At 42.1% G+C, this 72,089-nt stretch overlaps 1 protein-coding gene across 1 annotated transcript; it reads left to right on the top strand.

Moving 5' to 3' along the window:
- Positions 1 to 39,844: 39,844 nt before the first annotated feature.
- On the top strand, positions 39,845 to 67,950 carry c4h4orf47 (chromosome 4 C4orf47 homolog). Its single transcript, XM_041186803.1, has 6 exons — positions 39,845 to 40,006; positions 46,242 to 46,461; positions 50,316 to 50,453; positions 52,323 to 52,392; positions 59,378 to 59,538; positions 67,882 to 67,950. The coding sequence occupies exons 1-6, from the start codon at positions 39,907 to 39,909 to the stop codon at positions 67,931 to 67,933; spliced, it is 741 nt and encodes a 246-aa protein (XP_041042737.1). The 5' UTR covers positions 39,845 to 39,906; the 3' UTR covers positions 67,934 to 67,950.
- Positions 67,951 to 72,089: the final 4,139 nt, after the last annotated feature.

Genomic DNA, 72,089 nt, shown 5'->3' with positions numbered 1-72,089 from the left:
TCCAGCAGTGACTGCTACACAGCCAGAGTTAGTGAGAAGATTTACAATGTGTGCAGTCCAACTGCCCTGCTGTCCAATAAAGCAGTGGTGGGCTCGAAGTCTTTGCCGCGTTGGTAGTGGGTGTGGAGTGGGGGGGGGTGGGTAAGGTATGGAGCGCTTGGTGGCCCTTTGGTGCCTCTGTGTTGCTTGCATGGGTGGGCAGGTTAGGAGACTGACCCCAATCACATCACTGTGGCTGCGCCTGATCTGTCTCAGTTGCGGAGGCATGGTCAGTTTATACAGGTGTCCCTAATGCATGGCCACGCCTTGCTTACCCTGCCCCACCTCCTCGATTGCCTGTGTGCAGGATGCAGCGCCAGGGCAGTACTTGAGCACCCCCCACCCTCCCCCCACCGACAACAGTCGCCTCCGAGGCTGGCCAGCACTTTTCCCCGCACCCCCCCACCCCCAGTGCCCCTGAGGCCTGTAAACAACAGGCGAGCTGTGGAGAACGCTGCTGCTCACTCACCTCAGCTCCCTCAAAGTGAAGGTCACCAAGTGCACGTCGCCTGTGCGCTGTTGTGAAACACGTTGGCGTGCTTTCCCACCAACGTGGATGGATGATACAGCGGGGTTTCAAGAGCCTGGCAGGATGGCCTTTTAATTATACACTGATGTATTACAATTAGCTCCCTGCGGACTGATGGCAGGAAACGCAACCTGCCATCAGCTGGCTGAGTGGACGATCGGGACCTGCCTTCACAGCATTGTGAAGCAGCTCACGCCATATTTTCCGCACACGCTACCTATCACGCCTGCCGCCAGCGGGCTCAAAAAATTCCACCTATAGGATTGATGAGGGCCCTGGAGGTGCAGCGGGAGTGGAGGGAGGGTTAGGGGTAAGCAGTTTGTTTTGTCCCTGAAGCTACCCTCATCCCCCTTTAGCTGCTGGGTTTAATGAGGCCTGGGAAACCTATCCAGCCAAGATTAGATCTGCAAAGCAGGTCAAATCAGGTGTTGTCAGCCTCATTAAAATAGTTAATTGGCCGACCTGGGAGCAGATTGGCTCATTGCTCCTTGTCATGGCTGTGCTGCAGCAGGAGAGGCTACAAGGGAAAGGAATCACTGGTAAGTAGTGGGTAAGGTATTTACTACTTTAATCGCTTATAGTTTAAGGTCTTTTTTGTGGTTTACAGTTTGTTTTTTCTACAGTAACGAGGATCAGGAAAGAAGGGCCCTGGAGTAATTGACTTAAAAGTTTTAATTTAATAAGTCATGGCAGGAGCGCTCGAAGCTGTGGTGTGCTCCTCGTGCACCATGTGGGAAGCTGGGGACATTTCTAGTGCCCGGGACCAGCAAGAGTGCAGGAAATGTGTCCAGCTGCAGTTCCCGGAAGCTTGGGTTTCAGAGCTGGAACGGTGGCTGGGGACACTGTGGAGCATCCGCGAGTCTGAGAACATTGTGAATAGCACATTTAGAGAGGTGGTCATACTGCAGATGAAGGGACTTGAGGAAGGAAGGGAATGGATGACCACCAGGCAATCCAAGAGAAACAGGCAGGTAGTTCAGGGGTCCCCTGGAGTCCCGCTCGCAAATCGGTATTCCATTTTGGAGGCTGATGAGGGTGCTGGTTCCTCCAGGGAGTGCAGACAGAGCCAAGCTTCTGGCACCATAAGCAGCCTCTCTGTACAGGAGGGGAGGAAGAGAGGAAGAGCAATAGTAATAGGGGATTCTATAGTCAAGGGAACAGATAGGCGCTACTGTGGCCATCAACATGACTCCAGGATGGTGTGTCACTCCCTGGTGTCAGGGTCTGGGATGTCACTGAATGGTTGCAGGGCATCCTGAAGGGAGAGGGTGATAAGGCAGAGGTCATGGTACATGTTGGTAGCAATGACATAGGTAGAAAGAGGGATGAGGTCTTGCATCAAGAATTCAGGGAGTTAGGAAGTAAACTGAAAAGCAACACCTCTCGAGTTGTAATCTCTGGATTACTCCCAATGCCTCATGCTGGCAAACTCAGAAATAGGAGAATAGCGCAGATGAATATGTGGCTTAAAGGTTGGTGCAGGAGGGAGGGTTTCAGATTCCTGGATCACTGGGACCGTTCCTGGGGAAGGTGAGACCTGTGCAAGTGGGATGGTCTACATCTGAACCAGAGCGGGACTAACATCCTTGCGGGCAGGTTTGCTAGTGCTGTTGGGAGGAGTTTAAACTAAGTTGGCAGGGGGAGGAGACATAGAAGGTTAGCAGAATAGGGACACATCATAATACAGTAAAACAATCAAGTCAGAGGGAGTACAGCTGCAATAAGCTTCAAGGGAGTAAGGCAAGGCTGGATGGCCTCTACTTTAATGGCAGGAGTATAACAGGTAAAACGGATGAGTAAAGGGTGAGGATTGACACGTGGAATTGTGATGTAGTAGCAATCACTGAGATGTGGTTGAGGGAAGGGTAGGATTGGCAGCTCAACATTCTGGGATATAGAATCTTCAGGCGAGACAGGGGAGGAGGTAAAAGAGGAGGAGGCGTTGCATTATTAGTTAAGGAGTCAGTTATTGCAATAAGGAGAGATGATATCTTGGAGGGGGCATTGAATGAAGCTTTGTGGGTAGAGCTTAGGAATAAAAAAGGAGCAACCACACTATTAGGTGTTTATTATAGACCCCCAGATAGTCAACGGGCAATTGAGGAGCAAATATGTGCACAATTTGTGGAGGTGTGTAAAAACAATAACAGTAGGGTAATTATATTAGGTGATTTCAACTTTCCCAACATTAATTGGGATCGACATAGTGTTAATGGCCTGGATGGAGTGGATTTCTTGAAATGTGTATAGGAGAACTTTTTAGGTCAATATGTAGAGGGTCCAACAAGGGACGGTGCAGCGCTGGACCTAATTCTGGGGAATGAAGCCGGACAGGTGGCTGAGGTGGTGGTGGGCGAGCATTTTAGCGATAGCGACCACAACATGGTACAGTTTAGTTTGTTAAGGAAAAAGAAATCGACAAGATGCAAAAAAGTATTTTGGATTGGGGGAAGAGTGAATTTTAGTAAATTAAGGCAGGATATGGCCAAGGTAGACTGGGAACAGTTACTTGTGGGGAAACCTACAGAGGAACAGTGGGAGGTGTTCAAGAAGGAAATGGGGAGGGTACTGGTTCAACATGTTCCCTCTAGGGTGATAAGAAAGAGTAACAAGGCCAGAGAACCATGGATGACCAGAAATATTCAGGTTACGATGAGAAGGAAAAGAGAGGCTTTTAGCAGGTACAAGGGAAGCAAATCAGCAGAGGCATTAGTGGAGCACAGACAGTGCAGGGTGGAGTTTAAGAAAACAATTAGGAGAGCAAAGAGGGGAAATGAGAAAACTCTGGCTGGTAAAAGTAGGGGAAATCCAAGATATTCTATAAGTATATCAATGGGAAAAGAGGATAAACAGGGAAAGAGTCGTGACCAGGGGGAAATCTATGGGTGGAGCCAGAGCACATCGCTAGAGTTAAAAACAAAAAACTGTGGATGCTGGAAATCCAAAACAAAAACAGAATTACCTGGAAAAACTCAGTAGGTCTGGCAGCATCGGCGGAGAAGAAAAGAGTTGACGTTTGAGGACTCGAAACGTCAACTCTTTTCTTCTCCGTTGATGCTGCCAGACCTGCTGAGTTTTTCCAGGTAATTCTGTTTTTGTTTTGACATCGCTAGAGTGTTGAATGAATACTTCACATCTGTCTTCACCCAAGAGAATGTGAATGAAGGTATCGAACTCGGGGAGAGAGACTGCGAGGTTCTTAAACGAATTAATATAGGGAGTGACAAGGTATTGGAGGTGTTGGCAGGCTTAAATGTGGACAACCCTCCAGGTCCAGATGATTTGTGTCCCAGACTGCTGAGGGAGGCAAGGGAGGAGATCGCAGGGGCTCTGACCCAAATTTTTAATTCTTCCCTGGCCATGGGGGGTGTGCCAGAGGACTGGAGAACAGCTAATGTGGTTCCACTATTTAAGAAGGGTTGTAGAGATAAACGAGGGAACTACAGGCCAGTGAGTCACACGTCAGTGGTAGGGAAACTTGGAGAAAATTCTGAAGGAGAGAATCTATCCCCACTTGGAGAGGCAAGGTTTGATCAGGAATAGTCAGCATGGCTTTGTCAGAAGGAGGTACTGCCTAACAAATTTGATTGAATTTTTTGAGGAGGTGACAAGGTGTGTAGATGTGGGTGGTGCAGTTGATGTAGTTTATATAGATTTCAGCAAAGCCATGTCCCACATGGGAGACTTATAAAGAAGGCAAATGCACATGGGGTACAGGGTAATTTGATGAGGTGGATTCAAAATTGGCTTAGTTGTAGGAGACAGAGGGTGATGACAGAAGGATGCTTTAGTGACTGGAAGCCAGTGTCCAGTGGTGTACCACAGGGATCTGTGCTCAGTCCCCTATTATTTGTCATTTATATAAACGATATAGATGACTATGTGGGGGGTAGGATTAGTAAGTTTGTGGATGACACAAAGATTGGCCAGGTGGTTAACAGTGAGGTTGACTGTCTTGGGCTACAGGAAGATATAGACAGGATGGTCAAATGGGCAGAAAAGTGGCAGATGGAATTTAATCCTGAAAAGTGTGAGGTGATTCACTTTGGAAGGAGTAATTTGACAAGGAAGTATTCAATGAACGGCATGGCTAGGAAGTGCTGAGGAACAAAGGGACCTTGGCGTGTGTGTCCATAGATCTCTGAAGACGGAGGGGCACGTTAGTGGGGTGGTGAAAAAGGCATATGGGACACTTGCCTTTATCAATCGAGGCATAGATTACAAAAGTCGGGAGGTCATGTTGGAGTTGTGTAGAACTTAAGTGAGGCCACAGCTGGAGTACTGTATGCAGTTCTAGTCACCACATTATAGGAAGGATGTGATTGCACTGGAGGGGGTGCAGAGGAGATTCACCAGGATGTTGCCTGGGATGAAACATTTAAGTTATGAAGAGAGGTTGGATAGACTTGGGTTGCTTTCGTTGGAGCAGAGAAGACTGAGTGGTGACCTGATCGAGGTGTACAAGATTCTGAGGGGCATGGACAGGATGGATAGGGAGCAGCTGTTCCCCTTAGTTGAAGGGTCAATTACAAGATGGGATAAGTCCAAGGTGAAGGGCAGGAGGTTTAAGGGGGATGTGAGGAAAAACATTTTTACCCAGACGGTCTGGAATCCACTGCCTGGGAGGGTGGTGGAGGGGGGTTGCCTCACATCCTTTAAAAAGTACCTGGATGAGCAGTTGGCACATCATAACATTCAAGGCTAAGGGCCAAGTGCTGGTAAATGGAATTAGGCAGGTAGGTCAGGTGTTTCTCACGTGTCGGCGCAGACTTGATGGGCCGAAGGGCCTCCTCTACACAGTGATTCAGTGATTCTGTGAGGTTGAGACGGATGCAAATTACAGTTGTGGTTGAGATTTTTATAGTTTTACCTTTGATTTGGTTTGAACAACTATCACTATTTTTAAACTGTATCAATTTATCTGTATGACACTAGTTGTCCACTCTGATAGGAGGCATGATAGATAAGCAGTTTTCCATAAAAACAAAATACTGTGGATGCGGGACATCTGAAATAAAAACAGAAAATGCTGGAAAACTCAAACGTCTGGCAGCATTTGTGGAGAGAGGAACAGAGTTAACGTTTTGAGTCCGTGTGACTTCTTCAGAGCAGTTTACCATGTTGCAGATTAATGTTAGTCCACAGCAGAAAGCTGCACTAAGCAAAAGTGCTTGAAATAAAGCCAACAATTGTAACAAGGCTTTCTTTACCTGAACATAACATGTTGTTTAAAAGAAATAATTAGAAAAATTGCTTTTGTCGCAACCTATATATCATTTAAAAATATCAGGAATGTGTCCTCAGTATACGCAACCATGCCCATTATTACTTCAGCAGATTTTATGTACTGAGAGTGGTCTGTAATGGAGAGTTGTCAAGTTTAAGTAAAGCTCCTATAATGCAAGTTGGAGCCCGATATCAATAAAATGTTGCAGGCATGCTTCTCCAGGGCTTAGGAAACTCAGCAGTGAAATGGAGATGGGAGCTTTAAATATTTTTTATAGCACTCCTTGTGGGCCAGGCAGAGCAGGAATGCTCCACACCATCCCCCCACTGCCCCACCCCAGCCGGCTCCTCCAGGAAGCCTTCAGCATCCCTCTGATGATTGCAGCCTCTGTCTAGCTCCTGTTGACTTTAAATTTGGCTGGGTCTACCCCATGCTACCATGTTCCTGTGCACCCTCCCTGCAAATATTAAGGCCATTGTCTCTCTTTTCTATCAGCTTTTGATGCAATTAACCACTAACTAGATCATCTGTTTCTAACATTATCTTCTTGTGTAAATTGGATTGATGACCATTGCTCTTGTCCTCTCTCTCTGAGTTGCCTGGTTTTGCTAGAAGTATTCCTGATCTCTATGGCTTTACTAAGCAGATCTTGAGTAGTAAGGCGTTTTATAGTGATGCACTGACCTGCATATTTCCCCAAATTAGGCAAGAATAATGAGAAGCAACTAATTTACGTGAGGTTTATAAGAATGAGGTTTGGTGGAGAAACAGCAGCTTGAAGTACCTGGACTGGAGCTAAAAACTGAAGGGCTGAGTAATCCCAATGAGTTGTTTTCTTGTAGACACACAGATGTATGTACTATCTGCCTGCTTATTGTAATTAATATCTGAAATAAAGAGAGTTGACCATTGATAAAAGAATCCAAATCCAATAATTATTTCAGATATCAAGGTGATATCTCAGACCTCACACCTACTGTTCCACTTTCAGTAGCAAAGCCAAGGTCATAGGTGTTAAAAGAAGGCTCCTCACCTGTATTGTGAACTGCTCTCTGAGATGCTGATTGATGTGTTGTGCGTTCCCAGCATTTTCTGCTAAAGGAGTTCAAGATGCTGTTGGCTGCTGTCTGAGTGAGTTGAAATACTAAAGAGATGAGCTTAGTGGAGCAAATAATATTTCCTGTCCTTGGCTTTTTGTTTTGTTCTTATGGACCAAGAGCCTACTGAATCCCCAACCTTGCCTCACCTGTCTCTTCCAGCATTGATTCAGAACCTTGTCAATCAAACAATCAAGACAATAGCAAGTAACCAAGAAAGCTGTTTGGAAGTAACAGGAGGAGAGTCTTCATATGATTATTACCGGGCAATGAAAGTGCTGGAACATCCCTCAATTGGAAAGGGCACGTGTTGCAAATGATATTTCACAAAGGGAGACTTTTATTTTAATACACAGTATGTGAGCTGAAAGCTTTGAACAATAGCTAGCCTGAATAGACCAGATTTCTCCAGAACATTGAATAGTCTAAGTTCAACATAATAAACTTCTATTACAGAATTTTAGCACAAATTTCATTAGTTAAGCGGCATTAAAAAATCCCATTATTCAACGATTTAAAAAATCCCTATTGAAAATGTAAAACAGATTAATTTAAATATAAAATATGTATCTAATAAGCAATTTACTCACCATCTGTTTTGCTGAGGACTCCTTCCAACTGAATTCCTCCCTTTATTCGAAACAAGAAATTTTCAATATCAAGTGGCAGCTAAAGTAAATTGATTGAAATAAATTAATTATTCATCTGTCTAAACAATGTTTTAAACCTGCTGTGCATGTTATGCATTTTTTTCCCTACTCATTCACAGGGTGAGAACACCTATTACCAATCCCTTTTAAATGTTTTTTCATGGTATGTGGACATTGCTGGCATTTGTTGCCTATCGCTAATTACCCTTGGGAAGCTGGTGGTGAGCCACTTTCTTGAACCGCTGCAGTCCATGAGATGCAAATATACCATGAGTGCTGCTGGGAAGTGAATTCCAAGATTTTGATCCTGCAACAGTGATATAGTTCCAAGTCAGGATGCTTTGTGGCTTGGAGGGGACCTTGCAGGTGGCAGTGTTCCCATGTGTTCTAATCTTGGCAGAGATCAGTAACATTTTTATTATTGTTTTAAATCCAAAATCCCAGGTATTTACTAAAAGAATGAAGCCACAAGGCTCACTGTTAATCAAAGAACTTTACTGCATATAAATCGAAGAACATGAATAAAGTCAGTTACGTTAAAGATATTCAAGATATAGTGAACACCATTACTTATAGTTTTATACTTATACCGAACTTCTTAACTTAAATTTACTTCCACATGCAACCATTTGACGTTTACCTCAAAAAACTCCATCAGATTCTTGTCAGAAATTGGAAGATGAACCACTTGGTCGGAGACCTGTTCGAAAGATTTGTATAAGGGTTGAGATTTATTTGGCCCTCTGCTTACTTCTGACAAGATTTTCCCTTTAAATATTCTCTAACTGTCCCACAGTTGTAGAATCTCAGTTCAACACAAGTGTTCCTGGCGTCTTTAGCATAGCCGCCTCGAGTCAGAACTCTGCTGGTTCCAATGTTCTTTAACTCTGAAGTCTTGCCTGTGGGAACTCTCTCTTTCTCTTCTCAGCTTGGCTATCCCAGAAGTCCAACTCAATGTTAATAGAGTCCTTCAGTTATGAAGGGTTTTAAACCCATTTAGCCATCACAAAGAATTTCAGCTGAATTCTGCTAAAAGAATATTACCTGCAATTAGCTTGCTCTAAACTAAACCACTTGAAAGGTATGTTCCCTGCAATATATTTTTGGTTACCCATTGCTTTTCTAATGCTTATCACCCAGGCAACTTGGTCACATAATCAGTTCCCAGAAAAAGTTGCTTTTTTTAAGAAATCATCTTTCAGAGAAACCTAGTTCTTAAAGTTCTTAAATCAGCCCAACATAAAATATAGGTGTTTTTCCCCAAAAGCACATGGGCCGTCATGTAGCCTTACTGAAGTAAGGACTTTTTCACAACCCTTTAAGATACTATACATCTTAACATTATAAACATTTTAGCAACTATCTTTTTACATGCTATACTTTTTACATAATAGTGCCCTCCCCATAGTTCAATCAAAATTCAAGCATCCAACATCTCTCAGGTCCTTGATCAAAAGATGATAACATTTAAACAGATAAAAAGATTATGTCCAAAATTTTTATCATATAACTAAAGTTTATAAATCTCCTTTCAGCTGTTATGAGTTATTTAATCAAATATTCAAACTCAGGATAAGGCATCTGCAATCATGTTGTTTCTTCCTGCAACATGAACAATTTTGAAGGTAAATTCTTGCAGCATCAGACTCCAGTGAAGTAAGTGGAGATTCTTGATCTGGAATTTCTCCAAAAGCACTCATGAATTATTGTCTGTGTAAATTACAATTTCTCTGGCATTTCCAGAAATGTCTATTTCAAACTGCTGAATTAATGCTTCCTTTTCAACTGTGGACTATTTTTGTGAACAGGAATTAAATTTCCTCAAGAAATAAGTGGCCAGATGCTCTATGTTAGCATCCTCATCTTGTAATAGTATGTCTCTCACACCCACACCAATTGTTATCTTATATGGTTGTTGAAATTTTGAGCAGCCAACACTGGCTCACTTATCAAGACAGCTTTTAATCTCTTGAAAGCAGTCTGACAAGATACTGTCCAGTCATATTTCACTTTCCGCTTCAATAAGTTGGTCAATGGAGCAGCTACTGTGCTGAAATTTGGACAAGCTTCCTGTAAAATCCACACATTCTGAGGAACTGCAGAGGGGGGTTAGTTGCACAGTGGCATTGTCACTGGACTAGTAATCCAGGGTAATGCTCTGAGGACCCAAGTTCAAATCCCATCATGGCAGATGGAGAAATTTAAATTCAATAAAAAATCTGGAATTAAAAAGTCTGATAATGACCATGAAACCATTACTGATCGTTGTAAAATGCCATCAATATTAGACAGATCTTTTAGAGGTTGTAAGAAGCATCTAAAGGAGAGCGTGAGAGGAGGACCCTGGCAGTCAGCAGCACCTAGTGAATCTTGCATCTATACTCAAGTAGGAGTAAAGTATAAAATAAAAGCAAGGGTCCATATTCTATGTAATATATATAAAAGAATTTAGTCTATATTCTATTTAGTTAAGATATGTCTGGGGAGCTCAGTCTCGTGATTTGCACATCCTGTGCTGTGTGGCAAATCCTAGACGCTCCTGGCGGTCTGCATGATTAACTGTGCAGGAGGTGCCACTGACTGGAGCAACTCGAGCTCTGGGTTTTAGAGCTGGAGTGGTAGCTGGGGGCACTATGGTGCATTCACGAGGCTGAGGGGTTCGTGGATAGCACGTTTCAGGACATGGTCACCCTGCAGCTTAAGGAAGTGCAAGCAGAGAGGGAATGGGTGACCTCCAGACAGAAGAAGGGGAGCAGGCAGGAAATGAGGGAATCTCACTTGCAAACTGTTTTTCGGCCTTGGAAATGGTGAGAGTGACGGTTCCTCTGTTGAGGCTAACCAGATCCAAGGCCATGGCACTGTGGGTGGTCCAGCTGCTTGGGGGGCTGGGGGGGAGGAAGAAGTGTGGAAGGGCAATAGTGGTAGGGGATTTGTTAGTGAGGGGAGTAGACAAGCGCTTCTGTGGCCATAGATGTGACTCCAAGATGGTATGTTGCCTCTCGAGTGCCAGGGTCAAAGATGTTACAGAATGGTTGCAGGGCATTCTGAAGGTGGAGGGTGAACAGCCAGAGGTCGTGGTCCATGTTGGGACCAATGACATAGGAAGAAAGAGAAATTAAATCCTGCAAGCAGACTTCAGGGAGTTAGGTAGGAAATTGAAAAGCAGGCCTTCAAAGGTAGCAATCTCCGGATTACTCCCAGTGCCATGCAGTAGTGAGTATAGAAACAGAAGGATAGAGCAGATGAATGTGTGGCTTGAGAGATGATATAGGAGGGGGGGGGGGCTTTAGATTCATGGGACATTGGGACCGTTTCTGGGGGAGGTGGGACTTGTACAAGTTGGACGGGTTACGTCTGAACAGGAATGGGATCAACATCCTTGCAGGGAGGTTTGCTAATGCTGTTGGGGAGGATTTAAACTAAATTGGCAGGGGGATGGGATCTGGAAAAATAGTTCAGAGGGGAGGGAAGCTGGGATGGAATTAGAAGTTAAAATGCTAGTAAGTGAGAAAACAGGCTAGATAAGAAAGAAGTGAATTTAGCAAGGCTAAATGGAATATATTTTAATGCGAAGAGCTTGAGGAATAAGAGATGAGCTGAGGGCAAAAAGGGCAGGATTGGCAGCTCAACATTCCTGGTTATAGGGTATTCAGATGAGATAGAGATGGGGATAGAAGAGGGGGGCATCAAGGAATCAATTATAGCAGTGAGGAGGAATGATATCTTGGAAGGATCATCAAGTGAGTGGAAGTAAAAAACACAAAAGGGGCAAACATGCTGTTGGGTGTGTTCTATAGGCCCCCAAATGGTCAGGGAGAGGTAGAGGATCAAATATGCAATCATATTTCAGAAAAATGTAAGAATAGTAAGGCAGTAATAGTAGGGGATTTTAACTACACAAATATTACCTGGGATTGTTTTAGTGTACAAGATAGGGAGGGAGAAAAGTACTTAAGTTGCATCCAGGAGAACTTTTTTAGCCAGTACGTAGAAAGACCAACAAGGGAAGGGGCAGTTCTGGACCTAATATTCAGAAATGAGCCTGGGTAGGTTAAAGGCGTATCAGTAGGGGAGCATTTTGGAGATATTGACCATAACTCAGTTAGATTTAGGATCGTTATGGAAAAGGATAAGGTTGGGCCAGGAATAAAAATTCAGAACTGGGGAAAAGCTAATTTTAAAGATTGAGATACGATTTGGCCCAAGTGGATTGGGAGCAGTCACTTGCACAGAAATCTGTGTCAGAACAATGGGAGGCATTCAAGGGGGAAATAGCGAGAGTACAGGGCAAATATGTTCTTGTAAAAACAAAAGGGGGGACCAAATCCCAAGAACCCTGGATGTCAAGGAACATTTGGATTAAGAAAAAAAAGAGAAGCTTATGGCAGATAGAGGGCTGAAGATGGCAGAGTCCCTAGAGGAGTATAAAAAGTGCAGGGGGAAATCTTAAAAAGGAAATTAGGAAAGATAAGAGAGTGCATGAGAAAACATTAGTGGGTAGAATAAAGGAAAACCCAAAGGGGTTTTTTAAATATATAAAGAGCAAGAGAATAACTAGTGAAAGAGTAGTGCCAATAAGGGACCATAGAGGTAATCTGTTTGTGGACCCGGAAGACGTGGGTGCAGTCCTCAATGAATACTTTGTGTCGGTCTTCATAATGGAAAAGGACAACACAGTTATAGACATCAGGGTAGGGGACTGTGAAATAGTACAGCAAATTAACATAGGGAGAGAAGATGTACTAGCAGGTTTAGCGGCCTTAAAAGTGGATAAATCCACAGGCCTAGATGAGATGTGTCGCAGGCTGTTGAGGGAGGCAAGGGAAGAGATATCAGATATCAAGAGATATCTGGCCACAGGTGAGCTGCCAGAGGACTGGAAGACTGCTAACGTTGTCCCATTATTAAAAAAGAGAGGAAGGGATAGACCAGGAAATTACAGGCCAGTCAGTATAATCTTGGTGGTGGGGAAGTTACTAGAAAGAATTCTAAGGGGCAGAATATATCTGCACTTGGAGAGACACAGATTAATCAAGGATAGTCAGCATGTATTTGTTAAGGGAAGGTTGTGTTTGACAAATTTGATTGAATTTTTTGAGGAGTGTTGATGAGGGTAATGTATTTGTTGTGGTCTACATGGACTTGAGCAAGGCTTTTGATAAAGTCCCTTATGGCAGACTGGTCAAGAAGATAAGAGCCCGTGGGATCCAAGGAAAAATGGCATGTTGGATCCAAAATTGGCTGAGAGGCAGGAAGCAGAGGGTGATGGTAGAGGGATGTTTCTGTGACTGGAAGTCTGTTTCCAGTGGGGTTCTGCAGGGCTGGAGCCCTTGCTGTTTGTGGTGTATATAAATGATTTCGGCTTAAACGTAGGGGGTATGATCAAGAAGTTCGCGATGACACCAAATTGGTAGGGTGGTAAATAGTGAGGAGGATAGCCGTAAACTGCAAAAGGATATCAATGGACTGGTCAGGTGGGCAGAGCAGTGGCAAATGGAATTCAACCCGGAAAAGTGTCAGGTAATGCACTTGGGGAGGGCTAACAAGGTAAGGGATTACACTATGAATGGTAGGACCCTGGGAAGTACTGAAGATCAGAAGGACCTTGGTGTGCATATACACAGATCCCTAAAGGTAGCAGGGCAGGTATATAAGGTGGTTAAGAAGACATATGGGATACTTGCCATTATTAGCTGAGATATAGAATACAAGAACAGGGAGGTTATGCTGGAACTGTATAAAACGCTGGTTACTCCACGACTGGAATACTGTGTGCAGTTCTGGTCACCATATTTTAGGGAGGATGTGATTGCACTGGAGAGGGTGCAGAGGAGATTTACCAGGATGCTGCCTGGGCTGGTGGTTCTGAGCTATGAGGAAAGATTGGATAGGCTGGGATTGGTTTCCTTGGAGCAACAAAGGTTGAGAGGGGACCTGCTGGATGTGTATAAGATTATGAGGGACAGAGATAGGGTGGATAGGAAGCCACTTTTTCCATTAGTAGAGTGGTCAATAACCAGGGGGCATAGATTTAAGGTGAGAGGTGGAAGGCTAAGAGGGGAGTTGAGGAGAAACTTTTTCACCCAGAGGGTGGTGGGAGTCTGGAACTCACTGCCTGAAAGGCTATGGGCCAAGCGTTGGAAAATGGGATTAGTGTAGTCGGATTTTTATTGACCAGCACAGATACGATGGGCTGAATGGCCTCCTTCTGTGCTGTAAAAGTCTGTGAGTCTATTTGTTGTTTGGTTTTAGGAACAGGAAAGCCCATAATTTCTTAAGTTTAGCTTTTCTGGGCAGCCCTTGACTTTATTCCATGACATATCCCAAATAAGTGACCTTGGCTTTGGCAAATTCACTTTTTGCCAAATTTATCACTAAGTCAGCTGTTTGTTGTCTCTCGAATACTGCATTGAGGTGTTTTGCATGGTCCTCCCAAGTGTCACTATAGATCAAGGCGATTAGTAACTTGAACTGTTAGCCTTTGAAAAGTAACTACTGCATTCTTCATTCTGAATGGCATCACTTTTCATAGATATAGGCTGTCCATGGCCACAACAGCAGAGAATTCCTTGGCTAGATCTGTAGGTTGCCTTTTATTCATTTATGGGATGCAGATGTCGCTGGCCAGGCCAGCATTTGTCGCCCCATCCCTAATTGCCCTTGAGAAGGTGGTGGTGAGCTGACTTCTTGAACCGCTGCAGTCCCTGTGGTGTAGGTACACCCACAGTGCTGTTGAGGGAGTTTCAGAACTTTGACCCAGCGACAGTTAAGGAACGGCAATATATTTCAAAGTCAGGATGGTGAGTGGCTTGGAGGGGAATCTCCGGGTGGTGGTGTTCCCATGTATCTTTTATCCTTGTCCTTCTAGATGGTAGTGGTCGTGGGTTTGGAAGGTGCTGCCGAAGGAGCCTTGGTGAATTTCTGCAGTGCATCTTGTGGATGGTACACACTACTGTTACTGTGTGTCGGCGCTGGAGGGAGTGAATGTTTGTGCAAGGGGTTCCAATTAAGCGAGTTGCTTTGTTCTGGATGGTGTCAAGTTTCTTGAGTATTGTTGGAGCTGCACTCATACAGGCAAGTGGAGATTATACCATCACACTCCTGACCTGTGCCTGTGTAGATGGTGGCACTTGCCAATATCCTTTAATCAGTCAATATTGCTGATAAACTCTGAGTTTTCAACTCTATCAATGCAATCTTCAATTCGTTGTCTCAGATGGGAATCAGTTTTTGTTACTGCATTCACTTTATGATAATCAATGCAAAATCTTTGGGTCCCATCAGGTTTTGGTACCAATGCAACGGTGAACTTCAACTGCTTTGACTCAGTTCAACTATATCAACATCCAACATGAAGGTGAGTTCCTCTCTGACTTCAGCCAATTCCTCAGCATTCAGTCTATAATGGTTTTGTTTAATGGGTAAGGTGCTTACCACATCGACATCATGAATTGTTACAGAAGTGTGTCCAGATCTACCTCTACACAATGACTCATATTCTTTTAGTAATTTGACTATGTCACCCTAAGGCTCTTCTGGAAGATGATGTTTTATCCAAGTTCCTTAACACTTGACTAATCTCATTACTGGGGTTTTGATTTGAAAACTTTCAGTCTCTGTCTCATCATCTGAGTACTCGGGTATAGTCATATCACTCTGCTCCTTCTTTTTCACCTGGGGCAGGATTTTCCCCACGGTGGGGGGGGAGGGGGGGGCAGGGCCTACTCGCCAACGCATAAAATGACGCGCGGTGATGTCGGGCAGAACTCCCAACGTCACCGCGCCCCATTTAAATTTTACGGTAGGCGGGGGAGCAGCAAAATCAGCTGTGCGCCCGCCGACCTGTCAATGGCCAATTGAAGCTATTGACAGAGTCATTTAGCTAATTAATGGACCTACCCGCCCAACCTTAAGGTTGGCGGGCAGGCCAGGAGCCCTGGAGGGAATTAGAAAAAGCACGAAACCTCATCCACAAAATTTTATTAAAGTTTTTGTAAAAATTATGGACATGTCCCAACTCATGTGACAGTATCACACAAGGGGCCATGTCAAGGAATTTTTTTTTTTCTATTTATAATATTTTTGAGAGTAGAGCCGATCTCCCTGAGGCCAGCACTTAGCCTCAGGGAGATGAGTGCGCTCTTTCGTTTAGGGTTTAGGGATTCCCCCCGCCCACACAGGGAGCGCATAGCGCTTCCTTGCTGACATCACGCTGGGCGGACATTAATTGGCCCGCCCACGTAAAATGGCGCCACGCCCCTGTTTGGGGGCGACGATCAGAGGCGCGCCTGTGCGCACCCGCCATTCAACTTCGCCCCTGACGGGGGGGGGGAAAATCCTGCCCCTTTCATTGTTTGGTTATTCTCCCTATCATAAAACCATTTCAGCATATTTATGTGACACACTCACTGGGCAGAATTTTACGGCCCCATTTTGGCAGGGACAGGGCCGTAAAATGCAGCACGACATTATAAACCCCATTGACTTCAGCGGGAACGTAGAATCCCGCTGCCTTAAAATTCTGCCCATTGAGTTCTTCTATCTGGCAAACTAATTATAAGATCCTGAGGGGTCTTCCATGGTGGATGTGGAAAGGATGTTTCCTCTTGTGGCAGAATCTAGAACTAGGGGTCATTGTTTCAAAATAAGGGGTCGCCCATTTAAGACAGAAATGGGAATTTTTTTTCTCTCAGAGATAGTGACTCTTTGGAACTCCCTTCCTCAAAAGGCAGCGGAAGCAGTCTTTGAATGTTTTTAAGGCAGAGGTTGATAGATTGCTGATAAACAAGGGGGGGGTAAAAGGTTATTGGGGGTAGGTTGGAGATTACAATTAGATCAGTCATGTCCTTATTGAATGGGGGAGCAGGCTCGAGGGTCCAAGTGGCCTACTCCTGCTCCTAATTCATATTTATAATAATACTATTAAGAAGGGTCATATGCACTTGAAACATTGACTTTTTTTTTCTCTCTCCACTGATGCTGTCAGACCTGCTGACTCATTAAGTGCTTCCCTAATTGTAAACAATAAAAATGAAATTCTCTTATCCTGATCCTCTGGATGTTCAAGGCAATGAGCTTTGATCATAGTCTTTAAGGTTTGGTGACATCTTTCCAATGCCCCTTTGAACCGTGGGCGATATGCAGTTGACTTAAATTTTTTTTCACTCCTAAGCTGCACATAATTTCCTGAAATACCCATGACATAAAAGTGAAAAACTGAATTAATCCTTCAATTACCATCTGTGAAGTAAACTTTCTTAAGGGAATGGCCTCTGGGAACCTCAAAGACAAATCCATGATAACTAAAAGATGTTGATACCCTGTTTTGGTTTGAGATAAGTGTGCCACACAGTCCACTCGAACCTTACTAAACTTATCATCTCAAGTGGGTATAGGGATCAACGGAGCTAGTTTAATTAATGGCTGGGGTTTTCTAACCATTTGACATGTGTGACATGCGTTGCACAATTTAACCATTTCCCTATGTAATCCCGGCCAATAAAAGTTTTTCATTGTTTTAGCCTGAGTCATTCTTTCTCCTAAATGGCCTGCCATTAGACACTCATGTGCAATCTTTAAAATGTCCCTGCGATAACCAGGAGGTACAACAATTTAATGGATTACGCTCCATTCCTCATCCAATGATCTTAGTGGTGATCTCCATTTCCTCATTAATATGTAACTTTTTAGGCAGTAGCATTTAGGAACCTTTTCTGATTCTTCCTCAGATTACACGATCTGAAATAATCCCACAAACTAGGATCCATTTGCTGAGCTTCAATTAAAGAAGATTGATTACATAAGGCAGCCTTATTCTTTACAAGATTTTTACCCTCATTCAAATTCCCAAAAAGAAAAATCACTCATCGATCACCTGAATCATCCTCCCTTTTGGCTGATTTCACTTCGTCCTATCTCACCTTACAAGCCTGAGATCTCATTACTCTGTAACTTGGGAAAATCCAGGCTATTCTTATAAAATCTCAGTTTCTCTCATTTCAACCGGCTCTCTTGAAATTCTTGGAGATGCTAATACCTTATTCTCCTGCCAAATCACTTCCCAGTAAAATCTACCCCTTCTACAAGCAAACTAGGAACAACTCCTACAGTAATAATTCCATGTGCTAAGTTACTTTGTAACTTGACTTTATCCAAGTGAACAGGTTCATATCTCCCATGAATACCCACTAACAGTACCTTTCCTTTCCCCAGACTATCTGGAAGACAAATCGAATCACCAGCCACCATCAATGACTCAACTGATCCAGTATCTCTTAAAATATTCATTTGTTTACTGACTTCATTAGAAGATTAAGGGAATACTTTTCCTTTAGAGACAAAACCTTTATGATCTTCAATAACCTGACTCACTTCATCAGTACATATGGAAGAATCTCCCTGAATATCCTGGGCAAATACATCGACCACTATAGTATGCTCTGAGAGAACACTTTTCAACTGTACTTTTGCAATGGTTTTATTACTCATTTCTTTTGCTGATAGTCTTTTCTGAATATTCTTTAGATACCCCTACTACTGCAACTGGTTCTTCTTTAAGCTTCCAACAATTTGCTTTTACATGTCCTTCATTCTTTCATGGAATGTGGGAATCACTGGCAAGGCCAGCATTTCTTGCCCATCCCTAACTGCCCTTGAACTGAGTAACTTGATAGACTATTTCAGAGGGCAGTTAAGAGCAAACCACATTGCTGTGGGTCTGGAGTTACATGTAGGCCAGACCAAGCAAGGACGGCAGATTTCCTTTCCTAAAGGACATTAGTGAACCAGATGGGTTTTTACGACAATCAATGATAGTTTCACGGTTACCATTACAGACACTAACTTTCAATTCCGATTTTATTAATTAAATAATTTAATGCTTTGATGGGATTTGAAGACATGTCCCCAGAGAATTAGCCTGGGCCTCTGGATTCTAATCCAGTGACATAACCACTACACCACCATTCCCCACCCACCACTGTCCAGGTCTCCCCTGTCTCTTGCCACAATGAAAATATACCGATTTCTTTACATCACTTTTATCATCCATTATCATCCTTATTAAGCATAACAACCTCAGCCTTCCCTGTAAAGCCAGAGACTTTTCTAAGTTCAGATTTCTCCAGCTTCATTGACCCTGCCTCTGCCACTCTCTGGGAAGAGGGTTCCAAAGATTCACAGCCCTCTGAGAGAATTTTTTTTTTCCCCATCTCCACGTTAAATTTTTATTTTTTAAACTGTGTTCTGGTTGGCAAGTCGACTCTGATTGGCTGAGGCATTGCAATGGAGAAAGCAATGGAGAACGATAGGACCTCAAGATCCCATATAATTCTAAAAGGTTATAAGGCTTGAATATACTCCTTTTCTTTGGTGAGAACTGATCCCTGTGTATGAATGCATATTGTTACTGGGTAGTGTAAAAGAGCCATGTTATGAGCGCCACTGTTTATCTTAAATTGGTTGTTTTGTAGCCATTAGCACACTCGGGGGCCGGGGTTTTCTTGCCCTGCCATGGCGGGACCCACCACGGGGGAAGCGGACTGTTGTATGTGCCTGCATACCATAAAGGTTCTCAGCAGAGCAAGGATTAACATGGGACTGAAGAATAGCATTACCCACAGTATGATGCATAGAGTTACATGGTAATAGACTGAGAGAACAGTCTAAAGAGAACACTCGAGAAGCAACCTATCTGCATGGTGACAGCAGCACCATGCACTACAGTAGCCTAGTTAAAGATCAACAATGAACGGTTCATGTTTAAATATAGAAATGTCAAGGTCTCATAATTGAGACACCACAGCAATGGCACTATAACACAACATGGTGGGCAGCGGTAGTGATACGAAAGGTGGCATTTTAAATGATCAATCCAGAGCATGATTCCAAGGTATGAGAAACTAAAAGCAGCTGAAGCCTGATCGGAGTGACATGCACCTAAAAAGAAAAATTAGATAAACAGTTACCAAGTTTTGCTACAGACTTTGAAGTTGAGGGATTGTCTAGAGTGAGTGGAAACCCTTTGCAAGACTGATGCAGAGTGATGACATCTGCTCAGATCACAAAGACGGGTGAGCAACACTACAGGAAATTGCAAGACCTTGAGTGACGCAGAGTCAAAGGATCTGGACAGCTCAAGAGATGGTGAGCAAAAATACAAAGAAGAAGCTGTACTTACATTGTAGAATAGTTGGTGGTCCCAGGGGCTCAGCATATCCTGAGGGCAGTTGGAAAAAAGCTGCAATGTCAGGCAGCACCGTAAAACTTGAGGTGGCTAAGCTGAAGTGAAAAAAGAGAATTGCTGCTGATCTAAAGTTTTTTTTTAAATGGCACCAAGAGTAAAAGAACAGAAAAAACCTGCAGAGCACAGTAAAACAAAAAAAAAGTGCTGCCATGTAAAGCAGAATCTGCAGAGTTTAAAAGTGGCTGAAATTGCTTCAGTTTGTTTAAAAAAAGAAACAGTTTTCAAAGTTTACAAGCTTTAAAAAAAATGGTCCGAAAAAGAAAGGGAAAAACACATTGAAAAAACTGGCAGCTCAGAGTCAGCCTGAGTAAAAAAAAATTGGTACTGCACAGCCTGCTTTAAAGGGCAACTACATTGAAAGCAGTAACTACAAGAAATAAAAAGTCAAGAACAGCATATTAGTAGAACCAGATGCATTTTTGCTTTGGAAAGGGCTATACCAGACCCAAGAGTGGGAGTCTTGGAGAAGACAACTTTTAGTGTACAGGAGAAGTGCACAATTAAACAAGGAATCAGAGAAGTACAAGTTGATAAGTTTTTATTTGTATTTGGTTTATTGGTTATGGAGAACTTCACCAGCAAATGTATAGATCAATAAGTGACAACTTGGTGAGATATTAAAAGACTTTCCTAGATATTTCAAACTCCAAGTTGTAGAGAGTGCAGACCCTAGAAGAAAATCTAGCATGCCCCCAATAAAGCACCAAGAGCAGCAAGAGGCCCCAGAAAGAGGGCAACTCCCAATAAAGCATAGAGGGCAACAGGAGACTCCAGAGGGAAGACAACAAAAGACCCCAAACTGAGGGGCACAGAAGACCCCAAAGCAAGGGTGACAATATTCAAGTAAACCACAAGATGGTTGCTGACCATGTCAATGCAATGAAATGCGTGAGTCAAAGAATCTGGTACAAAATAAAGAAATGGCTAAGGAGCAACCACAAGGCCTAAGAATAGAGCTTTCTGAAAATGCTGACACAGTACTCAAACTGCAACAGCAGAGGCAAGTGTGAGTGAGCAGATGGCTATGAATGAAGGAAAGCTATCTGAGGTATTTCAAAAGAAGCAAAATGTGCAAAAAGTAAATGAAGCTGTTCTACAGGAAAATGTTTGCACCAGAGCTGAATTGGAAGGTTTGAAGCACAAGATTCAAGCTGATTGAGAAAACATACATTAAGCTGAGGCTTCAATGAACCAAGCTGTTCGAGATCTGAACGCACAAAGGTATCATGAGAAAATAATGACACTCAATTCCACAGTTGGCAAATCAAAGCGGGAGTTGGGGAGACTGAACCAGATGTACAGCCAAGCAAAACAGCAGGCTGAAAAGGCACGCAAATAATTTGTGACCCTGAAAGGCACCTTGAAGAATCAATATGTAGCCATGGAAAAACATGAGGGGCTACGGAAAATGTTAAATATTACTTCAGAAAAAGCTGCGTTGGAATTATCAGTGGCAATGAAACGATGCACTTCAAGCCCAGAGTGAGTTGGCAAGAGGTCAACAAGAAAGTGAACAGTTGAATAAACAGTTGACCTTCAAGATCAAAGGAATGCATAACCATTCAGCAACATGTAGACTGTCTTAAACAACAGAATGGAAGCACAGCAGAAGAAACTCGAGAGACTCTGCTGAATTACAGGAAAACTCAAGACGAAGCAAGTGAACTTTGCGAAGAAGAGGAAAACCTGCTGAATAATCTTCATATGCTATAAGAATCCCTCAGGGCAATGTATATTCCTCTGGAAAACAAAGAGAAGGAAAATGAATTAATTTAACGTCACTCTGAGCAAACTGAAGGAACAGTTGGCAGAGAAGACTCAACAATATTCAATACTCCAGGAGAAAGCTGAAAGCTACAAGAAACAGACTGCGTAGCTGAAGTAGTTGTCGAATTTCAAATAGGATGCATCGAAAGGAAAAGCTGTAGAACTTTCCAAGCTATGAGCGGATAATAAAGCCATGAGTAGCACAATTACAGGACTGAAACAAGATAAGACCTCACCGGAGACAGATCTGGCCAGCGTGCAACCAAAGTGCAGGACAAGGGCAAAGTTCTGTTGCAGACAGAGAAAGAAAAGACAGAAATAAGATCGGAATATGTAAATATGACACTGAAGTGCAAGGAACTAGAAAAAGAAAAAGCACTCAATATCTCAGATGCACTGAGAATCTCTGAGCTGAATGAAAAGATTCATAAACTTGCAAAGCAATTTGTAAACAAAAGAGCAAACAAATGTTTGCCTGGTATTATGAAACAAGTGGAAATGAACGTTCCATTTGCAAAACCTATAAGTCCAGCAAGGACATGGCAGACACCACAGAAAAAGAAAATCCTAGGAATGAACAGAGTGCCCTCAGAAGGAATGGGACAAACCCACAGTGCCCAAAAAGAGCGAAAATGTTGTTAATAAAGAGAAACGCAACTTAAAGGAGCACAAAAAGCAAATCAATGGAGATAACAAAGTACCAGAAACACAGAGTACTACTTCCTTTCTTCCAAATGTGACAGACCAAGAGATGGAAGAACTGTCAAACCTCAAGACCGTCTGAATTCATAAAGTCAAAGACTTGAGGTAGGGGAGAAGGGATAGCAAGTAAAGACTGTATTACAAATAGTTATACTCCATTGGAAAGGGAAGTTTTCTTTGGAGAAGAAAGTGGAATGTTGTATGCCATTGTGATGTAAAGGTGTTCAGCAGAGCAAGGGTTAACTTTTTTTGCAAAAATATAACTTATTCATAAAATATCCAAAAAAAATTACAAAACGTTTCAAAATGGCTATCACAGAAAGTGCAATAATGTTCAAGTTTTCTATAAAGTTCATGTTGCACAATGAGTTGTTTCAATATAATTGTGATACATGGAATATTCACTGCATACATTCAATGTGAGTCATACAGTCTGAGGGGTCTATACAATTCCCAGCCCCATGGTACACTATGGCTTAAAGGTCTTAGACAGTGAACTTTCCCATTGCGCCTCTGTGGTGGCTGCCCCAAGCTTTAGTGCATCCCTCAGCACATAGCCCTGGACTTTGGAATGTGCCAGTCTGCAATACTCAGTCAGGGACAACTTTTTGCACTGGAAGGCCAATAAGTTTCGGGCAGGCCAAAGAGTGTCTTTCACCAAGTTGATGATCCTCCAACCGTAGATGACATTTATCTCGGTGTGTCCCCTCTGTAGAGCACAGGGTCCTGCATCACACAGCTGCTCGGCATGAACCTCGACAAAAACCAATGCATCTCTCTCCAGAACTTCTTTGCAAAGGCACATGCCACAAGGAAATGAAAGGGAGGGAGGAAGGAACTCGGGAAAATTACAATCACAAGGGAAGTGGTATTAAGCAAATTGTTGGGGCTGCGGGCTGACAAATCCCCAGGTCCAGATGGACTTCATCCTAAGGTTTTGAAAGAAGTGGCCAGTGAGACAGTTGATGCATTGGTTTTACTTTTCCAAAATTCCCTGGATTTGGGGAAGGTTCCATCAGATTGGAAAATAGCAAATGTAACTCCTTTATTCAAAAAGGGAGGGAGACAGAAAGCAGGAAACTACAGGCCAGTTAGCTTAATATCTGTCGTTGGGAAAATATTAGAAGCTATTATTAAAGATGTTATAGCAGGGCACTTAAAAAATTCAAGGCAATCAGGCAGAGTATTGTGGAGTATTGTGCACAATACTGGTCCCCTTATGTAAAGAAAGATGGAAAATGCACTGGAGGCAGTTCAGAGAAAGTTTACTCAACCTATACCAGGAATAGGCAGGTTGTCTTATGAGGAAAGGTTGGACAGGTTAGGCTTGTATCCAATGGAATTTAGAAGAGTAAGAGGCAACTTAATTGAAACCTTTAAGATCCTGAGAGATCTTGACAGGGTGGATGTGAAGTGGATGTTTCCTCTTGTGGGAGATTCTAGAACTAGGGGTCACTGTTTAAAAATAAGGGGTTGCTCATTCAAGACAGAGATGAGGAGAAATTTTTTCTCTCAGGGGGTTGTGAATCTTTGGAACTCTCTTCCTCAAGAGGCAGTGGAAGCAAAGTCTTTCAATATTTTTAAGGTAGGGCTAAATAGAATCTTGATTAACAAGGAGATGAAAGGTTATCGGGGATAGGCAGGAATGTGAGGTTGAGGTTACGTTCAGATCAGCCAGGATCTTATTGAATGCCAGAGCAGGTTTGAGGGGCTGAGTGGCCTACTCCTGCTCCTACTTCGTATATTCATATGTGGACAATGGTCTCTTTCCCACCTCAGCCACCTCGAGGGCAATGTGTGGATGGGGTGAGACTCTGGGCGTGTAGGAAGGATCTAACGGGAAAGGCCTTTCTCACCACCAGCCAAGATACATATTGGTGCTTGTTTGGAAGTTCTGGCGATGAGGCATTCTGCCAAATGATTTTGACAGTCTGCTCAGGGAACCACCCGCCAGGATCCACCATCTCTTTTTCCCGCAGGGCCTCTAGAACGTTATGCAGAGATGACTGCCTGATGGACTTGTGGTCAAATATATTTCTCTGCAAAAATTTTTCCACAAGGGACAGGTGGTATGGCACTGTCCAACTACTTGGAGTGTTCCTCAGCAGCATGACCAGACCCATCCTTTGCAACACCAGGGACAGGTAGAACTTCAGAAAGTAGTGACCCTTGATGTTTGCGTATCGAGTGTCTATGCACAGCTTGACACAGCCACACTCAAAGGACGAGGGCGATGTTGGGCACATTTTATCCCTCTTCATCTAGAGGTTTATACATCGTGTCCCTCCGAACACAGTCCATTTTCGACCTACAGAGAAAGCGGAAGATGGCTTGCGTGATCACCACAATGCAGGTGTGAGGAATGGGCCAGACCTATGCCAAGTACAGCAACTAAGGGTGCCTCACACCTGATGACCAGGTTCTTACCCACTATAGAGAGGGAGTGTCGCTCCCACATGTCCAGTTTTTTTTAACCATAGCTACTCGCTCCTTCCAGTTTCTAACACGTGCCTGTGGCCCCTCCAAATCATATCCCCAGCATCTTCAGGCAGTCTGAACTGACTGTGAAAGGGACAAAGGGTCAATCAGGTGGTATGAAGGCGGCAATGTGGCGCCGAAGAAGGGTCATATGGACTCGAAATGTTAACTTTGTTTTTCTCTCTCCACAGATGCCGAGTTTTTCCAGCATTTTCTGCTTTTGTTAAGAATCAGTCAGCTCAATTCCCAAAGAACATGGCCTTGCTCTTGCCACGATTTACCTTGGCACCCATGGCCAGTTTAAACTGGTCGCAGATGTTAATCAGCCTGCGCACTAACAGCAGATCCGAGCAGAAGACAATGATATCGTCCATGTAGAGGGAGGCTTTGACCTGAGTGCCTCCACTGCCTGGATGGTCACTTCTCTTATGCCCAAATCCTTCCTGATGGCCTCAGCAAAGGGTTTGTGCAACACATGAGCAGGACAGGGGAAAGAGGGCAGCCCTGCCCGACTCCAGATTTAGTTGGAAAGTTTTCTGATTCCCACCCAAGCAAGGGTTAACATAGGACTGGAGAATAGCATTGCCCACAGTATGATGCATAGAGTCAAATTGTAATCAACTGAGAGAACAGTCTAGAGAGAACACTCCAGAGGCAGCCTAACTGCATGGAAACCATGCATAACAGTAACCTGGGAAGTGTACATGGTTAAAGATTAACAATTAATGGTTCATGTTTAAACAGAGAAATCTCAAGATTTCATGATTGAGATGTCAGAGCGATGGAACCATAACACAACATGGTGATCAGCGGTGATAATACAACACAGCCGGCCAGCCGAAAGTCTATTGACTTTTGGTGGGACTGGAAGATCCCGGTGGTGGATGCAGCCATGAAATCTCGTCTAGGATTGTTCAGAAGTGCTGCCCAGTGACGGAATCACATCTAACAGTACACATTTTGTGTTGGGTTTTGTAAGCGTGAGCTGGTTGAGCACGGTCTCTACCCTGCTTATTACAAACAGCAAAAGGAATATGCTATTTGTTTTGATCAGCCAATTGTTGGGATTTATGTACCTGGCATCACAGCTGCACTGAAATTCATACACGATGTTAACATAAATGTTGCTCATAAATCTACATTGTCTTGTTTGAGTGTTTGATGGATTGTGCCATGCACGTGGAAGCTGGTCTGTTTGTGTGACATCATGCAGATGGTGGGGATGAGGATCCTGGCTTGTTCTCTCTATTGGCTTCAGTTGTGGAATTGTGCATCAGTGATTTCCATCTTGGAAATGCACCACCTAAGGGTCCCTCACAGTCAGTGGTTCACAGACTACACTCTGAGAATCAGTCTAAATGATAAAGGGTGTGGATTTGGAAGGTACTGTTGAAGGGTAAGGTAGACTTGGAGAAAATGTTTCCACTTGTGAGGGAGTCCAAAACTAAGGGCCTTAAATATAACATAGTCACCAATAAGTCCATTAGGGAACTTAGGAGCAACTTCCTTACCCAGAGACTAGTTAGACTGTGAAACATGCTACCACAAATAATAGTTGAGGTGAATAGCATAGATGCATTTAGGAGAAGCTACATAAACACATAAGGGAGAAAAAATAGGAGGTTATAAAATTCGATGAAGAAGATTGGAAGGAGGCTTGCGTGGAGAGTAAACACTGGCATTGACCAGTTGCACTGTTTGGTCTGTTTCCATGCTGCAATTTCTATGCAACCATGGCCTGAATGTTCAAGATGGCAGGGGCTCATCCCCGCCGATTCCAGCAGCCCCAATACCATTTTACACTCCAAAAAATATTGATTGGCATAAGGCAGGACTTCTGCCCTCACTCAGGAGGAAGTCCCACCTTGGAGACCTGCCAGCCAATCAAATTGGCTGGCAGCTCTCCAGGCCCACCAGCCACAGCACTGCAGTGGCTGGAAGAGGCACTGCAGGGAGTGGCCTGACATTAAGTCCTGGGGCCCAGAGGGCAGGTAAGTGGCAGGGGTACCAGGGTGGGAGCGTAGGCAACGTCTTGGGGGTCAGGAGGAGGGGAGCAAATAGGATCTCAGGGGATAAGCTGGTGGGGGGGTGGAGGGAGGGCTGAAGGTTCAATGGGTCCCAAGGAATGGGCGCCCCCAGTCAGGAGGGGTCTTCTGATGGAGGTGCCTGCCCCCCCTCCCCCCCGCCCCCATACCCCCAAACCCCCATCCGAGGCAAAGGCGGGCTTCCCACCTGAGGCTCTGCCCGCCCCACTGTAAAATCACTATCGGGAACACAGATGGAATCTGTCTATGCGATTTCACGCTCCACCACCCCACCCCCATGCCACCCCCACCCCACCCCAGCCTCAGAACCCACTGGGGTGGGGGAGGTGGGGAGTGTGAAATTCTGATGCATACGTATATTGGGCATTCAGTTTTCTGCCCAAAAGCAGAGCAATTATTTGCCAACTACAGCAGAATGCCTTGATTTTTACAACAGATTGAGCAAAGAGGCAGACCTCAAATCTGGAACAGGGATTGAGTTGCTGGCACTAATCTGCTCCAGACAGTGGCCATCTAGCCAACTGAGCTAACCAGCCCCATTAAACACTTAAAGGATTAAAATACAACATGTAACAGAAACAATCAACCCAGTTTAGGTGAATTGTAGGGGAAAGGGCTGCACTAGGTTGAATTTGTTTGGGCAAACACAATGATTGTTTGACATATTAATCAACCCAGGACCTGTCACTGCAATGCCAAAATTTTATGCTGTTGCAAGGTCACTGATTGGCTCAAACCCATTGTGAATGCTGGATGGTGGTCAGGGAATTCCTGTCGGATTCTGTGTAAATAAGACCTTTTCAAAATCCATGTTTCAATTTGGTAAAAGTATTTTACCTAGTCCACTGTTCAGAGAGAATAGAGAAAATTCACATTGTGGCACATAATATATTCCAGTGGCCAGTGAATAGGGTAAGTGTAATAAAAACAGGAAATGCTGGAAATACATATGATGAAAGGTCACAGACCTGAAACGCTGAAACATCAACTGTTTTTTTTCTCCACAAATGCTGCCTGACCTGCTGGGTATTTCCAGCACTTCCCGTTTTTATTTCAGGTTTCCAGCAGCTGCAATATTTTGCTTCTGTGACAGAGTAATTGTTCTCTGATATGATTCCTGGTCACTGTCATTTACGTAAATATTGCATGTTTTGACCTTCTGAACTGTAGCAGACATGAGATCCACCGATGGGAGCAACCAGTAACACAACCTGAGAACAGTACACTGTAATAACCCAAAGACATGACATCAAATTCAGGACTGGGGTCAGAATTTCTGCCTTAAAAGAAAGATTAGAATTTGGTATGGGCTTCAGGCTTGTAAACCTAAACCCTCGTATGTCAAGTAAATACTTTGCCCTCCCACATCACCATCAGCCAGGGTATTTGAGACAAAAAGCATGATATTCAGGAGGATTTCTCTTCAGGAGGCCATGATGGGTGGATTGTATTTTTCCCAAATGAATAAGAGATGTGTTGATCGATCTTCCCGTTCATGTTTATCATGGTCCTAATTGCCCATCTTTGTATCATTTCCAGGATTAAAAGGGTTAAATTATAACAACGCATTGCATAAACAGGCTTGTATCCCTTTAAGTATAGAAGATTAAGAGTGAGCTAACTGATGTGCTTCAGATAATTAAGAGGTTTAATAGGATATATAGTGAGAAACTATTTCCTCTGGTGAGGGAGTCTACAACAAGGGGGCTTAACTTTAAAATTAGAATGTCACTTCGAGGCTGATGTCACTTCCCCACACAAAGGATATTGGAAATCTGGAACTCTGTCTCCCATTGTTGAGGTTGAGGTCACTTGAAAATGTCAAAACTGATGTTTTTTATAAGGGTTACCTATCCAAAGCATGTAGATGGAGTTAACACACAGATCAGCCATGATTTAATTGAGTAGGAGAGCTGACTTGAGGGCAGAATAACTTACTCCTGTCCCTATATTCCAAATATGCTTCCTCTGATTACCTGACTAGAACTGCACAGACAGCATTAAACATTGTCTCGAAAAACTCAGCAGGTCTGGCAGCATCGGCGGAGAAGAAGAGTTGACGTTTCGAGTCCTCATGACCCTTCGACAGAACTTGAGTTCGAGTCCAAGACTCAAGTTCTGTCGAAGGGTCATGAGGACTCGAAATGTCAACTCTTTTCTTCTCCGCCGATGCTGCCAGACCTGCTGAGTTTTTCCAGGTAATTCTGTTTTTGTTTTGGATTTCCAGCATCCGCAGTTTTTTTGTTTTTAAACATTGTCTTCCCTGGTTTCTCCCTCAATCTATCATTGACTATCTAGTCTCCTGTGGCATTGTTCACAGGTAATCTGGGGTACAACACATGTGATTTTGGTAACACACTTGGCCTGTTCCTTTAAAGCCACAGTTGAGTCATCTCTGTGCAGAAAGACCTTAAATAGTTCCAGAGGGCAATCGAAACCTTACTGGCCCTTGGGATGCTTGTAACTTTGCCCACTCCAAGGCAAACTGTCCCAAACCTGCACTTTGAACACTTTTACACAGTGAAAGGTGATTCCAGTTTTAACGGCTTTCATTGCCCATCTTTGCATCATCTCCAGGGCTAGAAGTGATAAATTATAGGGACACAATAGTATAGACCAGGCACTTCCATGGTCAACGTTTTTTTTCTTCGGGACCTTAACCTTTACATTAGCCCTGCTGTATTGTTCTTTGAGTTTTGAGACTCACCATTTTTTACTTTATGTTAACCGTTCACGATCCAGAGGCCGCCCTCTGCACAAAAAGCCTTTCGGTTCTCGCTGCTCCAGCCCGCCAGCTGCAAGCGGCGCATCCTCGGTTACCACGGTAACCATTCACTGTTACCTTTGTGAGGGGCGACAATAATGGGGTCAGTTCCGACCAATCAGAAACCAGACCCAATCCAATTTTGTAGCAAACAAACACAGGCAATAATCGGGTCAGGAATTTGTTGGCGGAATATCGGCCCGAGGGATCAAAGAGAGATTTAAACAAAAAAAGTGTAATAAATGATTTAAACAAAAAAAAGGATGCAGATTGGGTAGCAAGTATCAGTGTTAAAAGCTTAAAGACTGATAAATTTTATAGCTTATCCCTTCGCCACTTTGCACTTTATGTTTTCTCCTGCACACATATTTGCAGGTTCTTATGTTTCACTTATTTTCCTTTTGCAGTTGAAAAGATTGATTGTTCCTTGTGTTCAGTTGAAAGAATACAACCACAGAGTTCATTGGGAATCCTCGAGCTCACTGTGTACAGCACACGTCTAGAATTCTATAAACAGGGGGAGTTGCTCCATGAAATATTGGTTCAAACTGGTGAAGGGCACATTTGGAGCTGTTATTAAGACTAACCAACATTTGGACTGGACTTTAAGATATAGCTGGAGGCAAAAACTCTGGTGTACTGGAGCCATTCAAGAAACAACAGCAGCAAGCGGGAAATGGTTAAGCCTCTGGATGACTGAATATAAACTCCACCCAGATTGAAGATTTCTCAGGCTTGTGGCTATTTCAGGAGCAGAGGACCTCAGCACATAGTGACGCTTGGTTTACATACGGGCCTTCATCTGGATGAAGGCGATGTTGGGTATGGATTTGTTCCCACGTCTGGAAATGTTATGTGTCCCCGTGTACTAGGTTCATTTTTGATCTCCAGGTAAAATAGAAGATGCCACAGGGTTGATGCAAGTTTTGACACCATGCCCAACACCACAAGGAATACTTCACATCTGACCATCTGATTCATGCCTGTGATTAAGACAGAGTGCTGCTCCTGCAAACCAACAGTTTCATTTTAGGTAGGTTAAGAACTTGCTGCATTCCAGTAAGCAGGGAGTCATTAGCATTTCTGCGGACATCAGTGGTAACCCATGGGATCAGTGTTTGAGTTTTAATGCTTACTATCTATTTTAATGAAGGCGAAGGAGTTGGGGATTAATCTGTAGGTTTGTGGATGAAGACTTGTTCAAGTGTTAGTACTGTGGTTGAGACTAAACAATGTAAATGATCCCATGCATAGAGTCCTGGTCAATATTTATCACTCAGCTAAAATCACTAACAACAGATTATCTGCTCCTTATCTCATTGCCATTTATGTGATCTTGCTGTGCATGAATTGGCTGCCACATTTCCTACATTACAACTTGGGCTTCATAAAAATGAGCTTTAAGTACAAAAGCAGGGAAGTTATGCTGAACCTATATAGGGCTCTGGTTAGACTCCAACTAGAGTATTGCATCCAGTTCTGGTCATCACACTTTAGGAAGTCCTTGAGAGGGGGCAGAGGAGATTTAGCAGAATGGTTCCAGGGATGGGGAATTTTAGTTATGAGGTTGGATTGAAAGGCTGGGGTTGTTCTCCTTGGAGTAAAGGAGATAGAGGGGAGATTTGATAGAGGTGTACAAGATTATCACAGGCTCAGATAAGGTAGATAAAAAAAACTGTTCCCGTTAGCTGATGGTACAAGGTTGAGGGGACACAGATTTATGGTATTGGGCAAGGGATGCAGGGGAAATATGGGGAAGAACTTTTGTACACAGCAAGTAGTAATACTCTGGAACTTGCTGCCCACAATGGTGGTGGAAGCGAAACAATCAATTATTTTAAAAAGAAATTGGATAGGCACTTGAAGGAAATAAACTTGCAGGGCTATGGGGACTGAGCAGGGGAGAGGCACTGACTGAATTACTCCGCAGAGAGATGGCATAGATTTGATGGACTTAAGGCTTTCCTAAGATGACACAGCCAATGGTAAATGCTGAGTTGTTCAAATCCCAAAGGGAAACTTGAAACAACTGCCACAACTTGTTTTACGGTTTGTACAAATTTCAAGATGCGTGCCTTGAATTCAGTAGTAATAAGACCACTAAGTCTTAAAGGTTTTACAAACTAGATTAAACATTTATTAATAAGATAATTGATATTTAAATGCATACAAATTACTACTATGATAACTTCTAAATTCCCCTAATCAATCTAACTCCCAGTTACACTTTTGTTAAGGCAACAGTAAGACAGATAGATTTTAAAAGACCCAGGCAAAGAGACAGGATACCCTGAACAAGTAGAATTCAAATTTATCCAGAAACCATAAGGATTGTGGTCCATATAAACAATTGTTCCTGATGAATTGTTTGCCACATAAATTTCAAAATGCTGCAATATTAACACCAGATCCAAAGTCTTTTTGATCATTGAATATCTTCTCTGTTGTGCATTCAACTTCCATGAAAAATAATCTATTGGTTTTTCAATTCCAGTGTCATCTTATTGAAACAGTCCAGCGCCAATGCCTATGTCACTTGCATCAATGGCCAACTGAAATTGCTTGGTGTAATTGGGTACTGTCAAAACTGGTGTTGTATTTAATACAGTTTTCAAATTGTCAAATGCCTTCTGACACTCATGTGTCCATTGAAACTTCTTGTTCTTTTTTAATAATTCAGTCAGTGGAGCAACCACACTGCTAAAATTTGGTACAAATTTCTGATAAAACCCATTCATGCCCAGAAATCTCAAAACTTTTTGTTTTGTTGTAGGCACTGTGAAATCCACAATAGCCTTGACTTTCACATCACTTGGAGTCACCTTACCATGTCCAATGGTATGACCTTGATGTATATCTTGCGCTTTTGCAAATTGATTTTTAGCCAAGCTTATCACCAAATTAGCTTCTTGTAATCGAATAAATAATTCTTCCAGATGTTGTAAATGACCCTCCCATGGGGGACTGAAAACTATCAAATTATCAATATAAACAGCACAATTGCTCAGACCTGCAATTACTTTTTTTGTCAGTCTTTGAAATGTTGCAGGTGCATTGTCCATACCAAATGGCATGACTTTAAACTGATATACTCCATTTGGCATCACAAAAGCTGATATCTCCTTTGCTCTCTCCAATAACGGTATTTGCCAATATCCTTATAGCAAGTCAATCTTTGTGATAAATTTTCTTTCTCAATGCAACCTTCCAATCTTGATATAGGATATGAATCTGCTTTTGTCACCACATTCACCTTTCGACAGTCCACACACAGTCTTTGTGTTCCATCCAATTTTGGTACCAATACAACAAGCGAACTCCAGTTACTACAAACAGACTCAATGATATCATTTTGAAGAATAAAGTCAATTTCTTTCTGTACTTGTGATAACTTTGCCAGATTTAATCTGTACGGATGTTGCCTTAGCAAAGATGAAACTTGTACAGACACATCATGTATACTAAGTCTGTGTTCCCCAAATTATTGTCACAAATGTCTTTGTGTGACTGCAATAGCTTTTCCAAATCACTTTGCCACTTGTCTGAAAGGTAACTCCATATTACATTTAATTTTTCAAGTAGCCCCTCATTACCCAATTTGATTAGGGGAAAATCAATTTCGGAATCCTGCATTTCTACTTTTTTCTCATTACCTATCATCACTAACACTTCCTTTTGGTCCTATTCCCTGTCAAAGTACTTTTTAAGCATATTACATGACACACCCTCTGCTTCTTTCTTCTATCTGGAGTATTTATTAAATAATTTACTTCACTCAGTTTCTTTTCAATCCTGTAAGGCCTACTAAATCTGGTCCTTATTGAATCATCCAGCACTGGTAACAGAACTACCAGTTTCCAGCAACAAAATTCTGAGTGGTAGCTTTCCTGTCCACTTTTACTTTTATCACTTGCTGTGATATCTTTAAATATTGCCTAACCAACTTACATGCTCTGTCCAATCTCTCTCTGAAGTTTGATATGTAATCCAGGAGAGTAGTTTCTGAGTTTTGATCCACCAATTTCCCATAAATCAATTTCAGTGGTTCCCTTCCCTCATGACCATTGACTAGTTTGAAAGGACTAAAACCAGTCAATGCATTAGGAGTGTCCCTAATAGCAAATAACAAGAATGGAATTCCCCCATCCTAACCTTGTGGATAATCCTGACTGTACACCCTCATCATTGTCTTTAGAGTTTGATGGCATCTTTCCAAAGCCCCTTGTGACTCAGGATGATAAGCTGTTGACTTAAACTGTTTTATCCCCAAACTGCTCATTACTTCCTTAAACAGCTGTGACATAAAATTTAAACCCTGCTCAGACTGTATTTCCTTAGGTAACCATATCTTGTAAAAAATCTTACTCTTCCACAATTCTCTTTGTTGTAATGTTTCTCAAAGGTATTGTTTCAGGAAATCTGTTATTGTCAGTAAGTACTGATTTCCACTTTTAGTTTTAGGGAGGGGTCCTACACAATCAATTATGACACTCGTAAACAGTTCATCAAATGCTGGAATTGGAATTAAAGGTGCCGGCTTAATCACTGCTTGTGGTTTCTCTATCACCTGACATGCATGACATGTTCTACAGAACTTGACTACATTCCTATGCAATTCAGGCCAAAAAAAAAATGTTGTTGAATCTTTGCCTGTGCCTTTCTAATTCCTAAATGTTCCCCCATTGGAATTTCATGAGCTATCTTCAGAATCTCATTTCTATACCCAAATGTGATAACAATCTGATGTATCGCCCTCCAGCTTTCTTTTCCTGAAACATGATATGGCCTCCATTTTCTCATTAAATATTGCCCTTAAGGTAACAACATTCTGGAATACATTTTGCCTGTTTCTGAGTAGGCTGTCTGATATAAATGTTGCATTTGCAAATCTTTTTTCTGTAACTCCACCAACTGCCTTGAGTTAAACACATCAGCTGAATTGTTTACCAGTCTTTCTTCTTGAACATTGTTATCAAACAGAATGTCAGCTAATTGGATTTCCACACCTTCTCCCTATCTTTGAACTTCCTGTTTTTCTTGTTTCAACCAATAAGCCTGTGATCTCATTATCAACTTAATCTGGAAATAATCCAGGATGCTCTCTCTGCAACACTTCTGTTGAAGACACTGCTACAGGCTGCTCAACTGCCATAGGTATCACCCATATTTGTGATCCAGCTATATCATTACCCAGAATAAACTGAACCCCTGCAATAGGCAATTTTTCAACTACTCCAATAATTGTCTCACCTGTTTTCCACTTACTCTTAAAATTTACCTTCCACAATGGAATAGGCTTAGCATTTCCATGAACCCCAATTATTATCACCTGTTCCTGCAATACCCCATCTGAACAACAATTATCACTATCCCACAACATTACTGATTGACTAGCCCCTGTGTCTCTTAACATTTTAACTTCTTTATCTACTCCATCCTGTACACATGGAAAGACTTTCCCATCACATACAAAATCTCTAAACATTTCTGCAACCCGCTCCTCCAAATTCTCTTGGGTAAACTGTGAACACATTTCCACTTCTTTATCCATCACTGATTCTTCCTGTTTTACCTGTACACAAACCATTGTTTTTTTCCTGTGCCTGAACCTGAGAACGCACAAGTACTTTCACTCCCAGAGCCTTTCTGCATTCCTATAATTCCAACAGATTTTCCCTGCAATTTCCAGAACACTGACTTTGTGTGTCCAACTTTATTACAATGAAAATACCTGGATTTTCAAATGTCACCTCTACCTTCAGCAACTTCCTTTTTATTCTCAGAAAAAACTTCCTGCTAATTTCCACCTACTCCTTCTCTTCCCAGCCTCCCCATCTTCCTTTCACCTTCTCACTTTCTATCCTTTTCTGATGTAAAAGGGCAATGAGAAAAAGGTTTCGCTCTATGAACTAACTCATAACCATCAGCTATCCCTGCTGCTTGCCTTACAGATTCAACTCTCTGTTCCTCCATGTAAGTTCTCACTACCGAAGGAATTAAATCTTTAAAATTTTCCAAAAGAATTACTTTTCTAAGAGCTGCATATCTTGTCTCTATTTTTAATGCCCGTATCCACTGATCAAAATTACTTCACTTACTCTCTCATACTCAATATAAGTTTGCCCAGGCTGTTTCCTCATACTCCTAAATTTCTGCCTGTATGCCTCAGGAACCAACTCATATGCATTCAGAATAACCTTTTTTCCCCACATCATAGGTCACTGATACTTCTTCTGACAGCAAAGCATAAACCTCATGTGCTCTACACACCAACCTGGATTGTAATAACAATGTCCAGTTTTCCAGGTTCAGGCACAGGAAAAAACAATGGTTTGTGTACAGGTAAAACAGGAAGAATCAGTGATGGATAAAGAAGTGGGAATGTGTTCACAGTTTACCCAAGAGAATTTGGAGGAGCAGGTTGCAGAAATGTTTAAAGATTTTGTATGTGATGGGGAAGTCTTTCCATGTATACAGGGTGGATTAGATAAAGATGTTAAAATTTTGAGAGACACAGGGGCTAGTCAATTAGTAATGTGGTGGGATAGTGATATTTGTTGTTCAGATGGAGTATTGCAGGAACAGGTGATAACATTTCATCTGTTTAGCTATTTTCTCAAATGAAATCAAGAATGCTTCAATGTCTCTTTCCTCAAACTTTGGAAGAGCTTGCACAAATTTAAACATCTCCCCACTGGGTTCTGGTCTGCAAATAACTCCTTCCTCACCTACTGGCATCTCTTTTTTAACTGCATGCATTTTTAAGCTGGAACTCTCTCTCTTTTCTCTTTCTCCTTTTTCTAACTTCACCATTTCTAGTTCCCTTTCTTGTTTTCTTTCTCTCTTCTGCCTTTCTGCCTGTTCCCTTTGAAATGATCTTCCTTTTTCTTTTTCTTCTGCCTCCAGCTCAAGTAGTGTCAGGTATCACTTCCAACTTTAAATGCTGTGCTATACCTTGAACTATCTCTGCTTTCCTGGCCCCTGCAGGTAACCCCAAATGTAACTTAGCTGCTAATTCCATTAACTTAGCTTTAGTTATCTTTTGTAAACCTGCCAAAGTTATAACTTCAACTCCCAGACTAGATTTAGCAATTGTCAAAGCCATGTTACACTCTCACCACTTCAAAAAAACCGCCACACCAACTCCTGAATTCAAAGTGCTTCTTGTAATCGTAACCTTAAGATCCACCAACTTCAACCCAATCAAGGAATTTCAAATATATCCCACAAACAACCCCCAATTTTTGTTATGACACAGCTGATTGTAAATGCTGAGTTCTTCAAATCCCAACAAGAAACTTGAAACAACTGTCAAAACCTGTTTTGCAGTTTGTATAAATTTCGAGATGCGTGCCTTGAATTCAGTAGTAATAAGACAACCAAGTCTTATAGTTTTACAAAACTAGATTAAACATTTATTAATGAGAGAAATGGTTTTTAAATACATACATAGATCTACCCAATGAGAGAAAAAATTCTTCTCATCTCTGTTTTAAATGGGCAACCCTTATTTTTAAACAGTCATCCCTAGTTCTAGATTCTCCCACATATCCTTTCCATATCTAACTTTTCAAGGCCCCTCATGATCTTTTATGTTTCAATCAAGTTGCCTCTTATTCTTCTAAACTCCAGCAGATACAAGCCTAGCCTGTCCAACCTTTCCTCATAAGGCAACCTGCCTAGTACTAGTATTAGTGTAGTAAACCTTCTTTGAACTGCTTCCAATGCATTTACATCCTTCTTTAAATAAGGAGACTAATACTGCATGCAATATTCCAGATGTGGTCTCACCAGTGTCCTGCACAACAGAAGCATAGCCTACCTACTTTTATATTCAATTCCCCTCACAATAAATGATAACATTCTATTAGCTTTCCTAATTACTTGCTGTAATTGCATACTGGCCTTTTGTGATTCATGCACTAAGATGCCCAGATCTCTCTGCATTTCAGAGCTCTGTAATTTTTCAATATTTGGATTATATGCTTTTTTTCTTCCTGCCAAAATGGATAATCTCACATTTTCCCACATTATACTCCATTTTTCCAGATTTTTGCCCACTCACTTAACCTATCATATGTCCCCTAGTAGACTCCTTATGTCCTCTTCACAACTTACTTCCCTACCAGTCTTTGTATCATCAACAAATTTAGCAATCATGCCTTCAATCCCTTCATCCAAGTCATTTATATAAATTGTAAAAAGCTGAGGGCCCAGCACTGATCCCTGGCACACCAATCGTCATATCCCACCAACCAGAAAAAGACAGATTTATGGCTACCCTGCTTCCTGTTTGCTAGCCAATCTTCTATCCATGTTAATATGTTAACCCCTACACCATGAGCTTTTATTTTGTGCAATAACCTTTGATGTGGCACCTTATCAAATGCCTTCTGAAAATGTAAGTATAGTACATCCAGTGGTTCCTCTTTATCCACAGCATATGTGACTCCTTCAGAGAACTCCAATAAATTGGTTAAACATGATTTCTCTTTCACAAAACCATGTTGACTCTGCCTGATTGCCTTGAATTTTTCTAAGTGCCCTGCTATAACATCTTTACTAATAGCTTCTAACATTTTCCCTATGACAGATGTTAAGCTAATTGGCCAGTAGTTTTCTGCTTTTGGTCTCCCTCCTTTTTTGAATAAAGGAGTTCATTTTCTGTTTTCCAATCTAATGGCACCTTCCCCGACTCCAGGGAATTTTAGAAAATTAAAGCCAACACATAAACCATCTCACTAGCCACTTCTGTTAAGACTCTAGGATGAAGACCTTCAAGGCCTAGGGATTTGTAAGCCCACAGCTCCAACCATTTGCTAAGTACCACTTCCTTGATGATTGTAATTTTTCTGAGTGCCTCCCTCCCTTCCAAATCTTGAATTACAGCTATTTCTGGGATGTTACTTGTATCCTCTACAGTGAAGACCAATGCAAAATACTTGTTCAATGCATCTGCCTTCTCCTTATTTTCCATTATTAATTCTCCAGATTCACTTTCTTTAGGGCCAACACTCACTTCGTTAACTCTTTTTTTATTTAAGTATCTATAGAAAGTCTTACTATATATCTTTATATTTCTGGCTGGCTTTCTCTAATACTCTATTTTTCCCTCCTTGTTAATCTTTTTGTCATTCTTTGCTGTTCTTTATATTCTGTTCAATCTTCTGACCTGCCACTCTTCTTTGTGCAATTATATGCTTTTTCTTTAAGATTGATACTGTCTGTAACCTTTTTCGTTAACCATGCATGGTGTTCCCTTGGAATTTTTCTTGTTGGAAAGTATCTATTCTCTGTATTCTGAAATATCCCTTTAAATGTTCTGCCACTGGATGTCCATTGACCTATTTCTTAACCTCATTTCCCAGTTCACTTTAGTTAGCTCTGTTTTCATTCATACATAATTGCCAGGCATTTCAGGAGAATTGGCAACTCTATTTTCCTTTAATTGGCCTTGGGCTTTGGATTCTTTTTGCTTCACCCAGGAGCACCTAGGAATAAGGGAAGGGTTTGAAAGGTTTCGATTCCATTTTAACTTTAATTCTGGAGGCACCTAAAGGAAGGGACAGTGAGCAGCGCAGTAAGGAAGTTTACGATCCTGCATCATCACAGCTTCATGTCAGCCGGGTGGAGCAGCTAGTATTTTTCTGTCGATCATTGCCATAGGCTTCTTGTTGCCTGGCATCAAAACTCCTTTAATGCCCGTCTTCCTCCCAATGAACTTGGCAAAAATGTGGATATACACACACACAAACAATACAAAGGGGCTGCCACATTTCCTTATACAGCGTTATCATTGTAACGGGAATCCTCTGGGTGCAACCAAAAGGCCAAAGGGGGAGACTATATATATATATATACATCTTTAACTTTATCAAAATCAATTCACAAATATGGGAATTTATTGTTCATTTTAAGTAGCTATGCAGTGTAAAACGATAACGTCATATTAGAATATATTGTGTGTAGCCGTGTTACAAACCGTTCCCCCCGCCCCGTAGCGAGACTGTTGTAAAGCTTGTTACACATCTCCAAGGTGATGAGATTCCATAAACACTGGCCAAGTGCAGCGGAGGTGCGCGCTGTGAAATTGGTTGTCAGCTTCCCGGGCAGATAGAAAGTGATCAAGTCTTTGAAAGGGCCAAAAAAATCTAATCCATGCATTTGTAACATGTGACACAAACATAGCTAAAGGCGATGAACAACTGTTGGGCATCATAATCAATCGCTTTTCTTCCCCCCCCCCCCCCCCCCCCCCCCAACCTTAGGATTTGCAGTTTGTGTGACTCCCAGACTGAAGGCTTTTCCCAGTCAGCTGCAATAATTCTCGGTGACGGCCCCGATTTTTACACCCAAACGGAACCATGCCTGGGGATTCGGGAAAAACAGACATGGATAGGATCGGCCTCTTCCAGGAGATGAGCTATGTCACTGTTCAGGATCCGTATGTCGATGCAATGCCAAGTAGGTTTGCACATCTAACAATACTTCATTTAGAACTAATGGTGGTAAAGGGTCACGGTTCAGAACTGAGAAGTGAGTTTTTACTGTCAATTGACGTTTTTTTTTTGATGTAGACATAGCCTTTTGGCAACAATCGGGAAACAGTTTTAATAACATGCATATTATGAACTTCCAGATGAACTTTTAGACAGAATAAACGTGGTACAATTTAACACAGCAACTTTTAATATTGTAGGGAGGACCTGAGAGTCCCTTTCGGAGTCTCACTTAGATTCGGAGCCGTACTCTGGACATAACAGGAATGAGTGACAATGACAAGTAATGTGTTTGTTAAAACAACAATATTATTGAATATTGCATAATGATTATTATAATAATGACAATTATACTTGATATATTAATATATAAAGAAGAAAAATAAGTAAAAAGAGAAGATAACGTTATTGAAAGAAAAAAAAAGCACTTCTGATATATGTATATAAGTCGGAAGAAAAGAAAACAGATTTTCCTAAAGTACAAAGAATAACCCTAATTTAGCCTGTTCCACGACAGCGCCCTAAATTGGTACATACATTACCAGGTCGCTGAGCAACCTACAGGTGGTCACCACAGTCAGTCAGTCACTCCGGTCCTAGCCCTTGCTCCAATCTTCAGTGGTGACTATTCCACTACAGCTGCAGCAGCGAGTCTGCAAAGCAACGTCCCTTTAAGCCAAATTTCTGACTCCATTCCAGCCTTCCGAATCCTTTCCCAAAACAAGTCCCAGTTCTTATCAATTCTTCTCTCAGGTACTGCAAGGCCACACAGACTTCACAATATCCAAAACAAAAACAGAATTACCTGGAAAAACTCAGCAGGTCTGGCAGCATCGGCGGAGAAGAAAAGAGTTGACGTTTCGAGTCCTCATGACCCTTCGACAGAACTGTTTTTATCTTCACAATATCCAAGTTGCTTATGCATCTTTTGATGGTATCGGCCCATCTGTCTTCCTTCGAGTGTTATGTCCATCATTCAAACTTAGGTGACGACCATAGGTTACTCATTGCCCTGGCCTGTAGCCTGAGGGTCATTGGATGCATTAAAAAAAATAAACAAAAGACAACTTATTTTAGTATCCTAGCTTTAAAAAATGGAGAACAAAGATGTAGCCTAAATACAGTTGGGCATGGCCAGTATGAAAAAAAAAGGTCTGGGAAAATAGGTCACTACTGATTATTATTGATTCAAAACAATCAAAACGCAATCATAGCTTGGTTAAGATCAATAACACAGATTTAATACAAAATAACTTTAAGTATTCACCATAGATTTAAAATCATGAGTAAAGCAGAAATAAAATGCAAAAATACAAAATTGCAAAATAATGGCTGCAGATCTACAATACAACAATACAGATTTTTCTGTGCCTTCTGAGCATGTTTTGGGCAGAAAACAAGTGCAAACCATACCAATCTAGCATTGAGACAAACTTTTGGTGCCAGCGTTTGTCCCATTGCTAAATTCATTGGGCCCATTATATGGGTGTCAGGTGTTTATTAATATGTTAATGAGGGGCATAGCTACTATTTAAAGACCCTTTGGAGAAATCAGTCACCCGTGGGCCTACACCACTCAGATCTTCAGTAGCATGCTGCAGCGAGCAAGTGGCTACTAACAGAAATAGGTCATTTAAAAATTAATAAAACTTATTTTAATATAGGGCCAAGAGGAGCAGGAGTGTTCCTTCCAGCTCTAGTATTCCTGATGGCTGCAAACTTAGTGGCTTCCAGTACAAGGAGCTGTCCACTCTAGGGTTATGAACATACAAGCATACCAATTAGGAACAGGAGTTGGCCATTCATTGCACCCCCACAAAAAAAACTTGCTCAGCCTTTCAATAAGATCGTGGCTAATCTGACTGTGGCCTTAACTTCACCTTTCGTTTCTAACTCCAGCACCACCACCCCCCCCCTCCCCCCACCCCCATACCCTTTGACTCCCTTGTCAATCAAGAATCTATCTAACTCAGCTTTTAAAATATTCAATGATTCTGCCTCCAACCGTCTTTGGGGAAGAGAATTCCACAGACTAACAACCACCTGAGAGGAAAAAATTGTCTCATCTCCATATTTTTAAACCATATCCCCTGGTTCTAGATAAAAACAAAAAAACTGCGGATGCTGGAAATCCAAAACAAAAACAGAATTATCTGGAAAAACTCAGCAGGTCTGGCAGCATCGGCGGAGAAGAAAAGAGTTGACATTTCGAGTCCTCATGACCCTGCGACAGAACTTGAGTGAATCCAAGAAAGGGGTGAAATATAAGCTGGTTTAAGGTGTGTGGGGGGGGGTGGTTTGGGTGGGGGTGAGAAGTGGAGGGGGTTGGTGTGGTTGTAGGGACAAACAAGCAGTGATAGAAGCAGATCATCAAAAGATGTCACAGACAACAGAACAAAAGAACACATAGGTGTTAAAGTTGGTGATATTATCTAAACGAATGTGCTAATTAAGAATGGATGGTAGGGCACTCAAGGTATAGCTCTAGTGGGGGTGGGGGGAACATAAAAGATTTTAAAATATTTAAAAATAATGGAAATAGGTGATTGATTCCCTTCCCTTCCTTGACCTCTCTGTCTCAATCTCTGGTGATAGACTGTCCACCAATATCCATTACAAACCTACCGACTCCCACAGCTACCTCGACTACAGCTCCTCACACCTCACTTCCTGTAAGGACTCCATCCCATTCTCTCAGTTCCTTCGCCTCCGTCGCATCTGTTCCGATGATGCTACCTTCAAAAACAGTTCCTCTAACATGTCCTCCTTCTTCCTTATCCGAGGTTTTCCACCCACGGTCGTTGACAGGACCCTCAACCGTGTCCGGCCCATCTCCCGCGCATCCGCCCTCACGCCTTCTCCTCCCTCCCAGAAACATGATAGGGTCCCCCTTGTCCTCACTTATCACCCCACCAGCCTCTGCATTCAAAGGATCATTCTCCGCCATTTCCGCCAACTCCAGCATGATGCCACTACCAAACACACCTTCCCTTCACTCCCCCGATCGGCATTCCGTAGGGATCGTTCCCTCCGGGACACCCTGGTCCACTCCTCCCTCACCCCCTACTCCTCAACCCCCTCCTATGGCACCATCCCATGCCCACGCAAAAGATGCAACACCTGCCCCTTCACTTCCTCTCTCCTCACCGTCTAAGGGCCCAAACACTCCTTTCAAGTGAAGCAGCATTTCACTTGCATTTCCCCCAACTTAGTCTACTGCATTCATTGCTCCCAATGTGGTCTCCTCTACATTGGAGAGACCAAACGTAAACTGGGCGACCGCTTTGCAGAACACCTGCGGTCTGTCCGCAAGAATGACCCAAACCTCCCCGTCGCTTGCCATTTCAACACTCCACCCTGCTCTCTTGCCCACATGTCTGTCCTTGGCTTGCTGCATTGTTCCAGTGAAGCCCAACGCAAACTGGAGGAACAACACCTCATCTTCCGACTAGGCACTTTACAGCCTTCCGGACTGAATATTGAATTCAACAACTTTAGGTCTTGAGCTCCCTCCTCCATCCCCACCCCCTTTCTGTTTCCCCCTTCCTTTTGTTTTTTTCCAATAAATTATATAGATTTTTCTTTTCCCACCTATTTCCATTATTTTTAAATATTTTAAGATCTTTTATGCTCCCCCCACCCCCACTAGAGCTATACCTTGAGTGCCCTACCATCCATTCTTAATTAGCACATTCGTTTAGATAATATCACCAACTTTAACACCTATGTGTTCTTTTGTTCTGTTGTCTGTGTCATCTTTTGATGATCTGCTTCTATCACTGCTTGTTTGTCCCTACAACCACACCAACCCCCTCCACTTCTCTCCCCCCACCCGAACCACCCCCCCCCCACCACCCCACACACACACACACCTTAAACCAGCTTATATTTCACCTCTTTCTTGGATTCACTCAAGTTCTGTTGAAGGGTCATGAGGACAGGAAACGTCAACTCTTTTCTTCTCCGCCGATGCTGCCAGACCTGCTGAGTTTTTCCAGGTAATTCTGTTTTTGTTCCCCTGGTTCTAGTCTCTCCTGCAAGAGGAAACATCCTTTCCATATCCACCCTTTAAAGTCCCCTCAGGGTCTTATATGTTTCAATAAGATCACCTCTCATTCTTCTAAACTCCATTGGATACAGGCCCATTGTGTCCAACGTTTCCTCATAGGATAACTCCCTCATCCCATGATTCAGTTGAGTGAACCTTCTCTGAACTGCTTCTAATGTGATGATGACCTTTCTTAAATAAGGAGAGTACTCCAGATGTGGTCTCACCAATACCTGATACAACTGTAGCAAACATCCCATTTTTATATTCTATTCCCTTTGCAAAGAACAACAACATTCCATTTGCCTTCCTAGTCCCAGTCGCTTGTTGTACCTGCATCCTAACTTTTTGTGATTCATGTTTTTGTACCTCAGATGTCTGCAATTTCTGCCTATTTAAATAATATGCTGCTTTTTTATTATTCCTGCCAAAGTGAACGAATTCCCATTTTCCCAACATTACACTCCATCTGCCAATTTTTTGCACACTCCCTTAACCCAACTCCTTTTGTGGACTTCTTATGTCCTCTTCACAACTCACTTTCCTACATATCTTTGTATCGTCAGCAAATTTAGCAACCATACAGACCTGGCACATTCCAAGGTCCAGGACAACATACAGAGTGATGCACTCAAACCTGAGACAGCTGCTGTTTTTGCAAAAGTTCAGTGAGGCAAGGCCACCGTTTAAGGCCCTTGTGCCATAGTACAATAAGAGGCAGGACCAAGAGTAAAACTCCTTGGGCTTTGGTATCTAGCAGGGACTTTTCAAGGTAATGTAAATATAGATGTAACCTACATTGTAAGTAGTGTAAAGCACCCGAGAGCACAATGTACTTTATTTAAACAAATTGATCTGTATTGCACTGTATGAATTCTACATTTTAGTTATGCAATAACAAACTTTTACAAATTTTATGAATTAAGTATATTTTTGGAAAGCATTTACGTGAGATCTGCTGCAGGTCAGGTAATTATTCAAAAATCAATCCTATTGAAGGGTGAGCAGCTCACCCAGAATATTTAGATGAAGCCCAAGACCTAATTTCAGGCTGGCCTGAGGCCTCTTTGTGAGAGCACAAGCTGTTCACTTGAAAACAGGTCCAGCCTAATTTCTGCCCTAGTGTTCCAAGAAGCTTCACAGGGGCACAAAGGCCCTGCCACCAGCAGTTAGCAAAAAGCATAAGGCTTCTAAACATTTCCGTGAACAACAATGACCAGCTGTGGCCTGAAACTTGGCTTCATCTTCTTTCATGTATGCTGCAGTGTTGGTCTATGGCATGGTGTAGTAAAAGATGCTAGAATAGCAGGTCAGCCATCATCTGTGGAGAGAGAAACAGAGTGAACCTTTCTGACATCTGGTCATTGACCTGAAATGTTAACTCTTTTTCTTTCTCTGCAGATGCTGCCTGAGCTATTGCATATTTCCAGCATTTTCTGTTTTCATTTCAGATTCTCAGCATCTGCAATATTTTCCTTTTGTATGGTATAGCAGCGTGGTCCAGGGGAATACCCTCCTCAACCTTGCCTCATACAGAGCCACTTTGACTTTGCCATCCATTAAAGAGGACATGTGCTGGGCTGCACCATGACTGGTCTGCAAATATATACTCACACCTCTACATCCATTTCCTTCCTCTTCAGAACATTTAGATGAAGCCCAATGATGAAGCCCGTCTTCTTCAGCCCTGCTCTCCAGAAGCTTTCTAAATTTGAGTCCCTCATCTTGTGGCACATTTCTTTAAATTTGACCTACAGAATTTGCCTCTCCAACCAGTGGTGCCATCCATGGACCCATCCATGTTTGTAGCTGTACTTGTGAATAATTATGCAAATTGGGACATTGGCACTTGTAATTCAGGAGTTTCTTTAAAGCTGTGCTAACCAAATTAGAATTATTTGCATTGGTGGATGAAAAATGGCACCAGTTTGTTTTTGTTAATCTCAATCAGTCCATGATGTTCATTACTGTTTGTGGGGTGCAGTTCTATTTTTCTTTATAACCCTCAAAAACTAATTTGTTGTGTCAAGTGTTTTGCTTCAGTGGAAGTTCCAATTTAGTTTGACATCATATGGTTACTTCATATCAACGTTTTTTTCACGCATTGATGATTAATAGTGCGAACTCACTGCTTTGTTTTTTCCACTTTAAGAACCTTTCAATGAGGAGGCTTATAAAGGCAAGCAAATGTTGTTGGAAGGCACAAAGCTGAAGTCAGCCACTCAGGCAGGATACTTTGATCGTGAATTTATGCGGATCTTTGAAAAGGAAGCCTATTCTGATCGGGTTAAATTAAGAAGGCAAGCGAAATTGAAGGCAGCTCAAAATAACTTAGATGGAGTCTTCTTTCCCAGTCAGGGGGAAAAGAAGTGGTAAGTTTCCAAGCATCAAAATGTTACATTTTTGTGTCATTACATTAGATTTCCATCACAGAAGCAGATCATTTGATCAAATGGTCTATCCCAGTGTTTATGCTCCATATGATCCTCCTTCCACCCCTCTTTATCTAACTCTATTAGCTTAACCACCTACTATTCTTTTCTCTCTTATGTGCTTATCTAGTATTCCCTTAGCTGGAGAGTTACAGTGAAGAATTGCCTGCTTCATTTGTTGGAAACTGGTTCTAAGTGGCTACCTTACTTAGAAAGACTGTACACTGGTGTGGCCAATGGAAAAGGTCATTTATTTTCAGTCTCCTGAAGTTTGGAATACTGTCTGAAGTTTGGCCTAACTTCTTGTTGGGCACAATGAAGAGCCTTTAGTCCGTATCACACTATACAGTGCATGAATTGGGAATGTTAACTGCTTACACTGGTGGGGACAATTTTCATCACCCCATTGATACTGAAAATCCAGGCAGTGGACTGGTGAAAATTTTTTTGACAAAAACTTCCTGTCTGTTGCCCACCCAACTTTATTTTCAAGTAGGCCTCAGTAGAAGTGGCTGGTCCCTGGTGCTATTTTTGCTGAAAAAGGAAGCATGTTGAAGCTTTTCGTCTTGCACTCATCAGGACAATTTTCAAGAATTCAACCTTAAGGGAAAACAACAATTTATACAGTATGGGAAGAGAGTTCTGATATGTTGGCAAGTGGACTCTGATTCATTGCTAATCAGAGTCCACTTGGCAACCAATCAGCACTCTTTTCTCATACAATATAAGTTCTTATTTTTACTTTATCTCGTATTCTTGCAAAGTGTCCTGATGAGTGCAAGATGAAAAGCTTCAACATGTCTCTTACCAGCAATACTCAAGTTCTGTACTACCAAATGACTAGTGCTATTTTTGTGCAGCAATGGGTAGGGTTTGTGTTGTGCATGCTCTGCAAAGTAATACTTGGCGTAATCAGTGATCCTGAAAGGGGCTGCTGCAGGTTGCTCAAAAACAGACAAGGTTTAGGTTGAAACCAGGTTCCAGAGCATGAACGCATGGCACCCGATCTCGCTCTGAAAGGGGAAAAAAAATCAATTAATTAATTCAGAAGGGTTGCGACTAAAGAATCAGCTTTGGAGACCAGTGGGGGCCAGGATTTGATGCTTTTGCGACCCCACAGCATGGCACTGAAATAGAGATGTCTGTAGCTGATTGATCCGAGCAGCCATTGTTTGAAACTTTTTCAAGGTTGCACATGAGTGCCGTGACAGTAGGAGCCCCCTAAAACAGGAAAGTGTAAGTAAACCCTTTCTCTTCAAATGAATGGTGGTGCCATCTTGAATTTCATCAACCTCATAAAGCTGAACCTATGTTTTAAATTTATTTAACCATGGATCAAAAATCCAACTTACTAAATCAGTTTGGACTCATCCAAGGGCAAAACCTAATGGAAAATTGAGTGTGCTGGAGAAGAGATTTTTAAAACTACATCAGGTCGAAGGGGAAAGCCCAGATTAATACCTTTTCATACTGGTTTGGTGAGCCTGCTGATGATGTAATCCTAATCCTCAGACAGATTTAATGAAAGTATTAAAAGCCTTTGATCAATATTTTAGTCTTCAAGCTGTCGAGTGCAGAGCTTTACAAAAAACACAGAAGCCCCCCAACAAAGCGCTGAGAGGGAAAAAGACAATACGTGAGTAAACCACATGAGGGGTCAGAGAGGCAGGGAACTTCCCAACAGTCACAAAAATATATATTTTTGGAAATCCTGAACTACAACAGCAGATGGCAGTGTGGAGCGAGCAGCTGGCTGCAAATGTAGAAAAGCTCTCTGATGAAACCCAAACCCTGCAAAAGGAAAATTAAATGAGGTTAGAACATGTTCTTCTCAGAACTGAATTGGAAGATTTTGAGCTCAAGGTTCAAGCTGAGTATATACCCTTGAAGAAGGGAATCAACTTTCATGTACGAAAGATGTGTTTGATAAGGATAAATGACATCTAATGAGAACACTGCAAAGTTGCCCACAGGATGTAGGACACTTGAAAGAGGACTTGAAATGCTTAAATGATAAACTTGTAGAAACAAATTCAACAAAAATGGATCTTCAGTTAAAACTAGATGAGACTTCTGATGCTTGAAGTTTTAGTAAGCATCGTGCAAAATGTCAGGAAGAGGAAATGGAATTGCTGATTAATTAGAAAAGTTGCTTGAAAGCATAATTAACAACTAAAACTGATGAACTGCTTGAACTTTGGTCCAATCTGAACAACATGAAGGATGAGATGCACAGTATGGAAGAACAAATCCAGACTTTAAAAGCAGAAAGGTTGAATTTTACAGAACAGATTGAAGACCTAACGAAAGAATTGGAAGAGTCTAAGGACCATGGAAGAAAGATTCCAAAACGAACTGAATACCCAGACGAGGCTGTTAAACTTGTACGAGAGATCTGCAGAGAACTTTGAAACAAAAACAAATTCAACTTACCAGAGTTGTTGTGGACACTGAAGGAAAAGCTCATAAAACAAATGAAAAAGAAGAAAGTAATCAAAACTTTGACTAAAATTGTGAAAAAAGTGGGAATGAACAGCCTTTTGTGGAATTGTGAACTTCCATATGCGTCACAGCAAGCCCCACAACGAAAGAAGAGGGAAAGATAGCTATGGGGATGAGCGCAGCATTCGTCCACCCCGGAAAAGATGAGATAAATCAACAGCTATCTATCACCAAATCTGCCAAATTGGCAGAGTGGCTCAATGCCAAGAAATGGAAAAAGAAGATAAAAAGATGCCCAGATGCCAGAACAACCCCCAAGTTAACAGAGTTTATCTGCATGACGGAGCCGACCACTGCTCCGACAGTATTGTGAACGGGATGTGGTCAGAGCAGTTTGTGCAAGCAAACATGGAGACAGCTCCAAGTTTGAACTTCCACAGTACACATATTGTATACATGCACATTGTTCTTGTAGTTAATAAATAAATACAATTAAGCTACTTAAGACTATGAAGATTTCTTTAAGATCTACCATATGGTATCCAACACCCTACAACCATAACCAGAGATTAAGCTGGCATCCAAATGAAGTGGGGGCCAAAGAGAGGGTCTCCAGCTCGGAAGATGAAACCTGCAGTTCAGATAAGAGAGAGAGAGAGAGAGCCTCTCCATCTTGAGGCATCCTCTCTCCAACTTTATAAAACTTTAAATTGAAAAATGCTCTTGGAAACCGGGCCACCATTGTGGTGGGGCAATCGCTCTACCAGGTGGTTTGTGGCAGCGACTGTGGGTAGGCAGGGAGGGCCTCAAAGCTATTCCCCACGTCTGCTGCTCCAGGAAGCTGGCTTAATCCCTGACATTTGGAGTGCTCGCATGCAGACTAGAAATTCCAGTCAGCCATTCAACCCAACTCACATCCCGTTTCTGGGAAAATGGCCGGGGTGGGATGTGTGGGTTACTGCCAACAAACCAACATGCTGGCTGGTAGCGAGAATCTTTGCGTCCACCTGCCTCTATCAGGGTGCCAAAATCCCCTGCCTAAAATATTTGTTTAATGTCTCTGCCACTTTCTCATTCCCCATGATAATAACTCTTGTACCTGCCTCTTAAGGGACCAAAGGTTAGTTTACCTGCTCTCCTTTTAATATACTGGGAAAAATTCTTAAAATCTGTTTTTATATTCTTGGCTAATTTACTCTCATTCTGTTTTTTCCCTTTTTATTAACATGTCGGTTGCTCTTTGCTGGTTTCTAAAACACTCCCAATCCTCAGGATTACCACTACTCTTTGCAATATTCTAAGATTCTTTTCATCTAATAAAATGTTTTACACACTGACTTGTATTTCTTTAGGTCTGGATTGGGCAGTTACTATGGAACAATCGGTGGTTCATTCAAAGCCTTCAGTGGGTTGGCGAAGCCAAAGCCACCATTTGTTCCAGAAAATAAAAACTTTTACACCAATCCTGGAAAACGAGGAACAGGCTATGGGTAAGTTAATATCTTGTAGTGATTGAGATGTGACATAGCATATCCCTATTTAAAAATTCCAAAGCATTTATTATGCCAGCTGATCAAAAACATTTTACAACTTCTTTATTTAAAAGAGTTGCCTTCCTTCTTCCCCACCTTTCTTGCCTTCTCTCTCCACCAGGCACTGCCCCCTGCTGTGATACAGTATCACAAGGAAGCTATTTGGCGGTGAAAGCAAGCAGCCAAGTTGTACCTTGCCTTTGTGATGTCCACCCACCTGCACTGTTCAGCAGACATTATTAAATGGTAATCAGGAATGGTAACCCTTATGGTAACCATTTTTCCTTCACTATCTCAGGGAGGTAAAGGCCAGTTGTAGCACTTACTGCTAGTATAATTTTGAGAATGAGCTTCCTGCCATTACGAGGGCTGCCTATTTTCACCTCTGTAACATTGCCCGATTTTACCCGTCTCAGCTCATCTGCTGCTGAAACCCTCAATCATTCCATCTACCACTAGACTTGACTATTCCAATGCACTCCCCGCTGGTCTCCACATTCTAACCTCTGTAAATTTGAGGTCATCAGAAACTCTGCTGCCATGTCTTAACTCGCAGCAAGTTCTGTTCCCCTACCACCCCATGCACTCGTTGACCTACATTGGCTCCCAGTTAAGCAATGTCTTGATTTTAAAATTCACATCCTTGTTTTCAAATCCCTCCAAGGCCTTGCCCCTCCCCATCTTGTCATCTACTCCAGCCCCTCCATGATATCTGCATTCCTCCAATTCAGACTTTTGAACATCCCAGTTTTAATTGCTTTACCATTGGTGTCCATGTCTTCAGTTGCTTAGGCCCTAAACCTGGAACTCTCTACACCTCTATGCCTCTCTACCTCACTTTTCTCCTTTAATACACTCCTTAAAACATATCTCTTTCGGCAAACTTTTGGTCATGTGATCTAAAATCTCCTGATGTGGCTCAGTGCCCTATTTTGTTTTCTAATGTTCCTGTGAAGCGTCTATGGGATGTTTCATTATTTTAAAGGCACTATTATAAATGTAAGCTGTTGTTGTTAAGAAATACACAGACATGTACTCAGTAATGCTTACCTTATCATTAAATTTTTCCTTTGGGGGCTTTAGGATGCACCGCCAGGTTCAACTGGGGGTCAAAAACCTACACTGTCCAGTTATTTATCTGTGATTTTCTCTGAATTGACCAATCAGTGGCCAGAGGGCAGGCTCACCATCCTATTAAGGATGGCGGGCAGGCTCTCAAAGCTGGTGGACCAATAGGAGGCTATCAAGCTCGGAAGCAGGAGCAGGTTGCCTTTTGCTGATGAGTGAGAGAATGTGATCCAAGCTGGAAGTGGCCTCTGCTCCACCTTTTTAAAATTAAAATAGAAAATAGAATTAGCAGCCTGGTCACCATGTGTGGGGCATCCCTCTATAGGGCAGCCTGTGGCTGCAGTTGAACCCAGGCAGGCAGGGAGGATCCCAAAACCTCCAAGTTGAGAGGCCACCTTCAGGCAGCTGCCCTTTTCCCACCTCCTCTGGGGACTTAGAGGTCAGGTGGAAAATCCCAGTCAGCCTCCAACAATAGGATTTAATAGGCCTTTAATTTGTTAAATTGGCTACCCTCCACTTGCAGGCGGGTAGCTCTGCCATGCCCTCATCTCACTGAGTGAATGGCATGGGGTGGGATGAAGCCCAGGACCTGGCATGCTGACTGGTGGTGTGAAATTCACTGCGCACTCGCCTCATCCTCACCTCTGTCAGGGCCTAAAAATTCGTCCCATTGAGTCAGTCTTTAGAACTTTATGGAATAACTGAAAAGAATATATGGTTAACTGGAACAGGCTGTAATGTTTTGAAATAATTTTGCAGGTATACTAATCTTACCATAGGTCCATCATACGAACACTCTCCAGATGCTTACATAGTAAAAGATACAAAGGTATGGTCAAGTGCAATGGTAATTAATTTTTACATAAAGGCTAATTTTACTGATAAAGGCTAATCCTTCAAAGAATTACTTTGACTTGCACTTCACGTTGAAGTAAAGGGAACAAGGTTAATATGTGCATGTTGTGTTACCAGAATCTCACTAAAGCGTATCATATATATATAGATCATTCCTTTAGTGGCTTCCACCATCAAATCTACTTCACCTAAATGACTTAAAATTAAAACTGCCAAGGACAACAGAAAACTATTCAGTCTACCAATGTTTGTTACTTTAGTACTCTAGAGACACCCAACTGCCAAGTGTCAGGTACTGAAATTCTGACATTGCCATTTTTCCATCAGGACTCAGCAGAATGAGTCTTCTGCCCTCCTTTAGATTGTGACATTGACCCTGCAATAGGAACATGAATACTGGATAAGCATCGCAATGTCATCGTCAGTACCAATATCTGAAAAGGATGCAATACAATACAGCTCTGCCTAGAGTGAGTGGTAGCATTACAAACAATTATATCCATCCCCCCGTGCACTTCTGTCTTTTTTTGGGGTTATGTGGAACATTCCATGTTCCATGGGGAGGTGGCAGCAAAGTCACTGGACTAGTGGTATTGTCACTGGACTAGTGATATTCCAGAGACCCAGGGTAATGCTCCTGGGTTCAAATCCCGCTACAGCATATGGTGAAATTTGAATTCAATAAAAATCTGGAATTAAATGTTTGATGATAATTCATTATCTGATAATTGTTGTAAAAACCCATCTGGTTCACTAATGTCCTACATGTTGATGCCAGACCCACAGCAATATGGTTGAGCAAAAATAATTCACATCAGGCAATAAATGCTGGCCTAGCCAGCGATGCCTGCATCCCTTGGATGAATTTGACAAAAGCCCTACTCAGGCCACTCCCCCAACTCTTTTTCCACTATATTGGTGCCATTTCCTGCTCTCACCTGGAACTGGAAAACTTCATCAACTTTGCTTTGCATAGATTGCCTACTGTAGTATAAGGGTCTGGCACATAAAGGAACTGAATACAGTACTGCCCACACAGTGATGTAAGATAACACATGACCTGCACCTATGAGTCAGTGTGGTGTTGGATAGAGCCATGTGTAGAAGCAAGCATGGAGACAGCTCCTATTTTGGACCTTTACTGTATCTGTACTGGACCTTCACTAGATACCTATGTATATAGTTTCTAGTAGTTAATAAATACTTACTGTTGAACAATTACCTTAAGAAGACCCCACTGAACTACACCCAAAACCTTACAACACCTACCAATATTCATTTTAAGCCCACCAACTCACACAGCTACCTTGACTACACTTGCTCACATTCTGGCTCCTCTAAGGACTCCATTCCATTCTCTCGGTTTCTCCATCTCCATTGCATCTGTACTGATGATGCAACCTTCCACAACAGGAAGAGTAATATTGGACTCAATGTTAACTCTGTTTCTCTCTCCACAGATGCTGCCAGGCCTGCTGAGTCTTTCCAGCACTTTCTGTTTTCATTTCAGATTTCCAGTATCCGCAGTATTTTGTTTTTATTGCCTGACCTAAGGTAAAATGGCTGTTTTCTTTCCTGAAACTATTATAGTGAGGACTTTGAGTTAGTGGCAGTTCTGACTTGCTATAAAATCTTCATGCCTGCAGCTAATTAAAGCTGCCTGAGTTCATATTTAATTACCACTTTGAACTTTAACTGCATTGACCACAAGTTACTGTATAACAAAAAACAGTCTTCCATGAAAGATAGGAACTTCTATCCACCTGTAATATACAAAAGTTTGCATATAGTTGTTACGATCCCTGTAGCAACTGATAACTTTAAAAGAAAAGTTGCATTTCCCAAGCAACCCAACAGAAGAAATTGATGGATAGGATTTCACTTTTTAGAACTTTTACTGTAACAAACCAAAACCAACAAAATTCAAACATTAATGAACAAGGAAATGATATTTCAAATAAAAGGTTTAGTTCACTTTAAATAGTCAATACAACAAAGATACATCATACAAAAGCACATGCATTACTCCCTCAGCATATATGGCATTAAACTCAGCTACTGAGTCCCACAGCTTGTGTGGGAACCCAAAATTGGGTGGGATGGCAGAAGGGGTATATGCATGTCGCCTATTCACCCCCTCCGATGTGCCATGGCGGCCTGCCTGCAGGCTTATGAGGCACATAAAGTAGTGTTGTGGCTTCCCAGACCAGCAGAAGTGGGCTCACCCCTGACTTTCCAGCCGATGAGTGGAGCCACCATCTACACAGTAAACCCTAGCCAACTTTCAGAAAAAAGATATAAAGCATTTAATTAACTCAAAAAAGGTTTTTGGAAAAACATGTTTTGTCTGCTATATTTTCCAGATATTGAAATTTCTAACATCCAAAATTATGCTTTAAATGCAGTTGGAAGTCTTACAAAATATATGTTTCATAGCAGTGTGATTACATTTACAAATTTAGTTGTCTTTTATGTCAATTAATGCCTTTATTAAATGTTTAGTTGAAGGCCTTAATTGCTCCCTGATCTTGGGCTCTAACTGGTCTACTAAGCCCCCAGTATGGGAGGCAGGAAACAGATGAAGATTTCTGGCCAGAAAGTAGTCACCCATCATATTTGGAAAGGAAAATAATAGGCCTTCTTTACTCGCATCTGAAACAGTTATTAGACCCTTTGTATATTTGAATAAGGGGCCTAATGCCCCACAGGAGGCTCCGTCCACAGGCTTGGCTTGCCCTGAGTCAAATCACAATGGAAACCAGGCCTTGGAATCACCTGCAACCTTCAGGTAAGTTTTTTTTTATATTTATTTACCTGAACATAAGATCTCGGGGAGTATAAGTGCTTCTCTTGATCCCTCATTTAACCCAGCCCTTTCTCAACTGTTTCTGCTCCCAATCCTCAACCCCAGTCCACTTTACTGTCCCCCAATCTGACACTACAATTTCTAGCCCTGTGATTCTTGAATCCCTAACTTTTTCGGATCCTGAAAACCCCTTCCCCTCATCCTCACTCCCCCTGACCCCACCACAATCCCCGAATCTGACTCTGGACCCATCACCAGAGCATCACTGGGCTACTAGTAGCAGGCCTGATAGTGCATAAGTCTTTGCTGGTGCACTTTATTGCTGTGTTGGTTTTATTATAATCAAATCTGTGACCCAGTATCCACACTCTCTTTGAACTTTCAATTTCTGAAAAAAGCGGCAGACAAAACCCTTCTCTTCAAAATGCCCTCTGAGTCTTACAAGTGCTTCTTTTTTTCTTTCAAAGAAATTTGCATTTGTCGGTACGCCTAACTGGTCATTCGGGCGTGCTCGAAAATTGATAAAATTACTTTTTTGCCCAACACTGTAGCTCTTTGTAATTGAAGGCAGATTCTTTCTAATCATTTTATTAACTTCTGGTTTAGTCCCCCTAGTTTGGTTTGAAAACTTATGACTCCACTGCTTCCTTAGCCTTGAAGCCCACAGTTTTACCTCTAAAATAGATGGTGCTGTGGTACTTGCCCATAACACTATCCACCTTGGAGATTGTAAAACCCATCTTGAAGTCTGATTCTTCCACTGAACCTTCTTTCAGCCTCTTGCTGTCCCCACCTCCCTCCGAACACTGTTACACTTCATTGCTGCTGCTTCCTTCTTTGGGAACGCTCTGTAGTCATGACATGATCTCCCCACCCCCCTACCCCCATCCACATCACAACCATCGGCTTCCAGGTCCAAAGCCCAACCTGCTTATGATAGAATCTATATTTATTTAAAGTTCTTCAAGTGCTTTTATTCCACTACACCCTAACTTATCTGTTCTCACGTTGGAGCTATACATTAACCCTTCAGTTCCATTTCTATTAACTAACTACACTGTGGTACATTTACAGAAAGAACAGCGCATTGGAGGACCATTTCGATTGAACCTTTACCCTCGGGAATACTTTGATGGTAACCCCTACAAGAGTGAAAATATTTTACCTCCAATAAAGCCAGCTCCACCAGTTAAAAAAATAGAAACACCTTTTAAACCCCCGTCTCCCGGAAAATCGGTATGCATGTGATCTTACTACTTTGGTTAGGATCATGGTGCTCTCACAGGGACAGAAATCTACTTGGAGAGATTCCAGCAAGCACAGTGAGAAAAATGGGCACAGCTTTGTGAGACATCAAGATATTCAAGAACTTTGGAAAGAAAAGGGAGGTTGGAGATTGGAGATGAGGGGTCATTTGGAAGAACAGAGGCGTTGAGGCTAGGTTTTGCGAGGAGGAGGAGGTAACGACAGCAGTTTTGAAAAGGAAGGGGGCAGAATCTGAGGAGAAAGAACCAGCAGCACAGGGACCAGAAGGGAATTTGGGTAGTCAGTAATTTAATGGGAATGAGGTCACGAGGGCAGGAGGTGGGTCTCATGGATAGGATGATCTTGGAGAGGGCATAAGGGGAGTTGAGGGAAATTAGAGAAAAATAAGGGTTCAGGGATAGGGCATAGGAAATTGTGGGGCAATTTGGTTTGGTGACAAAGGGAAAGGGGAAATATGGCAGAGAGAAAGGGGAGAAAGGGGGGAGAATTTGCAGAGACATAGGGGAAATATGGCAGAGAGAAAGGGGAAATATGGCAGGGACAAAGGGGAGAAAGGGGGGAGAATTTGCAGAGACATAGGGGAAATATGGCAGAGAGAAAGGGGAAATATGGCAGAGACAAAGGGGAAATATGGCAGAGACAAAGGGGAAATATGGCAGAGAGAAAGGGGAAATATGGCAGAGAGAAAGGGGAAATATGGCAGAGACAAAGGGGAAATATGGCAGAGACAAAGGGGAAATATGGCAGAGAGAAAGGGGAAATATGGCAGAGAGAAAGGGGAAATATGGCAGGGACAAAGGGGAAATATGGCAGGGACAAAGGGGAAATATGGCAGAGAGAAAGGGGAAATATGGCAGGGACAAAGGGGAGAAAGGGGGGAGAATTTGCAGAGACATAGGGGAAATATGGCAGAGAGAAAGGGGAAATATGGCAGAGACAAAGGGGAGAAAGGGGGGAGAATTTGCAGAGACATAGGGGAAATATGGCAGAGAGAAAGGGGAAATATGGCAGGGACAAAGGGGAAATATGGCAGAGAGAAAGGGGAAATATGGCAGGGACAAAGGGGAAATATGGCAGGGACAAAGGGGAAATATGGCAGGGACAAAGGGGAAATATGGCAGGGACAAAGGGGAAATATGGCAGAGAGAAAGGGGAAATATGGCAGAGAGAAAGGGGAAATATGGCAGGGACAAAGGGGAAATATGGCAGGGACAAAGGGGAAATATGGCAGGGACAAAGGGGAAATATGGCAGAGAGAAAGGGGAAATATGGCAGGGACAAAGGGGAAATATGGCAGAGAGAAAGGGGAAATATGGCAGGGACAAAGGGGAAATATGGCAGGGACAAAGGGGAAATATGGCAGAGAGAAAGGGGAAATATGGCAGGGACAAAGGGGAAATATGGCAGGGACAAAGGGGAAATATGGCAGGGACAAAGGGGAAATATGGCAGAGAGAAAGGGGAAATATGGCAGGGACAAAGGGGAAATATGGCAGGGACAAAGGGGAAATATGGCAGGGACAAAGGGGAAATATGGCAGGGACAAAGGGGAAATATGGCAGGGACAAAGGGGAGAAAGGGGGGAGAATTTGCAGAGACATAGGGGAAATATGGCAGAGAGAAAGAGGAAATATGGCAGGGACAAAGGGGAGAAAGGGGGGAGAATTTGCAGAGACATAGGGGAAATATGGCAGAGAGAAAGAGGAAATATGGCAGAGACAATAACGATGGAACCAGACAATATGATTTAAGTGAAGATTCAGGATTGAAGAATTTAAAGTGGTCAACGTGAAATCAGGAGAAATGCCCTCAAAAATTAAAGTTGCCAATAGGAGGGAAAAAGAAATTGAAGTAATTGTTAAAATTGATTTAATAGCTGTTAAAAGAGACCTTACACGTTAGTAAAATTGTTTAAATGGATAAGTGGCCATTTATTACCCAAATCAAATAAATACACGAATGCTTTGAAAATTCAAAGTGACCAAACAAAAAGGCAACGTTTACTAATTAAAGTAGTAGGTTTCAAGAATTCAAAGTAGTTCTATATAAAATCTGTAAAGCAGCAGGATATGTATTCAGTGGTTATACAAGAGAGTGCAATTAAATTCATAGATACAAACTTAATTAACCTCGGAACTTAATTGACAGGAACGATCGGTTCGAAATAAAATGTTAGACAAAGCTGAGAATGTGAATGTAGAAACCACTTCACATTGCCAACGCCTGGCAGAAGTATGCAACTGTAACATGGCAATTGGTAAAAAAAATTGAACAGATCATTTTGAACTTTCCACCTTGTTGGTCTAAAATGGGTAGCCACTGATTATGTGCCTGATGAAGTTGAAACGTCCCTCCAGCAATTTACAAAGGGAAAAGTTGACAAAAGGGCAACCAAAAATAATGATAGGAAACGCATGCCCTATGCAAGTTTTTGTTATATTGTAGATCTATGCATTTGTGAATGAAAAATATACAATTTATTTATCTATCCAGTTTTAATTTATTTTTATATGTGAACTGTTAATTCCATACTAAACTCTTGTGTTTAATGTGTGTTTGTTACACACACAAAGTGCCCATCACACACAAATTGATAGATTCAAATTTCCCAAAAGCTAACCCAAAAAAATCTAATGAAAGCAGCAGATTTCATCCAACAGTTACATTTCCTTGCTCAGAGAAGATACTGTGATTATTATTTTAATTATGTCGATCCCTCATTCAATGACTTATGGCTGCCTGATTATTTTTGTATGAAGTTTACGAATCCCTGTTGACAACTTCAGCTTCAATTTAGAACTCCCATTTTTAATAATGCCTTCATTTTTCCCCTGTCTCAGTAACATTGATATTGAGTTCATTTATGTTCTTTTTCCCGTTCTTCTCAGCTTGGTGGCATGAAAGCCGGCACATTTGATGTTTATCCAGCCCATTTCGATACCTTAAAGAAAGTTGAGAAAGAGGCTCCGACAGCTGGTTTAGTTTTCCGACCCAATGCTGGACCAAAGAGCAGGCCAGTTAAAAGTGTCCTTGCTGCAAATGTCAACAGGTAAACAATGGCACCTAATTAACCAACTTGTCAGTCAATTGTTTGTATGTCAGATAAATATTGAGATGTAAGCAAAACAGCAATCTCCATTTTAGCCATTCTCATTGGGTAATAATAATTGTGTGGTTTCCAATTATTTTATTCTTTTTCTATCCATCCATGGGATGGGGCCTTCGCTGGCTAGGCCAGCATCTATTGCCCATCCTGATTGCACTTGAGAACTGAGGCCATTTCAGAAGGCATTTAAGAGTCAACCACAATAGTGTTGCTTTCGAGAAACCTCATCAGCCAAAAAGCATTCACAAAACCTACATGTTTCAACGATGCTAGTAAGAAGTCCCATTGGCCAATAGTAATCATGATGAAATACCAGCTAATATACAGATTTTGTTTTGTGTTTGTACAAGACCCCTAGTCAGGTCACATTTAGAATATAGTGTACAACTTGGCTCCCTCATGCATTTATTTCTTTGTTCTTGGGATATGAGCATTGCTATCAAGACCTGCATTTAATGCCCTGTTGCCCTTAAGAGGTGGTGAGGATGGAAAAATCAGTTGTCAATGGATTTTAAATGGGAATTGGAACAGGTCCCAGTTGAGCTACTCCCAGTTATCTAGCTGAGTTGTTCCCAATTGAATTATTTCCATTTGAGTCATCAACCTGCTTCTAGTTGTGTCCAGTTAGCCTGGTTAAATTTACTGGCCCTAGTTGATCAACTCTTTTTGAAAGGAACAATTTGACTATGAGACTGGGTTGGGGTTGGGGGGGTATTGAGCAGGGGTGAAAATTTGTTAAGTGTGGAGAGGGGGAGATTGAGAGGGGCAGGGGTTCTTTTAATTGAGACCAGATGCATGGGTTGCAACTTATCTTGTAGAGATCTTCTGGACAACTCGCTCAATTGCGGTGCCACTTGAATCACTCAAACTCACCCTGCAAACTCCTAGGATCAGTCTCCACAGGCTGTCCTAGAAAGTACGGGACACAAGGCATCCCTGGTGGGACAAACAGTAAATGGACAGTTCCTTAAAATGTGGGACAGCTAGGCACCCTGCAGCTAAGTATTCAAAACTTGCAAAAGGGAAATCTAGAAAAGTAATTCATTCCATTCATATAAAAACTACTAATAAATGAAAAAAAAATTACCAGTAATGTCTGTGTGTGCTGTAATGAAACATAACTTGACTGGACTGCACTGTAAGTTTCAAGTTTTATTGTGATGTATGAAAACACAAAACACATGACCAAAAAACCAAATAAACAGTATAGGAATGAAAAAAAAAACACAGTTAAATGCAGAAATGTTAAATTGCAGGAGTTAATCAACATACTGAACTTAAGCATTTACATTTACACATTTGAATGTTTCACTGGATTTCTGTCTCTTACTGAGGTCCTGAATCTTTTCGGATATAACTCTTTCTTGAAAACCTCCTCTCCAGGGTCTGGAGGTGGTTGGTGAAACATACTACAAAATAAGAGAAGTTTAAGCTTGAAATTAGTTGGTGACTTCCAAAACAGGTAACAAAGGGTCTCCAAGCCAACTTCCTGCTGCAAGAAATTGCATTCTCTATGTTGCCTGCAATTAAACAGATTGCTGGATCATTGGACCCAAAGATGCCAACGCCCAAAGTCTTGATGAATGATGAATTCATCCTTTAGCCGTGTGCTTTATTCCACATTCACTCTGGTATCTCACTACTACCTGGCGGTTTTATCTATAAGTAAAATCAGGAACATACTCATTATAGTACATGTAAAATAGATTAACTGCAGATTCTACATGAGGTTATTCAACAGTTCAGTCTCAATGAATGACAGGTCATTAGGTGATGGAGGCAGGTTTAACACTGCATCTTCCATCATGGTGATCTGCCACTTTTTGTTGAAACCAACATTGATTGTAAAATGTTTTGAAAATTATTGAAATTGATGGCACAGAAAGAAAACACTTGGCCTATTGTGTCTGTGCCAGTCAAAAGAATGAGCCACCCAGCTTAATCCCATTTTCCAGCATTTGGTCTATAGCCCTACAGGTTACAGCATTTGAGGTGCTTATCCAGACAACAAACTGAGAGTTTCTGTCTGTATTACCCTTTTCAGGCAGTGAGTTCCGGACCCCCACAGCCCTCTGGGTGAATAATGTTTTTTCTCATCTCCCCTCTAATCATTCTATCAATCATTCCCCCTAGTCACTGACCTCTCTGCTAAAATATTGAGTGAAACTCCAAGGAGAATTGAGAATTGGCTGCATGAGGATGAGCTAAGAACTCGAAATTCACTTTCTACTCTACCTCTTGTAGCCCACCACTGTTCGATGGGATCCATCCCATCATACAGGGATTTATGTTGCTGATGTGATGCTGTACAATTCGACAGATGCACAGTTGCTCGAAGAATTAATTAAGGCATTGAAAAAAGAGATCCACCTGCGAAAAAAGAGCAAAGGTGTTATTTGAATGTTTAAAGAAGTGATATTAAAACAGCTCCATTGCCTCAGACCTGTCTCCAGTAAAACTGTCAAATCTTTATCTCTTCCTCTCTGAGAAAATTCGAGAAAACAAATTTTCCCTCCTCAACCCAGAATGTAACACTGCAGAGGCTGGGACATAACCTGCTGATTGACAAACACTGTGGCCAATCAGAAAGTGGTTTTTGGTAAAGCTGACCAATTAGGGTGTAGTGGGCAGAGCCTCCCCCAGCATTGTTCTGTCTCTCTCTCTCTCTCTCTCTCTCTGCCTCGACTGGCTCTGGCCAGCTTGAGGGTGACTGCAGTGTCTCTCTCCTGTTCTCCAGTAATGACTGCTTCTCTCCCGCTTGCTGGTAGCGGCCATTAATGCCCTCCCCAGTACTGAATGCTTCCTTTCCGCTCTCCTTTATGGCCATTCCCACCCCCATAGTACTTGCTTCCCTGTCCCACGAAATTCGATGCCTCTCTCCTGCTGATTCCTGGCCTCCAGGTTGCCGAATCCCTCATTGGGGCCACTCAGCTTCCTTCCGATCACACCTCCTGAGCCATTCATTCTCCCTAAGGTGTAACTGGAAGGAGGGCAATTGGCCCCAGCAAGATTTGGTGATCAGGGCCAAGGTGGCAAGCAGCGGGAGCATGGCGTTGAATGCTGGGGAGGAGGGTGGGGGTGCTGGGAGGGGGCCATGATGGGGTGCGGGAAAGAAGCATTGAGTACTTGGGGAGGTAATGGGAGTACTGGGGCAGGCAGGAGGCAGCCATGACCAGTGAGGGGGAACAGATGGCCCAGAGGGAGAAAGGACAGCAAGGGACTATCTCCCCCATTGTATTTGTATGTTTATTTGTAATATTAGTCATTTCTTATGTTCCTAACTTGTATTTGTTTATTTCTTATGTTCATTTGTATTTGTTTTGTTTTTGAGTTTCATTCCACTTATATCTGCTATTTTTTGAACTCGTTCTTAACTGATGTCCATGTAGGTTTTACCATTATCCATTCTTGACAGGGGTTATCAGAGAATGTGAGCTTATTTCCTAATCACTTTGGGTGTAAGGAATGCTACTGCAGAGTTATAATTGACACTACATTATGACAACTAAGGTACTTATGACAATGGTCACCCCCGTAATGGCTTTTTTCATGCTTCTCCAATGAGGAAAATTCTTTTGATTTTCCTTCTCCTACCCTGAGAAGTTTTCAGTACTATTACTGAAATAATATTATTGTCAACAAAGTTTGTCATTAGGCGACCCTTTAGCCTGGATTTTCCCACCCCATCGTGGCGGGACCCGCCGCAGGAGATTCGGCAGCCCATTCGAAAGCCCATTGACTTTTGGCAGGACTGGACAATCCCGCTGGCGGGCAGGGCCGGAAAATTCAAAGTCAACTTTGTGTGCTGCTGTACTGAAAAAAATGAAAAATCTTGAAATAGTTAAATGCACAGCGTTAATAAACTTGTATTTGTGCAACGCATTCATATATGTGAGGTGAGGAGATAAATATCATTATGCTCTTTTTAACATGTGCAAATGTGATGTGAAAATGTGTTCTGACTCACCAATGCCTTTTTGCCTTACTTAAGCAGCCTCTTAAGTCAATCCAGTTAGCTTCAACTGTTAAAATTTTCCAGTTCAAAAAATCATTGAAGCAGCTTCATGGCAACTGGCTCCACTGAATTCCAACTCAGTCCAGTTTGCCTGTCAAATTATTCCAGCAGAAGCCAACTGGTCCCAGTAAGATTCAAACAGTTACAGTTGAAGTTGAATGGACAAGTGGAATCACAACAGGTTTTCCCTTGTATGTGACAGTTATTCCCGTTGTATACAGTTAAGCCAGTAAACCAATCAACTAGTTCCAATAAACCAGTCAACTAGTTCCAGTAAGATTTCAATGTCTCTGTTAAATCCCTAATATTAGGGATATCAGCTGGTGTCCAGTTATAATCTCCAGTTATATTTAGGAAAAACCGGTTGTGACCTGTTGTCCCAGTGGAAGTCAATTATGGCCAGTTGGATTTCTCAACTGGCAGCAACCGATTTTTCCACGATGTAGGTACCCCACAGTGCTGTTAGGAAAGGAGTTCCAGGACTTTGAACCAGCGACTGTGAATATTCCATGTCAGGGTGAAGAAGGGGAATTTTCAGGTGGTGGTGTTCCCAGATGTCACATGCCCTTGTTCTTCTTGGTGCTAAAAGTTATGGGTTTGGAAGGTGGATGAAATAGAGTCTTAGAGGAATGTCATGTGAATTATATCCAACTTCGAAAACCTCAGACAGGCTTAAAAAGCTTGGCCTTTCACTTTGCAAATGCATAGCCTTTGGAATTACTAGATAGAGGTATATAAAATAGTTAACGAACTAGCTTATGTTCCATTGATAAATTTATTTCAATTGGAGGAGACCAGAGGTCATACATTTAAGTTATGCAAGAGTAGGGCAAGGTTAGATGTTGGCTGGTTCATCTTTTCCCAGACGATAGTAGAATAAGTTGCTAGCTCTTGCTGATTCTTTGCAAAAGAGATCTGGACTGGTTCCAGGCTGGGATAGAGATCAAACTTTATGAAAAGGTACATGAAACACTAGCTAACATATGGATGGTCAGTTAAGTTAAATAAAGTTCTTAGGCATGTATTGGACAGTTCACTAAAAAAATATAAGTGCCACTTAATGGATGAGGATCCACATCCACAGTCATCTTTCTGTACTGCCTTCTCTGTGACCACAAAGGTGACAAGTACATTCAATTTAGTGGCACATACTCATTTTAGGCAGCTACATGGCAAACTCTGTAACATCAGCAGGGTGCAATAAAGGTCTAGGTGGCTGGTGCACTTTACTGGACAGCTGGAGATTCAGCACCATCAAGGCAGCAGTGAAGTCAGGCAATTCAGCTTTAAGAGGGCTTGTGGCTTTTCCGAGGTCTAGGGTATAACTGATAGCACCCGTGTAGCTTTGTGGCTTGATACAGAAACACACCCACTCCTTGAATGTACAGATTGTGTGTGATCACATGTGTGGAAATGCCTAAAGTTGTCATGATGCATTCATCCAGACCTGTTCAAGAAATAAAATTGTGTCGAGTTGACTTTTGGTAGCAAAGCCTATCCCCTGTTTAAGAAACATTCAAAGTGCCATTACACTCGTGGATCTATTCTATAGGCCACCACCTGCTGGGAAACATATAAAGGAGTAAATTTGCAGGGAAATTACAGAGAAGTATAGAGTAGTGATAATGGGATACTTCATTTTCTTAATGTAGACTGGGATAGTAATAGTGTAAAAGCCAGAGAGAGGGGAAAATTTCTGAAGTGTGTTCGGGAGAATTTTCTCGAGCTGTATTTTCTGGCCCAACAAGGAAGGAGGCATTGCTGGAATTGGTTCTGGGGAATGAGATGGGTCAAGTAGATCAAGGGTCAGTAGGGGATGATATGGGAAATAGTGACCATTGTATCATAAGCTTTAGATTAGCTATGAAAAAAAGACAAGAAGCGATATGGAGCAAAAATACTTAGGGAGCATGGCCAATTTCAGTGGAGTGAGAATAGATCTCCCCTGGGTGAAGTTGGAATCAAAGAATGGCAGACAAAACAATAATTGAACAACCAACTACCGTTAAGGAGGAGGTGGTTTTGGGTACAGTCGGGGTACATGCCCAAGAGTGGGGAAGGTAGAACAAACAAAGCTAGGGCTCCCTGGTCTGGATGGGATGCAATCCAAGGATACTGAGACAAGTAAAGGTGGAACTTGTGGAGGTACTGGCCACAATCTTCCAATGCTTCGTAGTTACAGGGTTTGGCTCCAAACAAAACTACAAATGTTACAACATACTTCTAAAAAGATTGTATGGATAAACCCAGCAACTACAGACCAATCAATTTAACCTAGGTAGTGGGAAAGCTTTCTGAAATGATAATCTGAGACAAAATTAACAGCCACTTGGACAAATGCGGATTAAGTAAGAAAAGCCAACACAGACTTGTTAAAGGCAAATCTTATTTAATACAAAAGCAAAATACCACTGATGCTGGAGATCTGGAAATCTCTGGCAGTATCTTCGGGAGAGAGAGCAGTGTTATAATGTTTCGGACCCCCAAAGGTCACAAACCTGAAACGTTGGGGGTTATCCATTGCTCCTCCCCCAGAAACAGACTGGGTGGCAGGAAGGCATGGGTTGGAGAGCCTGTCCACTTCCTGACTCACCCTGATTAAGTCCAGGATGGAGAAGGTCGAAGTCCCCCTACCCACCCCCGACCAACTGAGCCTCATAAGTGGCCAATTAAAGGTTCAAGTGGTGGCCACTGCTGGGATTATAGCCAGTCCCCGAAGAACAGGAGGTTATGGAGGCTAGGCTGAAGGTAAGCCTGGGGTATCAGCGGGACCTAGCTGGCAGTGAGGGAGCTAGGGGTGTGGGGCTGGGTTTGAGAGGCGGGGGGAAAGGGTTAAAGGGGAAATATAACCTTGGGGGGGGGCTGGTGCCTCCGAAGGGCACAGGGAACCCCAAAATGAAATTGTCCCCCCACCTCATACCCACCAACAGCTCATCCAGTAAAAGCTGGTGGGCTACCCACGTGGTGTGGGTCTACCCCTATTGTGGGTAAAATAGCAATGGGGGTGGGATGAGATCCAACCATCTTCAGCTGCTTCATCAAGGACTTTCCTTCCATCATAAGGTCAGAAGTGGGGATGTTCGCTGATGATCGCATAGTGTTCAGCATCATTGCTGACTCCTCAGATACTGAGGCAGTCCATGTCCAAATGCAGCAAGACCTGGACAATATCCAGGCTTGGGCTGACAAGTGGCAAGTAACATCCATGCCACACAAGTACCAGGCAATGACCATCTCCAACAAGAGAGGATCAAAGCATTGCCCCTTGACTTCAATAGCATTACCATCACTGAATCCCCCACTATCAACATCCATTGACCCTTTGAAACTGAACTGGACTAGCTACAAATACTGTGGCTACAAGAGCAGGCCAGAGACTAATAACCCCTGCAGTAAGTAACTCTCCCCCGACTTCCCAAAGCCTGTCCACTAACTACAAAGCACAAGTCAGAAGTGTGATGGAATATTCTCTGCTTGCCTGGATGAGTGCAGCTCCAACAACACTCAAGAAACTTAACACCATCCAGGACAAAGCAGCCCACTTGGTTGGCACCCCTTCTGCAAACACTCATGCTCTCCATCACTGATGAACTGTGGCAGCAGTGTGCACCATCTACAAAATACACTGAAGAAACTCACCAAGGATCCTTAGACAGCACCTCCTAAACCCAAGAATGACAAGGCGAGCAGATACATGAGAATATCACCACCTGGAAGTTCCCCTCCAAGACATGCACCATCTTGACTTGGAAATATGTCTCTGTTCCTTCACTGTTGCTGGGTCAAAATCCTGGAACTCCCTCCCCAAAATCACTGTGGGTGTACCTACACCACAGGGAATGAAGCAGTTCAATAAGGCAGCTCATCATCACCTTCTCAAGGGCAATTGGGGATGGGCAATAAATACTGGCCTAGCCAGGGACGCCCACATCCTGTAAATCAATAAAAAAAATTCTATGCAAAATAATGAGCTACCAACCTAGAAGCAAAGTATAGATTGAAAATGTGGAGAAGGGAAGTGCTGTTTTTTCATACCTCTTAAAATGGCTTGGGAAGAAATATACAGGATGATGCATAATGCTTGGGGATAGTTTCAACTAGTGACCTCCAGACATAAGGGGTAATGTAATCAAAGTAGTTCCATCAAAACAGGATAGTTAGCTTCTCAGGTACCAGGTTTAAGAAATGTTGTCTTGAAATTTTATTCCTAATTTATATGCTTTGTGTGAAACCTTTACAGTACTAAGATTTCTAGTTCATTTTCTTTGCAGGGTGATAAACAACTTGAACTACAAGAGTGTCAATCGTGTAATGGCTTATTAATGAAATGGCTTGTGGAATAAAAAGCTTTGCCTATCATAAAACCAGCTTGCCAGTCAGCAAAATACTGAACGCACTCTCCAGAATGTCCTTGTTCTATCTCAATCATATTACTTAAAACAAAATGCAACTTGTGGAGTATGGAAATTTCTCATTCTGAGCCCGTCCGGTGAAATGATGTTTTTTGTAAATACTATGCGGCTATAACTAAAACTAAACAATGTAGAATTACACAAGTGTTTTCGATCATCTTTATACCTCTGTTCACTGAGATAAGAACAACTTAAATCAGTGCCAATGTTACCCGCTCTGTTCTTCATAGTGAGGAGGAATTTTGAATGGCCTGAAAGGGCAAAGAGTATACGGATCACTCTTAAGGGAACAGAAATTTGGGATGAAAGCAACAAGTACCAGATTTCTGCCTCATGTAAGGTACAGCCAAAGAGCTCTAGTGGGAAAAGTAGCGTGATTGTGTTACTAGACTAGAAACCCATAAGCCAGGACTAATGGTCCAGAGATGAGATTTCAAATCCCATCACGGCAGCTAGAGAATTTAAATTTGGTTAATTAAATAAATGAAAGCTAATATCAGTAATGGTGACCAAACAATTACTGGATTGTCATAAAAACCCATCTGGTTCACTAATGTCCTTCAGGGAAGGAATTTTGCTGTCCTTACTTAGTCTGGTGTATGTGTGACAGCAGACCTATAGCAATGTTGTTGACTCTTAACTACAGGCAATTAGGGAGGGCCAATAAATATTGCCTCTTCCAGTGACGTCCACATCCCATGAACAAATATTTAAAAATCTTGGTTAGGTGAGAGGGGCAGTGGTGACAACACACTGAATGAATCTCCTTCTGCCTCACCCTCACTCCTACAATCAGCCCTCCCTGAGAAAGTATCTGGAAAGGTTCCTAAGTTATGTTGGAATTCCCAATGAACAACAACTTAGATCGGGCTTCTAAAGGCCAAAACATGATCACCATCAGAAGTACATGATCCCACAAAGAATCAATTAACCTCAATAATCCTCCCACACCTTTCTCCCCAGGGATAGGGAGCTAAAGAGCATTAATCTCACCTGTAGATTAAATATTACACCAAAGAATCCAGATTAAAGTTGAAACCCAAACTCACTTCAAATCTGAAAGAAAAAAGGGAAGTGCTGGAAATACTTAGCAGGTCAGGCAACATCAGAGGAGAGAGAAACAGAGTCACGTTTCAGGTCGCTGCCAGTATATCCAGCATTTTATGTTTCTATTTCAGCTTTCCGGTATCTGCAGTATTTTGCTTCTGTGTCACCTTAAATCTGACCTGAGACCAGGCCCAGTAATGTTCATCTACACTGCAGGGGTCAGTTGATATAAGCTTTGAATTCTGCAACTGAACCCTGGCTGCTCCCTTTCTTGAATAAGCAATCCCTTTCCCACTGAATAGCCTGTGTTTTGTAGAAATCCAGGAACAGCTCGTCAACAGTATTTTTTACAAAAAGGACACAGTCTCAGCTAAGGTTACCAATTAATTCAGCTCTGATATACTCCTGGAGATTTGATCATGTGACATTCAGTCACGTGATACCTGCCCACAGTTTACAAATGTCATTACATTATTACCCCAGGTTTTAATGCAAACTAGACAAGTAAATGATGCATCCAATTTGTAAATTTAATCCTTGATTCTGATTCCAAAACCCAGATGTTTGATTGGACATGAGAGTGAATACTTTGAGTCTAGCTGCTTTGATAATAAAATTGTCTTTCAAAATTTGACAGTGTTGTCAGTTAATCAGGCTGTGTGGTTTCAATGACATGTTTAATAGTCAAGTGGCCGTCAAACCATTCGAGAATACAAAATAATTGTTACTTCAGGTAAGTTCTGATGCGCCACATTTCTGCTGAAGAGCTCCTGTAGTGTAGATCAAACTCACCCGGCAGAAACTGAAATTAGCATTTGCACAATACTGATGCAACTTCACCAATGTTGTTTGTCCCCTGCTGCACTATTGGTGAAGTACAGTGGCTATTCAGAGTCTGTCTGAAATATCAATCAACCATATGTGAGTTTATCTTTCATCATAAAATGGGAGCTAAAAACAATTAAAACCACTTATCTCACGCAATTGGCTATGGCATCCTCCAGACTCTGCTGTTGGCAACCCGGGAGGAAAGTTTGGTTTAAGGGCAGTTTGAGACTCTCAGAAAAATTGACCCATGCTAAACAGCCCTGAGTGTTGGCTGACATGTGAAAATGAATAGTTAAATTGAAATTGCATAGGGACACAGGTTGATTTTTGAGTTACAGTGCCAATCAGAGCCTGTCTGAAATATCAATCAACCATGTGTGAGTTTATCTATCATCATAAAATGGGAGCTAAAAGCAATTAAAACCACTTATCTCAGTACCAATACAAGCTCAAAAATAAGATTGCAATCAAATTTTACGACTGGAGGAAGAATTACTTTTGGCAGTAAGTTTAGTGACATCATAAATCCAGTAAAAATCATCAACAATTTTGTTGCACAAAGTGACCAATTTTTCTCCTTGTACACTATTATGCATGATTATAAAATACATTATAATTGGAATTCAATCTTAGAAATTTTATTATTCCACTCCTTTGGTGTGTTTAAGATTCCCTTTGCTTTTTAAAAAAGTCCCCAAAAAACTGGCAACCACCCACTTTCTAGAATTTAGCATAAAATAGTTTTTATTTGCTCATGTTTGAAAGATAAATTATTTATTGTAATTGAGCTGAATGTTAAACTTTGGAAGTACATTTTGCTTCTGCTTGCACCCTCAGCATTCATATACAAATAAGACCTTTGGGATTTAACACATTTCTGCAACTAATGCAGTGCACAGTTCCATGTATACATTTAAATACAAAGGGGATATTGCACATTATGTCACTTTAGTGATCAAGTGGCCCACACAGCTGCTACACTATTCCGTTCTTCAGATGTTTGTGCACAGACGGATCAGAATTTCACTTTCATCTTGCTTTAGTTTTGAGGACCTGCCACCTATAACACAATAAAAACAAGAATTACAAAGCAATACATAAAAATAATTTAATAGAATCATTATTACAGACAGAGTGTCTCAAATCAGGCTGTCGAAAAGTTGGAGTTGTCCGAAAACCATATATTTTTAGAATGTGCCATGCATCAATTTTAATTGAATAAAATTTTAAAAACCTGACCTGGACAATTCGGCTAGGCACTGCATTGGCAGGTTGTGGCACCACACTAGTTATCTGCTTGTATGCCGGTCTATTCCCACATTCTGTGTGACCCTTGATCCCACCTGACCTAGCTTGGCCCTACCTCCCACTGAACCACCTGACCTCAAATCCAGCAAGATCTGAAATCTGGCACGGCTTTGGTCCTGAGGTTGCTGGTTTTGTGACCCCCTACTTGCAAAACAACTTTGTTTGACAAATTCTATCGGCTTTCCTTTCTTGATGACCCAACAGCTGTGATCTCTTTCAAGTAACAGTGGTAATTCTGGGAGATTTCTAATATGAATTAAACAATTGTTGCACATTTAAGGTAATTATAAACACAAACAAGCATCTTTAAACAAATAAGAGCTGCTGCAAAAGTAACGAAAGGTATTGCTAGGCAGGGAGATGAAATGGAATCAGTGGGTTTCATTCACAAGAGGTATGCATTTCCAAAAGAATTTATCTGAAATCTGTAACATTTGGATTCTTCTGGGCTAGTGCTAATAACTGGCATACTCCAAGCTCTATAACAAATTGCTGAGTGCTACTTTGAGGTGAAAGTATCCTAATAACTTGGAATTGATTGGATCCCCCTCTACTACCTTAAACACTCACTCCACCCACCACCGACATTGGTAGCTGTGTGTACCATCCACATGATGCATTGCAGCAGCACATTCCAAATTTGCGACATCTACCACCTAGAAGGATAAGAGCAACAGATGCACTGGAACATCACCAGCTGCAAGTTCCCCTCCAAGCCACATACAGAATCCTGACTTGGAGCTATATCGCGGTCCCTTCACTGTCACTGGGTCACAATCATGGAACTCTCCTAACAGCACGATGGGTATTCCTACAACACCTAGATTTCTGTGATTCAAGAAGGCAGCTCATCACCATCTTCTCAAGGGCCATTATGGATGGAC

This window comes from Carcharodon carcharias, chromosome 4 (genome assembly GCF_017639515.1).
Source record: "Carcharodon carcharias isolate sCarCar2 chromosome 4, sCarCar2.pri, whole genome shotgun sequence".
NCBI lineage: Eukaryota > Metazoa > Chordata > Chondrichthyes > Lamniformes > Lamnidae > Carcharodon > Carcharodon carcharias.
Note: the sequence above shows the minus strand (reverse complement) of the source record. Positions and strands in the feature narration are given on the sequence as shown.

Bases quoted from the DNA above. Each gene is read 5' to 3' on its own strand.
- c4h4orf47 (XM_041186803.1), top strand. From the start codon at position 39,907: ATGCCTGGGGATTCGGGAAAAACAGACATGGATAGGATCGGCCTCTTC. The intron at 40,007-46,241 runs GTAGGTTTGCAC...TTCCACTTTAAG, and splicing joins GTATGTCGATGCAATGCCAA to AACCTTTCAATGAGGAGGCT. The intron at 46,462-50,315 runs GTAAGTTTCCAA...GTATTTCTTTAG, and splicing joins AGTCAGGGGGAAAAGAAGTG to GTCTGGATTGGGCAGTTACT.